Below are 71263 nucleotides of genomic sequence, written 5' to 3'. Positions count from 1 at the left end.
CTTGCTGCCAGAAGCAGCATTTGGGCGGGTCTTGCTAGGACAAATCCCTCTCCCACAAGTGCTGCCTAGGAACAAGGTGAGCATACCTTTGGCACTGCCAGAGGAAGCTCTTCCTTCAGAAGATCCCTCTGAGGCTGCCACACCTCCTCTGTCTGTGCCGCCACTGCAGACGCCCTCTCTAGGGAGGAGTGGTGCTTTCTCTCAAATGCAGCCAACTCCTTCCATCTACGACAAGCAGACACACAAACAAGCCCTTAATGGCAACACGGTCTCCTTGCAAAACCAGGACTATATATACCATGTCCCACATAAGGCAGTCTCAGGGGCTTCCCACAGCCCTCTACTTCCACCTCAAGAGAATTCTGCAATTCCCTCCCTAGGCCAGTATCTCTCATTGTTGTTCATGCAGGTGAAAGAGTCACCACTGAGAAATTCAAACAAGCCTCCAGAGCCCACAGAACGTTTTCAGAAAGCTCAGGTACTCTCAGCATCAGAGCTTCCTAGCTGCTGATTACAGAGCTTCCTGCCTGCTCCTTTCTGATTACAGTGGATACCTGACTTGCAAAAGTTTTCCTTGGTTAAGATGAGCTTGGGAAGTCCAGATGAGTACTCCCATCCTTCTTTCATTCAGTGGTGAAAGAGCCTGCAAGCTATAGCTTGGGGAGGAGGTGGGTAAGATTTTCAAATTCCATTATCAAAGAATGGTTTAGGTTGGCAGAGACTCCAGGAAGCCTCTAGCCCAGTCTTCAGTTCCAAGCACTTGGGGTCAGCATCTGGACAGGCTGCTCAAGGCTCTATCCACCTGGGGCTTCTGAATTTCCAGAGGTGGAAACTGCAGGATATCTCTGAGGTGCTTCTTTCTGCCTGATTGCCTTTGCAGTTCAATGCTTTGCTGTCCTTAAGCCCAGCCTGAACCTCCCTTGCTTTTACTCTGGTCTAGTTTGGAATGCTTTTTGTCAAGGTTGAAGAAGAGAGTCCCAGGAGGCAGCTATGCTCTAGGTGGGTGGGCAGCCAGACCTGCCCTGGGCTGCCTTCCCCTGTCAGTGCTGAGCAAGTCAAAGGATGAGAAAGCCAAATCTGTTCTTTGACACGGGGCCTCCTAAAGCCCAGCAAGGCCCACCCCTGCTCAGAGAAAGTGAGAAAGCGTAACACACACCTGAACTCCTGGATGCCGCGCACTCTATCCATGCTCTCCTGCTGCTGAGCCTTTCCATCCTGGGCCGAGGAGTCCTGAGTGGCAAGAACCTCTCCTAGCGGGACCTGCAAGGAATGGGCAGGGAAAAAGCACAAACAAGCAATAAGGACCTGGGAAGTGTCCTCCTGAGAACTGGCAGAAGCAGCAAGCAGAGATACAGCTGACCTGAAGGCAAAAGCTGTTGTGCGGGGCTGTTCATGTGGTATATATGTGGTGTTTATGTTCTAACTAAGCCTGCAATTGTTCTTGAAGTGTCTGAGTAGAAGCAGGGAACATTTCTCTGCTCAGCTCTGGTCAAGTGGATTCCCCTCAGGATTTCAGGCCTTAGAGAGCAGCCAACAGGAACTGCATTCCAGCCCTTCACAGACGGACCTTGTCTCTGCCATGCAGAGCTGCTCAGGAGTCTTCTCAACAAACGTGGCTCAGGTCAAAGTGAAGGGTGCAGTCCAAGCAGTGACTGTAGCTACCTAGGTAGGGCGTGGAGGGGGGGCAGGTCCCTGCAGGCAACAGTGGCTCCTCCACACCCCACAAGGCTGTGAACTGCACCATGGGACTTCTCTCTCTGCTGACAGCAGGGAGCCTGCACAGACTCAGTGCACAGAGGGGCTGACTTTCATACCAGTACCACTAAAGGACATCATGCTACCGCTTATCTGACACCAAGGGAAGTTCACAGTCCTGTGAGAATGCCAGGACAATGATGCCTGCATGTGAAAGTTCAGATGCCAGTCCCCACGGGTGTTCAGTGCCTGGGCTGAAGAGCTAGGTCATGGCAGGACTCCAGCCCACGGCATTTTCAGCCACAAAGGGCAAGTGCTGCCTGCTCCGAAACTTGCAGCCCTGCACTGCACCAGAGCTTTGAACTGAACCAACCAAAGCTGCCATTGATTGGTGCAGGATACTCAGGCCCTGGACTGACAACACCTGGAGGTTTGTTGTCCTTTGCTTCCCCTTTAGCCTCTGGAGAAAGAGAGGGAGCCAGAGCAGGTTCTGCTGCTGCTGTTATGCCCTGCAGGCAGGTAGCAGTGTGAGGGACAGGGAGTAACCTGTCATTTGGTACCTGATTTCTCCTGAGCTCTATCCCCAGCTGTCCTGAGCAGAAGTCATGAATTTAGATGAAATTTGGATACTCAGTGATTAAAACTCAATTCAAGTGGGCTAATAAGACTAATGTTTAGACAGGACTGCACATGCTTTTGAAGGAGATATTTCAGCCTGGCTACAATCAGCATGCAGCCTCCTGCCTGCAAAGCTTGACCTTCATTAGTTAAAAGCTCTTCAGTGGAAAAGGAGGAAACTGATGGAATCCTTTTGAGGCTGTTTATGCAGATGTTGGCGTGGACTTTGTTTCGGCCTGCCAGGCTGGCACTCTAGTGCAACAGGCCAAGCCCACAGCTTGCTGCACAATCCTCAGACACCAACAATGTCAAGGGTGCCCGTCCCACTCACCGAACCGTGCACTTGATTCCTTCCACGTCTAAGGCGATCTGCCGGGGGCAAGGGAAAATGAACAGGTACTATTAGAAAACTGTTGGTGCTGAGGAATCTCACAGAACAAGCCCAACCAAGCAGAGAGCATTTTCCTTTCACAACATCCCTCCAGGAGAAACAATTCTTTAGCACAACAAGCAGGACTGCAGGCCAGTAACCGAGGCTGTGTCTGCCTTTTGCTTGGCTTTGCCACTAAGGAACTAGAAACTAGGTTGTGCCTATGCAAATTGTTTCTCAGAGGTCAGCGCATACATGGGAGCTCATTGTCCAGCTAAAGCAGCTTTTTTCTCCTCTCTTTCCTGGTCTTGCTTTTGCTTTTTGTAAGTTGCACGCATCATGTCCTATGGGGTTGCTGTACACAATTCCCCACAAAAGCTTCCAGCAAACCCCTCTTAGCACCTGCAGATTTTTTGGGACACAGCACAGGCCCAGCTCCGGGCTTCAGGAGCACACACAAACTGCTCGGCAGTTTGCCCCTCAGCGCAAAGCCAATGGCTCTTGTAGCACACAGAAGGGGTCCTCTTAGACAGGCACATCCTTTAAGGACGGAATGCAGGAAAAGATGCTTTTCCTCAGTTCTGCAGAGGAGCGCACAGTTTTTTGAAGGACGCCTGCAAAGCTCCCCCAGTCTGCATTTTGCAAGTTCCTACACCATGCTGGGCAAGAGACACCCCCTTTTCAGCTGAAGCTGTTGACAGGATCTTTACCAAACATATGGCACCTTTATGCCATTTTTGTTCCCACACGTTGCCCCAAGGAAAAACCTTCTATTTACCAGTCAAACGACGAAAAGCTTTCCGAGAAGCCGCCAATGAAAAGGCGCTGCTGAATGCTCTACGGACTCGCTCCATCGTTTGAGCAGTGCTGCTCGAGTCCGTAGGCCGGGAAACAAAAATGGAAAAAACCCCATCTTGCACAAGTCTAGAGACGGTGCAAGGAAAAAGGGAAAAAACAGGACACTTGCACGAGGACACGGACTGTGCAAGAAAAGACAGAAACAGAAGGACACCCGCTGTAAACTGAGAACAGCTCAGTCGAGGGGATCCTCCTGCATCGAGCATGCCAAGAGCTGCTCTGGATGCTGAGGCCTTGCGGGCACCAGGAAAACCTCCTGCTGACAAGGCTGTGACGTGGCAGCCCTCTGCTGACATCACAATAGCAGCTGCTCTGGGTTGGTCTGTGAATTCATGCATAGCAACCAAACCTTCTCCACAGCCAACACAAAAGAAAAGCCCAGAAAGTTCTCCTCTGTCCCAAAGCAGAACAAAAGCCCCTTGCAGTCCGTAACCCACAGCTGAAAGGATCCAAGAGTAACACAAAACAGGCACCAAGCCCATGCACCCTGTATGCCAAGCTGAACACTGAGAAAGAGCCAGGACGTGAGGAAAGCAAAGGCAACGTGCCCTTTTGGCCAGCAGCGCCTCTGACTAAAACCAAGAACACTTGCTTAAATTCTGTGGATGAAATCGTGCTTTGCTAATATCCCAGAAAGTTCCCTCCATTGGAATGCCAGCCATTCCCAGCGATGTGCTGCATGGCTAACATCATCCGGCAAATTGTAGGGCTCCCTGGAGGAAGAATGACACCTAAGTGGGGAGAAAAAGCCAAGTAACCAACCTGCTGCACACACAGCACACTGCTACTGCTCAATTACCGCACCTCCAAGAAGCCTTTTGGGGGCTGTGCCTCACTTCTGGCAGCTTCCCTGGAGTGTGCATCTGGAAGTCACAGGGATCTGACTCTAATGGACCCACGGAAAGAAGGAAAAGAACGTTAAACCCCAACGTGGGACAACGTAGAAGCTGGTGGGGAGAGGAAACCAGTGCACCAAAATGGGCAAGTCCCACCTAAAAGAGAGTTATGAGGCAGAGACAAAAGAGCTCAGCTGGTGGGCAGAGCTTAGGAAGGCAGGCTCAGGAAAACAGAGTAACCACAAGCCTTTCAAAGTTCAAAAGCTTCCTTCCCCCTACTCTCCTCTGCCCTCAAAACCAGGTTTTTTTCTCTCGTCTAAAAATACTTTCTTGAGCATTCACAGCAAGTGCCTGGAAAACCACCGGTGATCTTCTTTCTCAGTTAAGAACTAAAAAGAATGGAGAAGGATCTGGGCTTTTGCTGTTTGCCTGCTCTTGCAGCCACATTAGCGTTTTGGAAGGGCTCTACACAAGTCCAGGTGTTTCCCAGCCCCAGGACCACCACTTGCATGAGCCCAGCAAGTGTAGTGGAGAGAGCAGCTGGTCAGACTCCACGTGTGACATGTGGGAGGCTGGGTATTCTCCTGATGCAAATTCCCTCTGTGTGTCAAACTGAAAGTCAGGACAATTCTCAAGAAATGTCTGATTGGATGAGGACCTTGGATCTACAGACAGCACATTTGTGCCTTCCTGGTGTCATAATCCCGAAGCTTTATTGTGTCTGGGTGACCCCAATTTCTTCTAGACTAGAAATCAGAGAGGAGTTTCAAACAGTCACTGCTTACAAATCAGTCCAGTGAAGCATGCATATCTTTTTTTGCCCACGACTCACAAAACACTGCTGTTTTCTCAAAGGAAAGCAACGGAAAGTTCTAGCAGACTGTCCCTACCCTAACAATTTACAATCATTTCTTTTTTCTCTACTTTCTTCATCCTATATCTTAGTAAAAGTCGTTTCTGCCACCACAGTGGAGACAGACTGTGGTGTTACATTTTAGTTCAATGGTATGCTCTGTCTCACCCCTCAAAAATGTCCAGCTTTTTGCAAGCCTGTAATCCTCCCCCGAAGTATGATGTATCTGTAATGCCCTTGGCCCAAGTCTTATTCCCCTCCCACTTTGAATCTCCCCGTTCAACTCTGTGAGGGAAAGGAGACATGCTCTTGGTCCTTTTTCTCCCTCGGCTCTCTGTGTCTCGCCCCCACTTCTCCCTTTGAAACCATGGTGCCCTCGGAGGTGGGACCCCCAACAAACCCTTCTCTAATTAGCACCCTCAGAAGCCGTGTGAGTCTCCTTGCCTGCCTGCTGCTGCTACCAGCGAACATACAGCTTAGGGTGCCCCAGGGACTGTGCAGGGATCCTCAAAGGAACTGCAACAGCCGGCCAAGCTGCCTGCTCTTGTCTTGCTGCTGAAACCCTGAACTGCACTGCTCTTGGGAACAACGCTTGGGCCTAAATCCCACTGGAATCAGCATTTCTTAGAGGGATTGGCATTTGCTGAGGAAGGGCTTACACTGCTCAACCTCTTGGCAGCTAACCCGGGCCATGTGTTAGAAAGGAGGAAGCTAAGTGAGTCTCTGGAGTTTCCTGGCAGGAACAAAGCTCTGTGACAGCAAGCAGCATTCTCCGGCTGTTCTCAAGGGAAAATCCCAACAAGCTGAAGACACCTGGGTAAAGGGGTGAATACGATGGTGAGCTACGCTGGCCTGCAACAGCAAGGTCCTGGACATGAAGGTAAAGGGCACAGAGCGTCCTCGTGTCCTGTTTCTGCACCTTTCTGGGAACCAGAGGAATCCTCCTCCGCCTGTGAGGAATTCAGCCTGAGAACTAATAGTTCCTTTCTCCTTTGGCTTTTGTCTTTTTTTTCTTTTAGGACAGCAGCGCTTTGTAACACCAGCTGAGCCTGCCCTCTGCCTGCCTGACTGGACCCCGTCAGCAAAGGGAGTGCAGGAAGCCTGGAGAGGAGGCACCTGTGCTTGAGGAGGCTTTGTGCCCTGCCAGCTCAGCGCAGGACTGGCAATCAAAACACGGAAATGCTGCACTCCATGGGAAGGTTCCCTTGCCGGTCAGCCCGCGCCTAAGCTGTGCTTTGCCCTGGCGCTGTCCATGGCCCTGGCGCTGTGCCTTGCGGCCGCACAGTCCCGTCTGTGGCTTCGCGCGGCTTCGCAGCTGCCCGAGGCTCTCCCCCCTCACAGAGGGGCCCCGCCCCGCCCCGGGCGCCCCCTGGCGGCTGCCCCGCCCCGCCCTTCCCGCGCAGGGGCGCTCCCTTCCCATGGCGCCGCCCAGCGGCAGCCGCCCCTCACTGCAGGCACGGAGGAGGGCTCGGGCCCTGCTGCTCGGCCTGGCCCTTGGCTCCCTTCTTTTCCAAGAGACAAGAAGGCTTGAAAGGAAGCCTTTTCCAGCTGTGTCCCTCTGCTTTACTTTGTGGGCGCCGACATTCTACCCTGAAGCAGGCCGTAGTGCGCCTCCACAGTGCTGGCTCCAGAAAAGGCCCCTTCCTTCTCCCACCAGCTGTCATTACTGCCTCAAAAGCACTGTCCAGCTCTGGAAGGAGAAACAGCCCGCAGCACAGTGGTGCCATCCCTGCCCAGCCGGGGCTCTCTGGCAGAGCAGCAGCAGCAGCAGCAGCAGCAGCAGCAGCAGCAGCAGCAGTAGGGCTTGCCTTGGCATCACCTGGGAAGCAGGAAGCCTCTGTAAATCAGCAGGTTCCCAGGCTGCACCAGCTCCTGATGCTGGGTGAATCCTGCTGGCTCTGACCATTTCCAAAAGGTTATAAAGGCAGCAGTGTAGACATACATGCAGATCAACCAGCATCCAATAAATGGGTATTACTATGAGGGTTTGTGTGGCATTATTAGGGCTGTCATGCTGATAGTGCCTCTTTGAGAGCTTGTGTGCAATGCCATTGCTGGGCCAGCTTCCTCCCCAAGCTGTCATCACCAGTGTCATTCTCTGGCTGTGGTTGCATCTGAAAGCACAGTTGCCCAAGTTTCTGAGTTCCAGCTCTCAGGCTGGAGCAGCAACCTGTGCTGTGTCACACGAATGAATGGTCCGTCTCCACTTCACTCTGCTGGCAGAAAGCACTTTTGCCAAGACATGTGACGTAGAAAGTAGAGGAAAAACTTGGTTGGAAACTCTTGGGGTGGGGGCAGTCTGCTAGAGCTTTCTGTTGCTTTTCTTTGAGGAAACAGCAGTGTTTTGTGAATGGTGGGCAGAAAACGGTATGTGTGGTTCTGGGGACTGATTTGTAAGCCGTGCATGTTTGAAACTCCTCCCTGATCTCTAGCCTAGAGGAAATTGGGGTCACCCAGTGTCAGCGTTAGTCTGGTCGTGACATACACACGTGACCAAGGTCCAAGAAGAAAAACAGTTTTTATTCTGCGTGTTCTCCAGTTTATATACTCTTAACAAAGTGTGATCTTAAGTCATTAACTGCATCACAATAACTTATTATAGCCATTGGTGCAAAGCAATTAGCGTCAATATGATTGGCAAAAGTTTTACAGAAATTTAATAAGGAACGTATGCACATCTACTTAGGCATGTATTCTAGCTTACAAAAATTCACATGGATCTTTTCTAATCGGTTTTCATGCTGATGGCCTTGTCTTCTTCCTTGCTATGGATGCACCTGAAAATCATCAATTGTTATTTCTTCTATTAACTCAGCTTTGCTTGCAGGCCAGCTGTCAAGCCCCTCCATACTTCCTCCTTTTTATATTTGAGCGACAAACACAGCTGACAAGGATTTTTGCAGGGCCCGATGGAAAAATCCAAGCAGAGAAGGGAGTCACAGATCAATAATTACAATCACCAACCAATTAACAATCCTGTCTTCAACAAGGCCTTAAGCCACCCAGTGATGCCCCAGCTCTTGAAAAACTGTTCAGCCATCCCTATCCGTCATCCACCTGTAAGTGATTGACTCTCTCCTTCAAGTTTGCAATGCTTTTGTAGATTGATTCACTGTGATCTGATAAATTCATGCAACACATACCTTCAAAATCCTGGCATCCATGACCATGAGATAACAATAAGAAATCTATAGCTGCTCTGTTGATACATGACGTGAGGTGTAGTTACACCACAAGCTTGCATTCCTGTAAATGTCTGGTGTTGCATTTACATCCTGAGACTGCCCCCTGTTGTCCTGTCTTTCCCTTTGTAACCAAACATTACACAAGCATCCATTTGCTATGATCCTAGCAATTCTAGCTCCTGTGGCTCAATGGAAACCTGAGGCAAGTATACATAGACACTATCCCAGAAATCTACATTGTGTACAGGATTCAGTGCTTTACAGTTAAAAGCTTGTGAGGGACAAGGCCAGCTATCAAGAGGTACACCAACAAGACACGTAGAGAATGGATTCTCAGGACTGGAAGCTGACAGGCACAGCATGTCCTGATGTGTAGCCAGGTTCTGGCTCTACTTGAATGGAACAATCGACGATCAGCCCAAAGGTTTTCTGCACCTCTGCGAAGATGGCAAAAGCTGAGGAAGAAGTCCTGCAAAATCCCATGACTGGTCACCCTTGATTCCAGCCTGTTAAGCCCCTGACATTGACTTTGGACTTTACAGTTTAAACAAGTTTAAGAAGGTGTTTTGTGGTGTTCTTTACAAACCAGTTGGAGATAGTTATCATTTTGCTTGTTCAAATTTGCTATGGTCATGGTGTATTGATCAGTTTCGGTACATTTTAACCAGTTCTATATGTTGGCTATGTTTGTTAGTTGTCGGTTTTAACCTTTACATTTTTCATGTTTTTAACTAATCATAAAGGAGGAAGGGAAATGTGGGAGATTGGTGTGTACAAAATATCACGATGTCACGGGCAGGCAAGGACCCTCCGCCTGAACAGTTACTTTGTACGCTGACCCCTGCTATAAAAGCCCCTACCCAATGGTTAATGAAGGCCTTTTACCGTCGACCGTATTGGTGAACGCGAGTAACTGGACCGAGTAGCAAAGAGGTCGCTGCAGTGCCGTTCCTGACCCACGACACCACGCCTCAAGCGGGAGGCAACATTCTGTGCCCTTTACCTTCATGTCCAGGACCTTGCTGTTGCAGGCCAGCGTAGCTCACCATCGTATTCACCCCTTTACTCAGGTGTCTTCAGCTTGTTGGGATTTTCCCCTGAGAACAGCCTGAGAATGCTGCTTGCTGTCACAGGGCTTTGTTCCTGCAGGAAACTCCAGAGACTCACTTAGCTTCCTCCTTTCTAACACATGGCCCGGGTTAGCTGCCAAAAGGTTGAGCAGTGTAAGCCCTTCCTCAGGGCCAATCTCTCTAAGAAATGCTGATTCCAGTGGGATTTAGGCCCAAGTGTTGTTCCCAAGAGCAGTGCAGTTCAGGATTTCAGCAGCAAGACAAGAGCAGGCAGCTTGGCAAGCCTCCACCATCTGCCACACTCAGCTGCCTTGCAAATTCCTCTGCTTCCTATAGCCCCTAGGTGAACTCCTGTTCTTGACCTGCGGCCTTCTCCTGTTACCCGTCAGGCTGGCACCTGAGGCATGTTCTGAGGAGGTCTAGAACGAAATAACAGAGCAAATTCCCGGGAACCTGCACTTTGGATCGTTTCCCCCATTTGGTGCCTGCAACTGTCTGCAGTGGCTGTGGGATTGTGTTTCAGTGAGCTGTGCCGCCCAGAAAAGAAAAGCCTGAGTTAGCTGAGGAAAACCAGGATCAATTTTCTCCATTTCTGCAGGCCAGAAGTGAGAGTGCAGCAAATGACTGAAAAATGCAGTACTGTGCAGCACATATCCAAAATGGGCATGACAGAGATTTAGAACCCACATCCAAGGAGGAATCTGAACTTGCAGGTTTCCCAAAAGCTGAAGGGAGTGAGTTTGCGCAAAGGCACCAGGAGCTCAGTGCTGGACTGAGAACTTTTTCAGGAGAAGGGCTGACTTGGGAGCTGGTGGAAGTGGAGAGAACGGGTAAACGCACCCATGGCTGCACCCACACCGTGAGGGCTGCTCCAAGGGCACCCCCTGCCATGCACAGGACATGGGCACTGCCCCGTGCACAGGACGTGTCCCTGCCATATTGACAACACAAACGCTGCTCCAGTGTCATGCAAACACATATGGGTGGTTTGTTAGTTGTCATTTTTTCCTCACTAAAAAATCGTTCTTCTTTCGGTGAATCCTACGATGTGCTGGTTGATGTTAGCCATGTAGGGAATGGGCAGGAATGACAGGTATTGCAATTTAGGGAACTAGTTTTAGTCAGAAGCCTTGGTGGCCAAAGTACAGGGTGTGTGGGCTTGGTGCCTGTTCTGTGTTACTCTTGGATCTTCTGAGCTCTTGGTTATGCACTGTAAGAGGGCTTAGCACTGCTTTGAGGAAGTGTGTGCCCTGCCAAAGGAGTCCTTTTTGTCACCTGATGTTGTAAAGTCGTTGGCCAAATGCAGGCATCCATTTTTTTTGCCTCTGCAATTGTAAGGTTTGCAGACATGTGCGGGTGTGCGGGTGTTTTTTATTTTTGCCTTCTTCCTATACAGTTGGCCAATTACTGCGGGTGTGCCCTTTTCCCCCTTTCCTTGCACAGTCAGGGGACTTGTGCAAGTGGGTTCTTGTTCTGTTTTTGTTTCCTGGCCTGCAGACTCAAGCACCACTGGTAAAATGATAAAGTGAAAGCATCGAGCAGTTGGCAGCGCTTATTTGTTGGTGTCATCCTGCAGAGTTGTTAATGGTTCGATGGGTATATAGAAGTTTTTTTGTTGGGGCAGCATATTGAAAGAAAAATGGCATGGAGATGCCAAATGTTTGGTAAAGCTCCTGCCAACAGCTTCAGCTAAAAAGTGGATGTCTCCTGCCCAGCATGGTGTGTGTAGGCATCCTTTCTTTGTTCTCTGCAATTGTAGAGTCTGCAAACACATGCAGGTGTGCCTTTTACTCTTGTAGAGTCTGTAGATTTGTGCAGGTATCCCTTTATCCCCCCTATTTTGCTGTACAATCTAAGAACTCATGAAAGTGTTTTTTCATTAACATTTTTTTGCATAGTCTGCAAACTCATGCAAGCGTCCTTATTTTTTCATTTGAGTTTCATCTAAGTCTGGAATTTGTGCAAGGGTCCATTTTTTTCCTCTTTTCACTGCACGCTCTGGGCGTTCTTGCAAGTGGGTGATTTCTCCCTTTCTGTTTCATGATCTGCGGGCTGCTGCAGTATTGCTCAAATGATGAAGTGAGTCCATAGAGGAGTCGGCAGCGCTTTCCCCGGCCCGAGCTCCGCCGCTCCACAGAGCAGCCGCCCGCCCGAGCCGCAGGTGCCCCCTTCCAATGGGGATGCCCTGCCCGGGGCGCTTGGGGGGCTGGAGTGGGGAGGTCGGGGACCGTTCCCGGCCCTGGCCCGAATGTTGACAGCCGCATCTTGCCCGCAGGGAAAGCGCAGGAGGCCCTGCAAGAGCGATTCCTCTGGGTTCACTGCTGCTGCGCCGCGCCTTCGAATGGCAGCGTCTACTCGGGGACGTGGCGGCGGACGGGGCCCCGGTGGGAGGAGGGGTGTTGCGGTTGGTTCGAGGCTCCCTGCGGAGTCCCCGGGGCGCCCCCTAAGCTGTATGTTCGCTGGTAGCAGCAGGCAGGCAAGGAGATTCCACACGGCTTCTGAGCCTGCTTATGAGATGAGCGTTTATTGGGGGTGCCACCCCCGGGAGCAGCATGGTTTCTGAGAGAGAAGGGGGGAAGGGGAAGGGAGGGGAGAGAGGGAGAGCCTAGGGAGAAAAAGGGCCAAGGCCGTGTCTCGCCTGCCTCGCAGATCTTCACAGGGAGATTCAAAGGGGGAACGGAATAAGACTTGGGCCAATGGGATTACAGATGCATGATACTTCAAGGGAGGATCACAGACTTAGAATAAACCGTACATTTTCGAGGGGTGAGACAGAGTGTAACACTGAACTAAAATGTAACAGCACGGAGGGGCTGGCAGGGGGGCAGAGGAGGTAGGAGGGCGGCAGAGGGGGAGGACGGGGCTTGGCAGGGTGAGATCTGCGTTCAGCCCTTCTCTCCCCTTGGCTCGCGGCTGGCCATCAAAAGTGTTCCACGGGATTGCATCCGCTATTAGGGGGAGCTGGTGAGTGACCAGGGCCAGTGGCAGAAACCGGCACGTGACAGGCAGGGTAAACTGAGGCCTGACAGAGTGGAAGCCGCCAGGATGCCTGGAGGGAGAGCAGGCGTGAGCAGAGTGGAGGGCTCGGAGCATCCTGGGCTGGGTGAGGGGTTCCAGACCCCTGGCACGGCATTAGCGCCACGGACGGCATTGTGGTCTTCTTGCGGCCCGACGGAACCCATGAACCCAGGGAGATGGAGGGGCTGGACAAGGTGTCCACTGGGTTCCATGGTGTTGTTCAGCTCTCGGATTGGTGTGAGCTCCTTAACAACTTCTTGTTAGTGATGGAGTGCCCTGAGTGGTCGCAGGACCTCTTTGATTTCATTCTGCCTTGGGGGCTCCGTGTCAGAGAAGGTGGTGCAGGGGCTGTTCCTCCAGGTGCTGAGGCCGTGCATCACTGCAGCAGCTGTGGGGTCCTGCACTAGGAGATCAAACCGGAGAACATCCTCCGTGACCTGGCCACCGGAGAGGGAAAACTGATGGATTTGCCTGTGGCACCTACCTCCAAGACACAGCCTGCCCACACTTTGCAGGTGAGCCCATCCAGGGCCAGGCTCCTGCTCGGTCCCTGCATCTCATGGCCCCCACCAGGCTATGGTGCCAAGGATTTCCCCGTTTGCTTCCAGTCAGGAGCACACCTGTGACCCACAGAGATCTGCCTATATGAGACAGAAGGAAAGATCAGAGGAATAATTCCATGTCTCTCACTGCTAAACCAGTTCTTCTCTTCCTCATAAAGACAACATGCAGTTTTTGTGTGGATCAATGGCAGCTTATAGCACCTGCAGAGTGCAGAGGCTTTTTGCCCTGCTACTGTGCTACAGGCAGATTTACCAAAGAAGCAGCATTACCAAACATGGGGATTCACAGAGGGACCACAAGCAATTGACTTTGTGCCACTTAATCTCAAAGGTCACCGCTCTTAGCAGACACAGATAGAAGAGACTCACTCAGTCCCTGTTTGCTCTGTTGACTCAAACCTGGCAAGCACAGCTTTCCCTGATGGAGAATAACAACAAGGGACAGTTCCCTCACAGCCATGCAGCTCAGAGATCTTCAGGGTACCATCAGCACCCGGCTTCATAAGTGACCAGTTCTGCTGGGATGGAAACCAACCACCAAATCCTCGCTGCCTTCAGCTGCAGCAGCAGTGCCAGCATCGGATCCCCAGGTCTGGGGCTGGCCAGGACAAAGGACACACACGGCGCATTGCCTCTGAATAATGTGACTTTGGAAACAAGCACCTGCCACTGTCTCCTCTTGTTTGTGCTGGGGTCACACCAGCCTGAGGCACCGGGCAGCCCTCAGTGCCACCTGGGACAGCACACGACAGGCCCTGGCCTCCGGGACCAAACATGGAGGGAATTTACTCTCCAGACGGAGCTTGCAGATTGAAAAGGCTGCTGTGAGCAGCCACCTCAAAGGGCAGACAAATGAAGCTCTCCTGCACTTTAGCTGTGCCACACAGCTACACAACCCTGGGCAAATACAGCGGAGCACAGGGGCAACACAAGGCACAGGAAGAGGGACAAAGCCACTCAAGCAGAGAGGCTTTTCATGACTTATGGGCCCCAGACAACCCCAAGCGTGGTGTCACCCACCAGTCCTTATCTGATGAAAAAGAGCAGGTGCAGCAGGTGCTTTGCCTTGCTGGCCAGGGTCCTGCCAGGCGCTTTCCTCTCTGCTCTCCTGTACTGCCAGCAGACATGCCCACCTTCTTCGTTGCACTTGCAGAGCCTTGAACCTATTAGCCATGGCCCCCTGGGGGGGGGGCAGTCACAGGGGACATGTGCCAGCTACATGGAGCAGGAACCAAAAGCATCGATGTGCTCTGCTGAAAGCCTGCATCTGCACGGGATGTTTTGGCTGTGGCAAGATCCACTCATACAAGAGAGCAGTCATGATGGTTCTTTTTACTGATCTCAGAGTGCAAAACACAACACACTGGGGATTTCAGTATTAATCAAAACAAATGCACCTTTATTGAATGAACACAGCAAATGCGATAGACAGATTTAGGGAGAGGAAAAAGATAAAGGGGGAGAGAGATACAGAGAGGGGGTATAGCTAGCAAACATAGAAAGACAAAGTCCTCGGAGTCCAGCCAAAGGAGTTCGCCTAGTCACTCTGGGCAGTGTCTCTGTCGAGGCAGTCCCCACACAAAGCAGAGACCACAAGCAGTCTCAGATGACAACTCTTCATTAACCAACATGGCTGACCTTTCATACACGTCCTACCTCTTTAGACTTCTTTTCCCCTAACTATTGGCCACAATAAATCAACATAATACTATTCTTGAAAAGTTACAATGACTTCAACTTTCTAAAAATACTTTGTCCAGCTGCAAAGTTCTCTCCTTGTCTTTCTTCCATTCCTCACTTCTCCTGGTCTCCTTGCTTACAGCCTTGGAGAGAGATCCTTGCCAGTTTTTTCTTGCTTCTCAGCTTTCTTCTCCCTCCCTTAGCTAATAGGCCCACTTATAGCCCTTTCCCAAGGGGAGATCTCAAAGGTTCTGGTTATCTCAAGGTTCTAATAAAGTCCATTGCTGAAGGGGGGAAGAGATCTTGAAGTAAGTCTATTGAAATCGTTGAGGGGGAAAAAGAGACAATAAAGAAGAGATGTAACAGGTAGTCCATGTTCTGAGCAGTAGGCAAGGACCATTGTCTTCTTGCTCCAATGGCCACACTTGCAGGCAAATATGTCCCTTTTTTTTGGTCGGCTCCCCCACACACCTCCCCCTTGTTAGGGGTTTCAGTCTCAGTCCTTGGGAGGGGGGAGCTTCTCCGTCTAGGGCTCTCATGTCTCAGTCCTTGAGAGAGAGGCTTCTTCCATCTCAGTCGGTCTGCCACGCTGGCTGAAAAGTAGATGTGGGTCTTCTTTGGACCACCAAAGGTGACCCCAGAAAAGTCCAACCAGGCCAAGAGGTGGCAAAATTCCTGGGCTATGGTCACCAAGCAGGTTCAAGCATATGGGGCGCCTCGCCCCCTGGCAGGCCCTGCTAGGAGCAGTCACAGTAGACACAGCTGCGAACAATCTCTTGGCAGGCCAGAGCTCTGCTCAGGGGCCTCAGGATGTTTGGCGTTCATCCACCACCGGCAGGCCAGAATTCCCATCAGGCTCCTCAGGGTCCCGATGCCTGTCCTTGAGACGGTTGTGAGGTGAATGAGAGGAACTTCAGACCGTCTCTCACAGGCTGCCCTGCTCTTCACTGGGTTTTCAATGGAAATGCAATTGCACTTTTTTCCTCATCCCCAAGTCCACGGCTGGGCAAAAACTGGCCAATGGGCAGCATTCCAAAGGCAGTGTATGTCGGAGCTGATAATGGATGGAGATCGTTCCCAATTCCAAACCAAACAAGGATGCCCTTTGGGTGGTGGACTTTCCATCTTTAAGAAAGAATGGCCAGTTCTCAAGGGAGTGTAGAGCCTTATGCCCTGGCTGACAAGGAAGGGAACCTTCCAACAGGCTTGAGCTTGTATAGGATTACTATTGTGAGTCCAGCTCCAAGCTGCCATTGCAAAAAGCAATCCTGAAGTGGTCCTGGTCATTTGTTTCCATTCCTTTGTTTTCATTTGAAAAGTCCTTAGAGTGGGGATTTAGACGGCAAGGGGCCAGCGTGGTCTGGAGAAGGAATAAGAGAAGCACAGTCTTAGTAAACAACACCAGGATTAAACCAGCACAACAGCCAAGCAATTTCTCTGAAGTATTTTGTCTCCAATGACTGGTGACAAGTCAGGAGTCTGAAGGGAATCAAGGAAGCCAGCTGTTCTCATCAGTTTGGCCAGACAAGCACACACACCATCACATTGGCTAGGTCACAGCCTTCTGCTACTCACAAAACAATCCCTGCTTTTGACTTTACTGCACAGGAAAGCTCAGGCAAAGCCCAGCCACACCCAGCCTTTGCCTCAAAGGCAAAAGGAACACCCAAGTGCTCCCTGCCTGCATCCAAGCACCACAATGCTTCTGAAGGGAGTCCAAAATGTCTCTCCCAACACCAAAGAGAGGAGATACATGTGCTACAGCTCATGCTGAGGCACACACACCATACACTACTCAATCAGACAAAGAACAATACACAGGACGTACTCAGCAGCTTCAGGCACCTCCTCAGCCAGCCTGCTCCCACAGCTCTAGCCTGGCTCTGCAGGGGGGTTCCTGTGGGACCTCCCTCTTTCTGAGACAAAGCTCTGGCTTCCCCATTCCATTTGGGCCTGAAACACCATCCCTGCCTTCCTCAAACCTGCACTCTGGTAGCCTCTCACCTGACCGGTGCTTTCCCGCCTCCTGGCACCAAGGTCTCTCCAGCACTGTTTCCCAAGGGCCAGCTAAGAGACAATGCCACCCTGACAGACAGTGTCCAGAGAAACAGTGCCCATAAGGAGGGCAGAGGAGTCCAAAACAACACACAAGCTCTCTTTTTACACCTTTTGCCTTTTGACTGGCTCTGCTTCATACCTCTTCTTGTACAGCTTGCATGCTGGCAACTTCCTGCTTCATCTCAAGCAGCCTCTTCTCCTGCTCCTTCTGTACCTCTGCAAGGAAGTTTGCCCCTTGTGCCAGCCGCTGTTGTGCCTCCAAACGCTGCCCTTCCGGCTCCTGGTGAGGGGAGGAAGGCACTTCCACATGAAGTCCCAGCCAAGCTGCCCCAAAAAATCAGTGGAAGCTTCATGCCTCACACCACCCACCTGAAAAGTGCACATCAGTAGTGACTTTGTGCTCTCCAGAAATGCTATCCTAAGCAGAAATTCAGATGGAGGATCAGCAGGTGGGAGAAAAGAAGATGCCTGCTTTCCTGCTCTGATGGCTGCCTGTTTCCTGGCCCCTCTCTCCTGAGGATTTCTACCTGCTCTCAGAGGCTCTGGTCTCCAAGTGCTGAAGTGGCCTTGTCATCACCTTTGCTTCCTGCATTACTTTGCTGCAGGGATGACAGCAATCAGCCTGTCAGAAGAGGCTTAAGAGAGGCTCCGCTGATTGGAGAAATGGATGCTGCCCAAAGGGAAAAAGAAACAAAACAACCCAAATTAAAAGAGACAAAGGAAAAAGGAACCATTCTTTTAAAATCTGAGTTCCTAACAGGGTCAAGCTGAATTCATCTAGCCCCCAGAAATACACAGACATCGGACTGAGAGCACCATCAGCCAATCTGCCTTCATGTCCAGGATGCTGCTATTGCAGGAAACATGGCCCAGAAGTGCACTAGTCCATTCCTCAAGGTGTCATCACTTCCTGGGATTTTGGTCCTGATATCACTGAGGGATTGCTGCTTGCTGTCCAAAAGTTTTGTTCCTTTCAGGAAAGTCTACAGACTTATTCTTTTACTCCTCTTTGATATTTGAGACATGGGCTATGTGGGTGTCCAAGGAAGATGTGGAGCATAAGGCATTCCTCAAGAGACTCCCAAGAGCTCTGAAAAGTATTGATCCCCCATGTTGTTCTCAGGATGCTGGACATGCAGGTTTACAGCAGCAAGCCAGGAGCAAGGACACAAGCAGCAGGGCGCAGATGTGCTCAGCTCTGGCTTGCAGGAAGAGCGGCGTCTGCCTCGGCATGCCCCCCCTCCTGTGCTGGCTGGCATCTTCCTTCACAGCAGGCACAGGCAAGGAAGCGGCCCGGTCACCAGCTCCTTGTTTGCCACAAAACCTGGCAGCAAAGCCACAGCCCTTCTCATCGTCTTGACCTGGCCAGGCAGCACATGGGGCTGGCACAAATCCTGCACAGCTGTCCCCGTTTGGCTGGCAGAAACCTCCAAGAGTGGGCTGGGAGGGACAAGCTGGGTGCCCTCGGATGCCCCCAGTGAGCCCCCGCAAAGCCCCTGCCTTTTACAGATCAATCTAAAACCACTTGGCAGGGATTGCTTTCATTGTGTTCTTCAAGTTCCCTTTCCCTGGCATTGCAATACTTCAGTTCCTTTACTACCATGTAAACCTGAATGCACCAGCCGAGAGCAAAAGAGGGCCACAGAAATGACCAGAAGGTGGGAGTTCTCCTCTGAGGAACAGCTGTGAGAGTGGGGCTTGTTTAGCCTGGAGAAGAGCAAACCCCAAAGAGACCTCTCAATAATTGTAGGGGCTTCTAAGAACAATGGGGACATATCTTGTAGCAGGGCCAATTGCAAGAGGACAAGAGGGAACCCTTTTAAGCTAAAAGACGCTCGATTCAGATTGGCTCTAAGGAAGAAACTGTTCATGAGGAGAGTGCTGGAACACTGACACAAACAGCCCAGAGAGCTGGGAGGAGCCCCAAGCCCAGCAACATTCAAGGTCTGCTTGGATGGGACTCTGAGCAACCTGATCTACTTGGAGATGTCCTTGCTGGTTGCTTGGGTGTTGGACTTGATGACCTTCACTGATCCCTTCTAACCTCAAGCACTCTTGGATCCTACTTGGTTCCCATTTGAAAACCAACTGGAGTGGAGGTTACTTCGTGGGGGGCCCATCTCATTCCCTGGAGTTTTGCTGAGGAGCAAACCCTGACAGCAACAGCTGTTTGTCCGGCAGCCCCTTTGCCTTGTACCTGCAGAAGTTCCTTGGCAGAGCCTCGCCTGTCCGCATCCATCTGCAGGCAGCAGCCCAGAAATTCACACAAGCCAGGGGGTAGCCTGAGCTTGTGCAGATTTGGCACCCCTCGCTTGGCTATCAGGTAATTAGCCTGAAGCAAAAGGAAACATGAGACTCTACGCGATTCTTCCATATCCTTCAGGGCTCACCTAGACCCCATCTTTTCAGCTCTAGTCTGCAATGGCAAGTTCTTGCCTTTGCAGACGGTTAGAGATGAGCCTTCTCTCCCAAAGGAAGAAAGTCCCAGTGCAGCTCCAGCTATTCCAAGCTGCACCAGGTCTTGCCTTGACAGCTGATGTGAGCCCCAGGAAAATTTTTAGAATTGGGCCCTGGTGGAAGCCACTTCAAGCTGTGGGAATGGGATTTTGTCTAATGGACAGGGACCAGACGGGCACAGCTATCTGAGCCTATTTGCACCTTACCCTGTCACTGGTTTCCCGAATATAAGGAGCCTCTCCTTTGGCCATTTCTATTCCCACGATGCCAAGGGACCAGGTGTCCACTTTGGGGCCGTATGGCTCTCCTCTCACCACCTCGGGTGCCATCCAGCAGGGGGTCCCGACCATCGACTTCCGTTTACTCTGCTCAGGGCTGAGCAGAGCACAGAGGCCAAAATCAGCTGAGGAGAAAAACAAACACTGCTTCAAGTAGGAAACCAAGGAAAAGGGTTCCTCACTCTCAGTCCCAGAATGCAGTGCTGAATGGAACTGGGAACGCAGCTGGGCTCTCTTTCCTCAGGGCTGCGGCCAAGGACATGGGCAATTGTCCATGTAAAAACCCCACCCACCATTTCCACAGTGGCTTATCCTCATTGCACTGAATTTTTACTCTGTAACTCCCTCCCTTTGGAAGGAACACACACAAACCAAAGTTACTCTTGACACCTTGTTGCTCTCTAGACCACTCAGCACCATACAGCTGCACCCTGGCATTGCAGAGTGCTCCCTGCCCTCTCACCAGCACCAACTGCTGGCACCCGGCAGCCACTCCCAAGCAGCCCCACACCACCTCCCTGGAGAGCTGCGCCTGACTGGGAATACCCACCCAACTTGACGGAGCCATCCCGGCCCAGAAGGATGTTGTCACTTTTGATGTCTCTGTGGATCACCTGGTTGGCATGAAGGAAAGCCAGGCCTTGCAGGCACTGCAAGAGAAAAAAGAAACGGGAGGCCAAAAGTTACCCTGATCTGATCACATCACTCGCAAAAGGAGGCTGCTCCTGAAGATTCCCAGATCTCAAAGGAGCAGTGAGTGCTGGCAAGAGGAAGAGCTTGCTGCTGCAACACTAGGAGAGCAGGATCTTTCCAAAGGAGGCACATAAGATTTTGAGGGGGAAACATCAGTCTCTCCTCGAGACTGTCCCCTGCAAAGCCAGTCAGAATGACCACTGCTGTAGTGGATGCGCTCTCCCCTCTAGAGGACGAAGAACGGTTTTCCAAAGGAGAAAAAGTCCCTGCACTGGGTACAAAGGGGATCACTCTTGGGTGGGAGACTGCAGGACAGGGCTTATATGGCTGCCTTAACAGAAGACTTAGACGTAGCTCATTTGTCAGTGTTCAGCAACAAGCACCATACCGTCTCTGGAGACCTGTGACAGATGAGTCTCTCTTTGGCTTTGCCACTGGTTTTATACTCACACACCAGCACCTTTGTGCTTACAGGCAAAGCAGGCAATGCAGAAAGGTTCTGGATAAAGGCTTGGAGAGCAACAGGGCAGAACAGAAAATTAAAATGAAAAAGAGACAGGGAGTTCAACAATGGTAGGTAAGAGTAAAGAACAGACTACCGTAAGGGCAAGGACACCTAAAGGCAGTTCAGTGCAGATGCTCCTTCTTCTCTGAAGCATAAGAGCAACCCAGAAAGAAAACTCTGAACATGGAATCTCTGCCTTAGCCACGCTTTCCAAGGACGAGCCGGTGCAAGCCATCCCAAGCACAAGCGGGATCCCTTACCTCCCGACACACTGTTGCTATGTGTCCTACAGCCATCCTTCTCATGCAGACCACATCAGCTAAGGAGCCTCCATCCATATATTCCAACACCAGCAGGACAGCCTCATTGACAAGGTAGCTGCAAGATGAAAGCAACAGCATGGAGATGAATGTGCACAGCTAAATTGCCGTATGGAAGAAAGACTACAGCTGAGTTTTGTTTCCAGGTCACTGCTAAATGAAGACAGAATCAAATGAATTCACACTCCAGCCAGGCTACCCAGTGCCTGCCAACTGTGCCGCCTCAATGAGCAAGGCAAATCCACGGAAAAGGAGACGGCTTAGGTGGCAAGCAGGGGGAAAAGGCAGTTTTGTGAGGGCAAAGATAAATCTGGAAGTGGACACATCCCAGCAGCTGCTTCCTCATCTTCATACACAAATTGCACCATGAACTCCAGCAGCAAGGAGACACAGATTTCACACCTTTTACTCAGGGCAGGTGGGTGTGCAGCACTGCCATCACCCTTTGGAAAACCTTGCAGGAAGAACAGTCAGAAACAGGAAAAACTATTGGCAACCTTGCAAGTGACTCCCATGCTAGTCTTTTGGCATTCAAGGCAATGGAAAATAGTGGGAACAGCACAAGGGAAATAATTTCGCGGATGCTTTCTCAGCACTTCTCCTCTGACACTTGGAAAAAATCACGTCCCAAAAGAGCAAAACAACATACAGCCAGTGAACATACAGGCTGCTGCCTTAGTAAGAGAGCCAGGTTTCTGAGATCAATCTTCAAGCTGTTTATGCTAGGAACCATTCCTGGCAACAAAATGCAACCTCCTCCCATGTCTAATACAGGAGTGGATTGATGTTCATTGAAAGATCCATTTTCTGCCAGAACTACTTACCTTTCAAAGTAGGTGACAATATTGGGGTTCTTATTTTTTCGCATGACCAGGATTTCCTTTAACACTTCCTCACAGCCCTGGTGCTGGAGATTAAGTTGCTTTACGGCCACCTACGATGACATTAAAGGCTCTTAGGGACAGACATCACCAGAGCCTCTTTCTCTGTGCACTCAACAGGCCGGGATGCCTTGTCACCTTGGTCAAAAGGGACTCTAGACCACCAACCACAAAGCGCTAACAGCACTCTCTGCACCCCCAGACTTCTCAAATAGACTTTGTTTAGCACTACTACTATCATTTGCACACGTCTTGCAAGCCAAAAGTAATTTTGGTCCTGTGAAGACAAATTGAAACCACTGAAAATGCGGTAGCATTTCTAGGGGCTTTGAGCAGCGTTTCAGCGACAGCTGCCATTCCTATTGTGTGCCAAATAAACACGCACAAACATGATGGGGAAAATGCTGTCCAAAACAGAACTCCAAAGCGACTCAAAGTAAAGATACAATCTTAGCACATCCTAACTTCTGCAGTTTGGGTTTTATAACTCTGAAGGTCAATCTTGACCATGGCTTAGACTTGAAATTATTTCATGTGTTTAGCAATGAATAACCCTCTTTATGGTACACGATGGATGCATCCCAGCTTTTAAGTACAGGGCTTAGGGCTTTCGGACACCTCGTGGACCTCCCTCCAAGGGAAGTACCTGATCTCAGCACCACTGGTGGAGAAGGAACTACCTTATCTAATTCCTTACTAGTCAGGAAGATGGAATGTATTTCCTGAGAGCCAAAAACCAGAATTCTGAACTCTGAACTTTTAGCCTCAAAGAGCAGCGTGATTCTTTAAGACACCTCCATGTCCTTTCAGTACAAACAGCATTTCCATAGTGAAATGTCACCAACACAGGATCAACACAAGGTTGTATTACTTAAGGCTCTTCATCAACTTCTCATTTATCTGTTCGTGTTTGTGTTTGTGTGGGTGTCTGTGTATGTGAACTAGGTTCCCTAGGAGTAAAAGGCAAAACTGTGCTCGACACAAGATCTCTCCTTCTTTAGGTCTTGCATTATATTTTCAAACGGAACCACGTGATGGAAAACAATGGGAAATACTATCTGTCTCTGAACCTGGCCTTAAGAGGAATTGGGCCAGAATGACAGCTCTTGCCATCAGCTAATCTATGCATATTTATCCAGTAAGTCCAAGCTAGGGTGTCCTTTTACGGAAATACACCACTGCCATCTTCACATCCATTCAGGTAAGTAGAAAGGACAAAGTCTCTCCAAAATGCATTCTGCAGCCAGCCTCTATACAGGATGCTCCTGCGGGACAGCCTTTGCAGCAAAGACAGGCGGCCCAAAACTCTGGCCACAAATCACATGCCAAGGGAAAGCACTCAAGAGCTGCAAAATCTGCACGGGCACTTACCGCTTGTCCTGTGGCAGCGTTGAAGGCCTTATAAACAGTGCCAAAACCCCTAGAAACAGAGCAGTGGCAAGAACAGAGAAGTTGTTCAGTGCTGAGAAGCAAAAGGCAGCCCAGGCAGGAGCTCTCTGCTGCCTGCAGTGCCTCTAAAACACCGGGGTTTGTCTGCTCTTCAGCCAATGGCCCAGCAGCCCAGTAGCCCTCTGCCCTGCAGAGTGTCCAAGAGAAAAGCTGGGTCCACCAAGAAGAAAAAGGGCTGCTACAAATCTCAAATGTACACACTAGATGATGCATGCGGGTCTCTTCTTTGCCTTTTCCTTCCTGTGTCTGTGCCTGTGGTGTGCCTTTCCAGGCAATGAGACACACAGTCCTGCTGGGCCTTCTCACCGCTCTCTTTTGATCCTACCTGCCAAACTCAGGCAATGCCACACAGCCTTTCTTATTTTCCTGGCCACCGAATATGGTTTCCAGCACAATACAGCTAAGAAATTCTACTGAGAGCTGTTATCTGACAGCTCTCAGGTGGGAAGCTGCTCTCTCAGGTTTTTTTCATTCATGAGTCTGGCCATATGGCTTTGAATCATACAAAACCATGTATCCTTGGAAAACAGGCAAACTGGTGTTACATCTTGGAGGGACAGGAGGGCTTCCAGGTCCTGCTCCTTCAGGCAGCCAAGACATTGTCAGCATTCAGTTATCTTTGATGATGCCTTGTACTGCCACAGCACAGAGACAGGGACAATCTGGAGCTAAGGTCTGAAGATGCTTGCAGCTTGCCTAACTTTACATGTGATGTTGCACCACCAAAATTCCTGGCCTGTGGTTCTGCAGAAGTCAGCGTGGCTGCACTCACCCACTGCCAATACGTTTCCACCTGGCGTACTTCTTCTCCGGATCTCCCACACTCACCACATGCCCTGAAAGAAACAAAATGCAAGAAGCAAACTTCAAAACATAGATCCTGACTTCCAGGAGATCTGAAACCCAGCTCCACTCTCTGGGGCTTGGAGCAATTTATGGTCGCTTGGCTAACAATACCATCAACGAGAACAGCAGCAACAGCAGCCTCAGCAAGACAGGCAGCTCTGGCCTGTACAGAGTCTGATTCTCCCATACTCCTTTGAAGGGCTGCCTTGAGGGGAATGTCCCAACTTTCCCAGCTTTCTCCTTTCCCTGTTTCCTCATTGGTTGTGTGGCCCCTGGTGGATGGCCCTTTCCTCCCTGAGAGCCAATTCCCTTTGCCCTGCCCTTTGGTACCGCCACTGCACCAGGCCTTATTTAAACATTGTGCAGAGGACATGGCTCATCTTTTGTCTCTAGTTCCCCTTTGGCCTGCTCAAATAAACCTTGCTGGAGCTGACCTTCTAAAAGGCCTCTTGGCCTTGGTGCACTGAGCTTGCAGTGGTGAGTGTGGTGTGTGTGGACTTTGCCTTCCTGAATGCTTACCCAAGTGGCTTTTCCACAGGAAATGCCTTTTGGGAAATAGGTAGCAGCAACCACCATCCAAACCCCCTCGCTGCTACAGTTGACCCCACTCAAGACAGAACATGATTGTCTTTGAATTCAGACCCACAGAGGAGTCGATCAATCCACCTTTTGTCCCAACAGCTGATGGCAGACACTGAGTCAACTGGGCCCTGTTCTGAATAACCTGACCCCATATTCTCTGACAGCACTGCACTGGCAGCTCTTCCTAGTTGTAAGAAGCAATTCAGTTCTACTGAAGAGTCATTAAGGCCTTGGTGTGATTTCCTGGAGTGCAGGAATCTGTGCAGGGATTGAGGCCAATGCTCAGTATTCCAAGAATATTTACCAGCTGGGCACAAGCAGTGACAAAGTGCCTGGTACTGGAGGAACATGCAGCAGAGAGGCTGCAGGCTTCCTTCTGAGAATTGCCTCAGAGCACTTTTATCTGACCATGCCACACAGATGTGTGTCTCTGATGCATCTTCCTAAGCACAGAACTAAAATATTAAACAGGGATTGTAACAAATGTGTCCTGGATTTCCTTTTTTGGGGCTTTTTGAAAACAACTCTTCCTCTCTGATAAATTGGGATTGTTCTAAGAATGTAACTTTTTAACTTGTAGGGTGTACTGAAAAAGATCTCTTCCTCTCTTCTTTGTGCTATTGCCTGATGTTCTCTTCAAAGAGTTCAGGCTAACCAAAATGTCAAATTCTTATCAAACCACAGTATAGAAAGAATAGTAGAAGTATTGACAGTCATGAAAACAACACCATTATTAAACCAGCCATACAGCCAATCAATTTCTTCAAAGTATTTTGTCTCCAGTGACTGGTGACAAGTCAGGAGTCTAAAGGGAATCTAGGAAGCCAAATGTTCTGATCAGTTTGGCCAGACTAGCACACACACCTTCCCTGAGTCATTGGCTAGGTCACAGCCTACTGCTGTTCTGGACACAATCCCTGCTTTTGTCTTTACTGCACAGGGAAGCTCAGGCAAAGTCCTCCCACTCTCAGCTTTTTCCTCAAAGGCAAGAGAAACGCCCCAAGTGCTCCCTGGCTGCCCCCAAGAACAACCCTGGCTTCTGTAAGGAGTCCAAAATGTCTGTCTGACACCAGAGTGAGGAGGAACATGTGCTATAGCTCATGCTGAGGCACACACGCTATAATACACTGCTCGATTGCACAAGAAATCCCCAGGACGTACTCAGCAGCTTCAGGAACTGCTTCTCTCTCTCCTGGCTCCAGCGGGGCGAACTGCTCATGCTCCGGTTTTCAGGCTGCGGAGAGGAGGCTGCTTCCGAGGATGCAGCTGCAGCGGCAGCTTTGATGGCAGATCCTGCTTCCATCTGGGACAAGAAATTTGGTTGTGTCAGAGAGGTGCCTGGCAGAGATGCCCCAGACACAGCATTTCAAAGGCAAGCCCTTAGGAACAACACTGGTGTTAGGCTGCAAGCTGAGCTGTCAAGTCTTCCTCCTCAAGGACAACCCAAACAGCAGTCCGAGACTAGAGCTTGTCACAGCCAGCCATAGTAGAGACTGGGAAAGGGAAAGAACAACTGCACATTTCACCCCTTTCTGAGGACTGCATTCACCATGGACAGGGACAAGTGCTTCAGAATCTGTGTGGGTCTCCATGCTCACCTGAACAAACCCCTCAAAACACAAAGCGAGCTCTAAGAGGCCAGCAGAAATACATGCACAGGATTGCTGGCCCAGCGGCCAAAGCACAAGCCCTGCTGCCTAGGGCAGCAGCTGAGATTCAGTGGCCCAGTAAGTGTCCTACTGACCAGCTGCCATGGAGACCTCAGAGCGTGGCAGTCAGACACGTTGCCCCCATCCACCTGCTGCTCTGCAGGGCAAAGGCAACAAGGGCAGAGACCACTCATTGAGTGACTGCAGTGCCTCCTGTTCTTTCACTCACCTGCTTTAGTTCAGCCAGCTTGTACTGCAGCAGGACCTTGCGCATCCTCTCCATGTTTTCTTGGTGGCTCTTCTCCATTGCCTTCATCTTCCTCTGAGCTTCCTGCAGTTCTGCCTGCAGCTTGTCCTTGATATTTGGTCAAAAGAAATTTTACAGGCACATGCCATCACGCTCAGATTCCCTCTTTTCCAGGCTCAAAAGCACTTCTATTCCTCTACTCCCTTCTGCTTCTCTACCCAGATCTAACCTTTCCATGCTAGCTGTTCTTCCTGGTGCTCAATGCTGGAGCCTGCCAGGCTCTGTGCTTCCAGTGCCTGCAAGTAGTCCTTACCCCCCGTTGCCCTCTAGCAATGCTGTTCCTACCCAAAAGTTAGCAGGAGTGTCAGCAGGTGGCAGGAAGGAAATGCCACCTCCCTCCCCTGCTCTGATGGCTCCCTGTTCTCTGGCCCCTCTCTCCTCAGGATTTCTGCCTCTTCTCAGAGGCTCTGCTCTCCAAGTGCCCCTGCCATTTGATCATGGAAGAGCTACAGATGGACTGCGGGACGAGGACAAGGCCAGCACACCTCGATGACCCAGTCACAAGGCAGGCCACCAGCTGAAATACCAGAACCATGGGGCCTGTTGCATCGGCTTCAAGCTCTAAGGGAAGGCCTCTGTCCCCCATGGAAGGACAGAAAGCAAGGAGCCCACTTGCTGGGACTGCTGTTAGAAGCAAGGTCAGCAGCAGTCTGCTGCATGGCACGAGGCTGTGGGGAAGATCCTGCCCCTTTGCTGCCATGCTTTGGGTGGTGACCACCCAGCCTCCTGGGGAACTTGGCTTATGCCCATCCTGAACCTGTGGCTGCATATACTGTCCCAGCATTGGCCTCTGGATCTTCCCAGGCTGTTGAGTATGTGCCCTTGAAGCCCCCTGCTGCCTGGCTCAGGAAGGTGTAGCCCACACCTGATGCTTGAGGCCATGTCACATACTCAGGCCGCTCTTCTGCTAAGCCAGCCTTACAAACTTGCCTGAAATCTTTAGTTGTGTATTGCTTCTTACCAGGTTTTGCACAAGCTGCCTTTTTTCTGCTTCCTGAGCAGATTGCCAGAGTCTCAGAGCCTTCCTGAACTGCTCCTCTGCCCAGCGGAGCTGTTGAGCCATGTCTTCACATTGCTGCTGGCTGAGAGATCTTACAGCTAGCAGCTCACGACGAAGGCCCCTCACATCCTCTGCAAACATGACACACAGCCAGAATCAGAGACTACACAAGCAGAGGAATCTACTGACCTTAAGCCCTTTCAGTTTCAGGCAAGGAGGGCCCTGCCCTGAGCTGCTTCACTCCACAGAAGCCCTGCGGACAGAGCTGGCTTGGGAGCAACTGCACAGGGCAGGGCCACCAGCAGAAACAAAGCGCACGAGGCTCTCACCGAGTATCGCCTCCTTGGCCTGCGTGGCTGCGCGCACTTGGGCTTGCACACGGCTCCTGGCGATCTCCAGCTCCGATATGTGCTGCTGAGCCTCCAGCAGGCTGCTTTGCAGGCTCTCCTTCTCTGACCTACAAGTTGTGAACATGAAGAGCAATTGTTCCTGGCACACAGGGGCAGTTTCTCCAGAAAGATGTGCCTTAAGGTCCCTACGCTTTAGTATGGAAAATGGCATGCATGGAAACTCAGATAGAGCAGGACTATTTTACCACTTTACATAGCAAAGCAAGGTCCTCCAGGTGACTGGGCAGCCTTTCCTCATGACCTAGCCCAGCTGAGTTTGATCTCAGCAGCCAGAGCTCAAATTGCTGTTGCCCAACCTATCACACACGCGTATGCCCACCAAGTATCTGCAAAGGAGCAAAAGCCCAGCCTCTGCTCACTGCCCTGAGCTCATCAGCACTCCCAAGTCACTCTGCAGGGGACAGAACAGGGCACTCCTGGCTGACTCGTCCAAGTTTCATGCCATTCTTAGTGTACGTATCGTTTCTTTGTTCGCCAGGCACTCTCTGAGTAAAAGGGACTAAGGGAATTCACCAAACGATACAGTGAATCCTCCAGATTCCAACAGCAGGAGTAGGAAAGCAGAAGTAGGTTTTTATCTGAAGAAGAACTGTCTCAGGGTGATGGACCATTTCCTGCCATTTAAATGACTGGAATTTGATGAACAAGACCACTCACTTCCTTTATTTTTGACTAACTAAACAAGCAGTGCCCAAATATCTTGGCACTCTTTAAAAAGGAAGAAGCAACAGCCAAAGGGACCTTGACTGGTTACAGAGGTGGGTGGACAGTGGGCAGGATTCAGTGCTTAGCAAGAGTCCCCAGACACTGTCAAGAAGTCACAAGACCTTTCCCTTCTGCTGCTGCTGCTGTTTCTAAGCAGATCTAGGTCCTGCACCATACTTCACAAGAGTAAGCTCTGAAGGGTCTCAAGATTTTCAGCATGACTCTCCAGCTTCCCCTGAAGCATCAGCACCATACCTACAACATTCACATGGAAGAGCCTTGAATTTTGAAAATCCCATGTCCAACTACTTGGCAAGGAAAGATTGATGGTCAGATGCACCCAAGGAGAAAGCAAAACAGAGGGAAACTTCTGGTTTCAGCAAACATCTGTACCCTTTCCCTGGTACTCAATTCAATGCCAAGTTGGCTTGCTTTGCACTTGTCACAGGAATGTGCAAGGGGTCCCGAGCATGTGACTACAAAAGAGCTTGGAGAGCTTGAGCTGGCAGAAAAAAAATATTCAGGCCAGAGGATCCTTTTCTTTTGACCGGTGTCTCTTTGCTTCTCAGTCCGAGAAACATCTTGGGAGCACAGAGCAGGAAGTAAATCCGGACAAGATACCCAGCACCTTTGTAATTCCAGGCCTTCAATAATGTCACGCCCAGGATCTCCTCCCTGCCTTTACCTGGCCTCTGCCAGCTGCTCTGAAAGGCCTCGTAGGTCCCGCTCCGTGGCTGCCAGTCGGGCTTCCAGGGCAGCGTTCTCTTGCGCCAGCACCGCCTTCTCTCTGCACACCTGGGACAGTGTGTGCCCTTGGCGAGAGAATTCCTGGAGCAGCTTCTCCAGACCCCTGCAAGCTGGCCGCTGTCGGCGGCAAACCTGGAAGGGGGGAGGCACCATTTTCCAAAAGGAATCACAACAACAGCAGCAGAGTCTTGGTCTTAGCTTGCTGCCAGAAGCAGCATTTGGGGGGGTCTTGCTAGGACAAATCCCTCTCCCACATGTGCTGCCTAGGAACAAGGTGAGCATACCTTTGGCACTGCCAGAGGAAGCTCTTCCTTCAGCAGATCCCTCTGAGGCTGCCATACCTCCTCTGTCTGTGCCGCCACTGCAGACGCCCTCTCTAGGGAGGAGTGGTGCTTTCTCTCAAATGCAGCCAACTCCTTCCATCTACGACAAGCAGACACACAAACAAGCCTTTAATGGCAACACGGTCTCCTTGCAACACCAGGACTATATATACCATGTCCCACATAAGGCAGTCTCAGGGGCTTCCCACAGCCCTCTACTTCCACCTCAAGAGAATTCTGCAATTCCCTCCCTAGGCCAGTATCTCTCATTGTTGTTCATGCAGGTGAAAGAGTCACCACTGAGAAATTCAAACAAGCCTCCAGAACCCACAGAACGTTTTCAGAAAGCTCAGGTACTCTCAGCATCAGAGCTTCCTACCTGCTGATTACAGAGCTTTCTGCCTGCTCCTTTCTGATTACAGTGGATACCTGACTTGCAAAAGTTTTCCTTGGTTAAGATGAGCTTGGGAAGTCCAGATGAGTACTCCCATCCTTCTTTCATTCAGTGGTGAAAGAGCCTGCAAGCTATAGCTTGGGGAGGAGGTGGGTAAGATTTTCAAATTCCATTATCAAAGAATGGTTTAGGTTGGCAGAGACTCCAGGAAGCCTCTAGCCCAGTCTTCAGTTCCAAGCACTTGGGGTCAGCATCTGGACAGGCTGCTCAAGGCTCTATCCACCTGGGGCTTCTGAATTTCCAGAGGTGGAAACTGCAGGATATCTCTGAGGCGCTTCTTTCTGCCTGATTGCCTTTGCAGTTCAATGCTTTGCTGTCCTTAAGCCCAGCCTGAACCTCCCTTGCTTTTACTCTGGTCTAGTTTGGAATGCTTTTTGTCAAGGTTTAAGAAGAGAGTCCCAGGAGGCAGCGATGCTCTAGGTGGGTGGGCAGCCAGACCTGCCCTGGGCTGCCTTCCCCTGTCAGTGCTGAGCAAGTCAAAGGATGAGAAAGCCAAATCTGTTCTTTGACACGGGGCCTCCTAAAGCCCAGCAAGGCCCACCCCTGCTCAGAGAAAGTGAGAAAGCATAACACACACCTGAACTCCTGGATGCCGCGCACTCTATCCATGCTCTCCTGCTGCTGAGCCTTTCCATCCTGGGCCGAGGAGTCCTGAGTGGCAAGAACCTCTCCTAGCGGGACCTGCAAGGAATGGGCAGGGAAAAAGCACAAACAAGCAATAAGGACCTGGGAAGTGTCCTCCTGAGAACTGGCAGAAGCAGCAAGCAGAGATACAGCTGACCTGAAGGCAAAAGCTGTTATGCGGGGCTGTTCATGTGGTATGTATGTGGTGTTTATGTTCTAACTAAGCCTGCAATTGTTCTTGAAGTGTCTGAGTAGAAGCAGGGAACATTTCTCTGCTCAGCTCTGGTCAAGTGGATTCCCCTCAGGATTTCAGGCCTTAGAGAGCAGCCAACAGGAACTGCATTCCAGCCCTTCACAGACAGACCTTGTCCCTGCCATGCAGAGCTGCTCAGGAGTCTTCTCAACAAACTTGGCTCAGGTCAAAGTGAAGGGTGCAGTCCAAGCAGTGACTGTAGCTACCTAGGTAGGGCGTGGAGGGGGGGCAGGTCCCTGCAGGCAACAGTGGCTCCTCCACACCCCACAAGGCTGTGAACTGCGCCATGGGACTTCTCTCTCTGCTGACAGCAGGGAGCCTGCACAGACTCAGTGCACAGAGGGGCTGACTTTCATACCAGTACCACTAAAGGACATCATGCTACCGCTTATCTGACACCAAGGGAAGTTCACAGTCCTGTGAGAATGCCAGGACAATGATGCCTGATGTGAAAGTTCAGATGCCAGTCCCCACGGGTGTTCAGTGCCTGGGCTGAAGAGCTAGGTCATGGCAGGACTCCAGCCCACGGCATTTTCAGCCACAAAGGGCAAGTGCTGCCTGCTCCGAAACTTGCAGCCCTGCACTGCACCAGAGCTTTGAACTGAACCAACCAAAGCTGCCACTGATTGGTGCAGGATACTCAGGCCCTGGACTGACAACACCTGGAGGTTTGTTGTCCTTTGCCTCCCCTTTAGCCTCTGGAGAAAGAGAGGGAGCCAGAGCAGGTTCTGCTGCTGCTGTTATGCCCTGCAGGCAGGTAGCAGTGTGAGGGACAGGGAGTAACCTGTCATTTGGTACCTGATTTCTCCTGAGCTCTATCCCCAGCTGTCCTGAGCAGAAGTCATGAATTTAGATAAAATTTGGATACTCAGTGATTAAAACTCAATTCAAGTGGGCTAATAAGACTAATGTTTAGACAGGACTGCACATGCTTTTGAAGGAGATATTTCAGCCTGGCTACAATCAGCATGCAGCCTCCTGCCTGCAAAGCTTGACCTTCATTAGTTAAAAGCTCCTCAGTGGAAAAGGAGGAAACTGATGGAATCCTTTTGAGGCTGTTTATGCAGATGTTGGCGTGGACTTTGTTTCGGCCTGCCAGGCTGGCACTCTAGTGCAACAGGCCAAGCCCACAGCTTGCTGCACAATCCTCAGACACCAACAATGTCAAGGGTGCCCGTCCCACTCACCGAACCGTGCACTTGATTCCTTCCACGTCTAAGGCGATCTGCCGGGGGCAAGGGAAAATGAACAGGTACTATTAGAAAACTGTTGGTGCTGAGGAATCTCACAGAACAAGCCCAACCAAGCAGAGAGCATTTTCCTTTCACAACATCCCTCCAGGAGCAACACTTCTTTAGCACAACAAGCAGGACTGCAGGCCAATAACCGAGGCTGTGTCTGCCTTTTGCTTGGCTTTGCCACTAAGGAACTAGAAACTAGGTTGTGCCTATGCAAATTGTTTCTCAGAGGTCAGTGCATACATGGGAGCTCATTGTCCAGCTAAAGCAGCTTTTTTCTCCACTCTCTCCTGGTCTTGCTTTTGCTTTTTGTAAGTTGCATGCATCATGTCCTATGGGGTTGCTGTACACAATTCCCCACAAAAGCTTCCAGCAAACCCCTCTTAGCACCTGCAGATTTTTTGGGACACAGCACAGGCCCAGCTCTGGGCTTCAGGAGCACACACAAACTGCTCGGCAGTTTGCCCCTCAGCACAAAGCCAATGGCTCTTGTAGCACACAGAAGGGGTCCTCTTAGACAGGCACATCCTTTAAGGACGGAATGCAGGAAAAGATGCTTTTCCTCAGTTCTGCAGAGGAGCGCACAGTTTTTTGAAGGACACCTGCAAAGCTCCCCCAGTCTGCATTTTGGAAGTTCCTACACCATGCTGGGCAAGAGACACCCCCTTTTCAGCTGAAGCTGTTGACAGGATCTTTACCAAACATATGGCACCTTTATGCCATTTTTGTTCCCACACGTTGCCCCAAGGAAAAACCTTCTATTTACCAGTCAAACGACGAAAAGCTTTCCGAGAAGCCGCCAATGAAAAGGCGCTGCTGAAAGCTCTGCGGACTCGCTCCATTGTTTGAGCAGTGCTGCTCGAGTCCGTAGGCCAGGAAACAAAAATGGAAAAAACCCACTCTTGCACAAGTCTAGAGACGGTGCAAGGAAAAAGGGAAAAAACAGGACACTTGCACGAGGACACGGACTGTGCAAGAAAAGACAGAAACAGAAGGACACCCGCTGTAAACTGAGAACAGCTCAGTCGAGGGGATCCTCCTGCATCGAGCACGCCAAGAGCTGCTCTGGATGCTGAGGCCTTGCAGGCACCAGGAAAACCTCCTGCTGACAAGGCTGTGACGTGGCAGCCCTCTGCTGACATCACAATAGCAGCTGCTCTGGGTTGGTCTGTGAATTCATGCATAGCAACCAAACCTTCTCCACAGCCAACACAAAAGAAAAGCCCAGAAAGTTCTCCTCTGTCACAAAGCAGAACTAAAGCCCCTTGCAGTCCGTAACCCACAGCTGAAAGGATCCAAGAGTAACACAAAACAGGCACCAAGCCCATGCACCCTGTATGCCAAGCTGAACACTGAGAAAGAGCCAGGACGTGAGGAAAGCAAAGGCAACGTGCCCTTTTGGCCAGCAGCGCCTCTGACTAAAACCAAGAACACTTGCTTAAATTCTGTGGATGAAATCGTGCTTTGCTAATATCCCAGAAAGTTCCCTCCATTGGAATGCCAGCCATTCCCAGCGATGTGCTGCATGGCGAACACCATCCGGCAAATTGTAGGGCTCCCTGGAGGAAGAATGTCACCTAAGTGGGGAGAAAGAGCCAAGTAACCAACCTGCTGCACACACAGCACACTGCTACTGCTCAATTACCGCACCTCCAAGAAGCCTTTTGGGGGCTGTGCCTCACTTCTGGCAGCTTCCCTGGAGTGTGCATCTGGAAGTCACAGGGATCTGACTCTAATGGACCCACAGAAAGAAGGAAAAGAACGTTAAACCCCAATGTGGGACAACATAGAAGCTGGTGGGGAGAGGAAACCAGTGCACCAAAATGGGCAAGTCCCACCTAAAAGAGAGTTATGAGGCAGAGACAAAAGAGCTCAGCTGGTGGGCAGAGCTTAGGAAGGCAGGCTCAGGAAAATAGAGTAACCACAAGCCTTTCAATGTTCAAAAGCTTCCTTCCCCCTACTCTCCTCTGCCCTTAAAACCAGGTTTTTTTCTCTCGTCTAAAAATACTTTCTTGAGCATTCACAGCAAGGGCCTGGAAAACCACCGGTGATCTTCTTTCTCAGTTAAGAACTAAAAAGAATGGAGAAGGATCTGGGCTTTTGCTGTTTGCCTGCTCTTGCAGCCACATTAGCGTTTTGGAAGGGCTCTACACAAGTCCAGGTGTTTCCCAGCCCCAGGACCACCACTTGCATGAGCCCAGCAAGTGTAGTGGAGAGAGCAGCTGGTCAGACTCCACGTGTGACATGTGGGAGGCTGGGTATTCTCCTGATGCAAATTCCCTCTGTGTGTCAAACTGAAAGTCAGGACAATTCTCAAGAAATGTCTGATTGGATGAGGACCTTGGATCTACAGACAGCACATTTGTGCCTTCCTGGTGTCATAATCCCGAAGCTTTATTGTGTCTGGGTGACCCCAATTTCTTCTAGACTAGAAATCAGAGAGGAGTTTCAAACAGTCACTGCTTACAAATCAGTCCAGTGAACCATGCGTATCTTTTTTTGCCCACGACTCACAAAACACTGCTGTTTTCTCAAAGGAAAGCAACGGAAAGTTCTAGCAGACTGTCCCTACCCTAAGAATTTACAATCATTTCTTTTTTCTCTACTTTCTTCATCCTATATCTTAGGAAAAGTCGTTTCTGCCACCACAGTGGAGACAGACTGTGGTGTTACATTTTAGTTCAATGGTATGCTCTGTCTCACCCCTCGAAAATGTCCAGCTTTTTGCAAGCCTGTGATCCTCCCCTGAAGTATGATGTATCTGTAATGCCCTTGGCCCAAGTCTTATTCCCCTCCCACTTTGAATCTCCCCGTTCAACTCTGTGAGGGAAAGGAGACATGCTCTTGGTCCTTTTTCTCCCTCGGCTCTCTGTGTCTCGCCCCCACTTCTCCCTTTGACACCATGGTGCCCTCGGAGGTAGGACCCCCAACAAACCCTTCTCTAATTAGCACCCTCAGAAGCCGTGTGAGTCTCCTTGCCTGCCTGCTGCTGCTACCAGCGAACATACAGCTTAGGGTGCCCCAGGGACTGTGCAGGGATCCTCAAAGGAACTGCAACAGCCGGCCATGCTGCCTGCTCTTGTCTTGCTGCTGAAACCCTGAACTGCACTGCTCTTGGGAACAACACTTGGGCCTAAATCCCACTGGAATCAGCATTTCTTAGAGGGATTGGCATTTGCTGAGGAAGGGCTTACACTGCTCAACCTCTTGGCAGCTAACCCGGGCCATGTGTTAGAAAGGAGGAAGCTAAGTGAGTCTCTGGAGTTTCCTGGCAGGAACAAAGCTCTGTGACAGCAAGCAGCATTCTCAGGCTGTTCTCAAGGGAAAATCCCAACAAGCTGAAGACACCTGGGTAAAGGGGTGAATACGATGGTGAGCTACGCTGGCCTGCAACAGCAAGGTCCTGGACATGAAGGTAAAGGGCACAGAGTGTCCTCGTGTCCTGTTTCTGCACCTTTCTGGGAACCAGAGGAATCCTCCTCCGCCTGTGAGCAATTCAGCCTGAGAACTAATAGTTCCTTTCTCCTTTGGCTTTTGTCTTTTTTTTCTTTTAGGACAGCAGCGCTTTGTAACATCAGCTGAGCCTGCCCTCTGCCTGCCTGACTGGACCCCGTCAGCAAAGGGAGTGCAGGAAGCCTGGAGAGGAGGCACCTGTGCTTGAGGAGGCTTTGTGCCCTGCCAGCTCAGCGCAGGACTGGCAATCAAAACACGCAAATGCTGCACTCCATGGGAAGGTTCCCTTGCCGGTCAGCCCGCGCCTGAGCTGTGCTTTGCCCTGGCGCTGTCCATGGCCCTGGCGCTGTGCCTTGCGGCCGCACAGTCCCGTCTGTGGCTTCGCGCGGCTTCGCAGCTGCCCGAGGCTCTCCCCCCTCACAGAGGGGCCCCGCCCCGCCCCGGGCGCCCCCTGGCGGCTGCCCCGCCCCGCCCTTCCCGCGCAGGGGCGCTCCCTTCCCATGGCGCCGCCCAGCGGCAGCCGCCCCTCACTGCAGGCACGGAGGAGGGCTCGGGCCCTGCTGCTCGGCCTGGCCCTTGGCTCCCTTCTTTTCCAAGAGACAAGAAGGCTTGAAAGGAAGCCTTTTCTAGCTGTGTCCCTCTGCTTTACTTTGTGGGCGCCGACATTCTACCCTGAAGCAGGCCGTAGTGCGCCTCCACAGTGCTGGCTCCAGAAAAGGCCCCTTCCTTCTCCCACCAGCTGTCATTACTGCCTCAAAAGCACTGTCCAGCTCTGGAAGGAGAAACAGCCCGCAGCACAGTGGTGCCATCCCTGCCCAGCCGGGGCTCTCTGGCAGAGCAGCAGCAGCAGCAGCAGCAGCAGCAGCAGCAGTAGGGCTTGCCTTGGCATCACCTGGGAAGCAGGAAGCCTCTGTAAATCAGCAGGTTCCCAGGCTGCACCAGCTCCTGATGCTGGGTGAATCCTGCTAGCTCTGACCATTTCCAAAAGGTTATAAAGGCAGCAGTGTAGACATACATGCAGATCAACCAGCATCCAATAAATGGGTATTACTATGAGGGTTTGTGTGGCATTATTAGGGCTGTCATGCTGATAGTGCCTCCTTGAGAGCTTGTGTGCAATGCCATTGCTGGGCCAGCTTCCTCCCCAAGCTGTCATCACCAGTGTCATTCTCTGGCTGTGGTTGCATCTGAAAGCACAGTTGCCCAAGTTTCTGAGTTCCAGCTCTCAGGCTGGAGCAGCAACCTGTGCTGTGTCACACGAATGAATGATCTGTCTCCACTTCACTCTGCTGGCAGAAAGCACTTTTGCCAAGACATAGGATGTAGAAAGTAGAGGAAAAACTTGGTTGGAAACTCTTGGGGTGGGGGCAGTCTGCTAGAGCTTTCTGTTGCTTTTCTTTGAGGAAACAGCAGTGTTTTGTGAATGGTGGGCAGAAAACGGTATGTGTGGTTCTGGGGACTGATTTGTAAGCCGTGCATGTTTGAAACTCCTCCCTGATCTCTAGCCTAGAGGAAATTGGGGTCACCCAGTGTCAGCGTTAGTCTGGTCGTGACATACACACGTGACCAAGGTCCAAGAGGAAAAAAGTTTTTATTCTGCGTGTTCTCCAGTTTATATACTCTTAACAAAGTGTGATCTTAAGTCATTAACTGCATCACAATAACTTATTATAGCCATTGGTGCAAAGCAATTAGTGTCAATATGATTGGCAAAAGTTTTACAGAAATTTAATAAGGAACGTATGCACATCTACTTAGGCATGTATTCTAGCTTACAAAAATTCACATGGATCTTTTCTAATCGCTTTTCATGCTGACGGCCTTGTCTTCTTCCTTGCTATGGATGCACTCAAAAATCATCAATTGTTATTTCTTCTATTAACTCAGCTTTGCTTGCAGGCCAGCTGTCAAGCCCCTCCATACTTCCTCCTTTTTATATTTGAGCGACAAACACAGCTGACAAGGATTTTTGCAGGGCCCGATGGAAAAATCCAAGCAGAGAAGGGAGTCACAGATCAATAATTACAATCACCAACCAATTAACAATCCTGTCTTCAACAAGGCCTTAAGCCACCCAGTGATGCCCCAGCTCTTGAAAAACTGTTCAGCCATCCCCATCCGTCATCCACCTATAAGTGATTGACTCTCTCCTTCAAGTTTGCAATGCTTTTGTAGATTGATTCACTGTGATCTGATAAATTCATGCAACACATACCTTCAAAATCCTGGCATCCATGACCATGAGATAACAATAAGAAATCTATAGCTGCTCTGTTGATACATGACGTGAGGTGTAGTTACACCACAAGCTTGCATTCCTGTAAATGTCTGGTGTTGCATTTACATCCTGAGACTGCCCCCCTGTTGTCCTGTCTTTCCCTTTGTAACCAAACATTACACAAGCATCCATTTGCTATGATCCCAGCAATTCTAGCTCCTGTGGCTCAATGGAAACCTGAGGCAAGTCTACATTGTGTACAGGATTCAGTGCTTTACAGTTAAAAGCTTGTGAGGGACAAGGCCAGCTATCAAGTGGTACACCAACAAGACACGTAGAGAATGGATTCTCAGGACTGGAAGCTGACAGGCACAGCATGTCCTGATGTGTAGCCAGGTTCTGGCTCTACTTGAATGGAACAATCGACGATCAGCCCAAAGGTTTTCTGCACCTCTGCGAAGATGGCAAAAGCTGAGGAAGAAGTCCTGCAAAATCCCATGACTGGTCACCCTTGATTCCAGCCTGTTAAGCCCCTGACATTGACTTTGGACTTTACAGTTTAAACAAGTTTAAGAAGATGTTTTGTGTTGTTCTTTACAAACCAGTTGGAGATAGTTAACATTTTGCTTGTTCAAATTTGCTATGGTCATGGTGTATTGATCAGTTTCGGTACATTTAAACCAGTTCTATATGTTGGCTATGTTTGTTAGTTGTCGGTTTTAACCTTTACATTTTTCATGTTTTTAACTAATCATAAAGGAGGAGGGGAAATGTGGGAGATTGGTGTGTACAAAATATCACGATGTCACGGGCAGGCAAGGACCCTCCGCCTGAACAGTTACTTTGTACGCTGACCCCTGCTATAAAAGCCCCTACCCAATGGTTAATGAAGGCCTTTTACCGTCGACCGTATTGGTGAACGCGAGTAACTGGACCGAGTAGCAAAGGGGTCGCTGCAGTGCCGTTCCTGACCCACGACACCACGCCTCAAGCGGGAGGCAACATTCTGTGCCCTTTACCTTCATGTCCAGGACCTTGCTGTTGCAGGCCAGCGTAGCTCACCATCGTATTCACCCCTTTACTCAGGTGTCTTCAGCTTGTTGGGATTTTCCCCTGAGAACAGCCTGAGAATGCTGCTTGCTGTCACAGGGCTTTGTTCCTGCAGGAAACTCCAGAGACTCACTTAGCTTCCTCCTTTCTAACACATGGCCCGGGTTAGCTGCCAAAAGGTTGAGCAGTGTAAGCCCTTCCTCAGGGCCAATCTCTCTAAGAAATGCTGATTCCAGTGGGATTTAGGCCCAAGTGTTGTTCCCAAGAGCAGTGCAGTTCAGGGTTTCAGCAGCAAGACAAGAGCAGGCAGCTTGGCAAGCCTCCACCATCTGCCACACTCAGCTGCCTTGCAAATTCCTCTGCTTCCTATAGCCCCTAGGTGAACTCCTGTTCTTGACCTGCGGCCTTCTCCTGTTACCCGTCAGGCTGGCACCTGAGGCATGTTCTGAGGAGGTCTAGAACGAAATAACAGAGGAAATTCCCGGGAACCTGCACTTTGGATCGTTTCCCCCATTTGGTGCCTGCAACTGTCTGCAGTGGCTGTGGGATTGTGTTTCAGTGAGCTGTGCCGCCCAGAAAAGAAAAGCCTGAGTTAGCTGAGGAAAACCAGGATCAATTTTCTCCATTTCTGCAGGCCAGAAGTGAGAGTGCAGCAAATGACTGAAAAATGCAGTACTGTGCAGCACATATCCAAAATGGGCATGACAGAGATTAGAACCCACATCCAAGGAGGAATCTGAACTTGCAGGTTTCTCAAAAGCTGAAGGGAGTGAGTTTTCGCAAAGGCACCAGGAGCTCAGTGCTGGACTGAGAACTTTTTCAGGAGAAGGGCTGACTTGGGAGCTGGTGGAAGTGGAGAGAACAGGTAAACGCACCCATGGCTGCACCCACACCGTCAGGGCTGCTCCAAGGGCACCCCCTGCCATGCACAGGACATGGGCACTGCCCCGTGCACAGGACGTGTCCCTGCCATATTGACAACACAAACGCTGCTCCAGTGTCATGCAAACACATATGGGTGGTTTGTTAGTTGTCATTTTTTCCTCACTAAAAAATCGTTCTTCTTTCGGTGAATCCTACGATGTGCTGGTTGATGTTAGCCATGTAGGGAATGGGCAGGAATGACAGGCATTGCAATTTAGGGAACTAGTTTTAGTCAGAAGCCTTGGTGGCCAAAGTACAGGGTGTGTGGGCTTGGTGCCTGTTCTGTGTTACTCTTGGATCTTCTGAGCTGTTGGTTATGCACTATAAGAGGGCTTAGCACTGCTTTGAGGAAGTGTGTGCCCTGCCAAAGGAGTCCTTTTTGTCACCTGATGTTGTAAAGTCGTTGGCCAAATGCAGGCATCCATTTTTTTTGCCTCTGCAATTGTAAGGTTTGCAGACATGTGCGGGTGTTTTTTATTTTTGCCTTCTTCCTATACAGTTGGCCAATTACTGCGGGTGTGCCCTTTTCCCCCTTTCCTTGCACAGTCAGGGGACTTGTGCAAGTGGGTTCTTGTTCTATTTTTGTTTCCTGGCCTGCAGACTCAAGCACCACTGGTAAAATGATAAAGTGAAAGCATCGAGCAGTTGGCAGCGCTTATTTGTTGGTGTCATCCTGCAGAGTTGTTAATGGTTCGATGGGTATATAGAAGTTTTTTTGTTGGGGCAGCATATTGAAAGAAAAATGGCATGGAGATGCCAAATGTTTGGTAAAGCTCCTGCCAACAGCTTCAGCTAAAAAGTGGATGTCTCCTGCCCAGCATGGTGTGTGTAGGCATCCTTTCTTTGTTCTCTGCAATTGTAGAGTCTGCAAACACATGCAGGTGTGCCTTTTACTCTTGTAGAGTCTGTAGATTTGTGCAGGTATCCCTTTATCCCCCCTATTTTGCTGTACAATCTAAGAACTCATGAAAGTGTTTTTTCATTAACATTTTTTTGCATAGTCTGCAAACTCATGCAAGCGTCCTTATTTTTTCATTTGAGTTTCATCTAAGTCTGGAATTTGTGCAAGGGTCCATTTTTTTCCTCTTTTCACTGCACGCTCTGGGCGTTCTTGCAAGTGGGTGATTTCTCCCTTTCTGTTTCATGATCTGCGGGCTGCTGCAGTATTGCTCAAATGATGAAGTGAGTCCATAGAGGAGTCGGCAGCGCTTTCCCCGGCCCGAGCTCCGCCGCTCCACAGAGCAGCCGCCCGCCCGAGCCGCAGGTGCCCCCTTCCAATGGGGATGCCCTGCCCGGGGCGCTTGGGGGGCTGGAGTGGGGAGGTCGGGGACCGTTCCCGGCCCTGGCCCGAATGTTGACAGCCGCATCTTGCCCGCAGGGAAAGCGCAGGAGGCCCTGCAAGAGCGATTCCTCTGGGTTCACTGCTGCTGCGCCGCGCCTTCGAATGGCAGCGTCTACTCGGGGACGTGGCGGCGGACGGGGCCCCGGTGGGAGGAGGGGTGTTGCGGTTGGTTCGAGGCTCCCTGCGGAGTCCCCGGGGCGCCCCCTAAGCTGTATGTTCGCTGGTAGCAGCAGGCAGGCAAGGAGATTCCACACGGCTTCTGAGCCTGCTTATGAGATGAGCGTTTATTGGGGGTGCCACCCCCGGGAGCAGCATGGTTTCTGAGAGAGAAGGGGGGAAGGGGAAGGGAGGGGAGAGAGGGAGAGCCTAGGGAGAAAAAGGGCCAAGGCCGTGTCTCGCCTGCCTCGCAGATCTTCACAGGGAGATTCAAAGGGGGAACGGAATAAGACTTGGGCCAATGGGATTACAGATGCATGATACTTCAAGGGAGGATCACAGACTTAGAATAAACCGTACATTTTCGAGGGGTGAGACAGAGTGTAACACTGAACTAAAATGTAACAGCACGGAGGGGCTGGCAGGGGGGCAGAGGAGGTAGGAGGGCGGCAGAGGGGGAGGACGGGGCTTGGCAGGGTGAGATCTGCGTTCAGCCCTTCTCTCCCCTTGGCTCGCGGCTGGCCATCAAAAGTGTTCCACGGGATTGCATCCGCTATTAGGGGGAGCTGGTGAGTGACCAGGGCCAGTGGCAGAAACCGGCACGTGACAGGCAGGGTAAACTGAGGCCTGACAGAGTGGAAGCCGCCAGGATGCCTGGAGGGAGAGCAGGCGTGAGCAGAGTGGAGGGCTCGGAGCATCCTGGGCTGGGTGAGGGGTTCCAGACCCCTGGCACGGCATTAGCGCCACGGACGGCATTGTGGTCTTCTTGCGGCCCGACGGAACCCATGAACCCAGGGAGATGGAGGTGCTGGACAAGGTGTCCACTGGGTTCCATGGTGTTGTTCAGCTCTCGGATTGGTGTGAGCTCCTTAACAACTTCTTGTTAGTGATGGAGTGCCCTGAGTGGTCGCAGGACCTCTTTGATTTCATTCTGCCTTGGGGGCTCCGTGTCAGAGAAGGTGGTGCAGGGGCTGTTCCTCCAGGTGCTGAGGCCGTGCATCGCTGCAGCAGCTGTGGGGTCCTGCACTAGGAGATCAAACCGGAGAACATCCTCCGTGACCTGGCCACCGGAGAGGGAAAACTGATGGATTTGCCTGTGGCACCTACCTCCAAGACACAGCCTGCCCACACTTTGCAGGTGAGCCCATCCGGGGCCAGGCTCCTGCTCGGTCCCTGCATCTCATGGCCCCCACCAGGCTATGGTGCCAAGGATTTCCCCGTTTGCTTCCAGTCAGGAGCACACCTGTGACCCACAGAGATCTGCCTGTATGAGACAGAAGGAAAGATCAGAGGAATAATTCCATGTCTCTCACTGCTAAACCAGTTCTTCTCTTCCTCATAAAGACAACATGCAGTTTTTGTGTGCATCAATGGCAGCTTATAGCACCTGCGGAGTGCTGAGGCTTTTTGCCCTGCTACAGTGCTACAGGCAGATTTACCAAAGAAGCAGCATTACCAAACATGGGGATTCACAGAGGGACCACAAGCAATTGACTTTGTGCCACTTAATCTCAAAGGTCACCGCTCTTAGCAGACACAGATAGAAGAGATTCACTCAGTCCCTGTTTGCTCTGTTGACTCAAACCTGGCATGCACAGCTTTCCCTGATGGAGAATAACCACAAGGGACAGTTCCCTCACAGCCATGCAGCTGAGAGATCTTCAGGGTACCATCAGCACCCTGCTTCATAAGTGACCAGTTCTACTGGGATGGAAACCAACCACCAAATCCTCGCTGACTTCAGCTGCAGCAGCAGTGCCAGCATCGGATCCCCAGGTCTGGGGCTGGCCAGGACAAAGGACACACACGGCGCATTGCCTCTGAATAATGTGGCTTTGGAAACAAGCACCTGCCACTGTCTCCTCTTGTTTGTGCTGGGGTCAGACCAGCCTGAGGCACCGGGCAGCCCTCAGTGCCACCTGGGACAGCACACGACAGGCCCTGGCCTCCGGGACCAAACATGGAGGGAATTTACTCTCCAGACGGAGCTTGCAGATTGAAAAGGCTGCTGTGAGCAGCCACCTCAAAGGGCAGACAAATGAAGCTCTCCTGCACTTTAGCTGTGCCACACAGCTACACAACCCTGGGCAAATACGGCGGAGCACAGGGGCAACACAAGGCACAGGAAGAGGGACAAAGCCACTCAAGCAGAGACACTTTTCATGACTTATGGGCCCCAGACAACCCCAAGCGTGGTGTCACCCACCAGTCCTTATCTGATGAAAAAGAGCAGGTGCAGCAGGTGCTTTGCCTTGCTGGCCAGGGTCCTGCCAGGCGCTTTCCTCTCTGCTCTCCTGTACTGCCAGCAGACATGCCCACCTTCTTCCTTGCACTTGCAGAGCCTTGAACCTATTAGCCATGGCCCCCTAGGGGGGGGGGGGCAGTCACAGGGGAGATGTGCCAGCTACATGGAGCAGGAACCAAAAGCATCGATGTGCTCTGCTGAAAGCCTGCATCTGCACGGGATGTTTTGGCTGTGGCAAGATCCACTCATACAAGAGAGCAGTCATGATGGTTCTTTTTACTGATCTCAGAGTGCAAAAACCAACACACTGGGGATTTCAGTATTAATCAAAACAAATGCACCTTTATTGAATGAACACAGCAAATGCGATAGATTTAGGGAGAGGAAAAAGATAAAGGGGGAGAGAGATACAGAGAGGGGGTATAGCTAGCAAACATAGAAAGACAAAGTCCTCGGAGTCCAGCCAAAGGAGTTCGCCTAGTCACTCTGGGGAGTGTCTCTGTCGAGGCACTCCCCACACAAAGCAGAGACCACAAGCAGTCTCAGATGACAACTCTTCATTAAGCAACATGGCTGACCTTTCATACACGTCCTACCTCTTTAGACTTCTTTTACCCTAACTATTGGCCACAATAAATCAACATAATACTATTCTTGAAAAGTTACAATGACTTCAACTTTCTAAAAATACTTTGTCCAGCTGCAAAGTTCTCTCCTTGTCTTTCTTCCATTCCTCACTTCTCCTGGTCTCCTTGCTTAAAGCCTTGGAGAGAGATCCTTGCCAGTTTTTTCTTGCTTCTCAGCTTTCTTCTCCCTCCCTTAGCTAACAGGCCCACTTATAGCCCTTTCCCAAGGGGAGATCTCAAAGGTTCTGGTTATCTCAAGGTTCTAATAAAGTCCATTGCTGAAGGGGGGAAGAGATCTTGAAGTAAGTCTATGGAAATCGTTGAGGGGGAAAAAGAGACAATAAAGAAGAGATGTAACAGGTAGTCCATGTTCTGAGCAGTAGGCAAGGACCATTGTCTTCTTGCTCCAATGGCCACACTTGCAGGCAAATATGTCCCTTTTTTTTGGTCGGCTCCCCCACACACCTCCCCCTTGTTAGGGGTTTCAGTCTCAGTCCTTGGGAGGGGGGAGCTTCTCCGTCTAGGGCTCTCATGTCTCAGTCCTTGAGAGAGAGGCTTCTTCCATCTCAGTCGGTCTGCCACGCTGGCTGAAAAGTAGATGCGGGTCTTCTTTGGACCACCAAAGGTGACCCCAGAAAAGTCCAACCAGGCCAAGAGGTGGCAAAATTCCTGGGCTATTTTCACCAAGCAGGTTCAAGCATATGGGGCGCCTCGCCCCCTGGCAGGCCCTGCTAGGAGCAGTCACAGTAGACACAGCTGCAAACAATCTCTTGGCAGGCCAGAGCTCTGCTCAGGGGCCTCAGGATGTTTGGCGTTCATCCACCACCGGCAGGCCAGAATTCCCATCAGGCTCCGCAGGGTCCCGATGCCTGTCCTTGAGACGGTTGTGAGGCAAATGAGAGGAACTTCAGACCGTCTCTCACAGGCTGCCCTGCTCTTCACTGGGTTTTCAATGGAAATGCAATTGCACTTTTTTCCTCATCCCCAAGTCCACGGCTGGGCAAAAACTGGCCAATGGGCAGCATTCCAAAGGCAGTGTATGTCAGAGCTGATAATGGATGGAGATCGTTCCCAATTCCAAACCAAACAAGGATGCCCTTTGGGTGGTGGACTTTCCATCTTTAAGAAATAATGGCCAGTTCTCAAGGGAGTGTAGAGCCTTATGCCCTGGCTGACAAGGAAGGGAAACTTCCAACAGGCTTGAGCTTGTATAGGATTACTATTGTGAGTCCAGCTCCAAGCTGCCATTGCAAAAAGCAATCCTGAAGTGGTCCTGGTCATTTGTTTCCATTCCTTTGTTTTCATTTGAAAAGTCCTTAGAGTGGGGATTTAGACGGCAAGGGGCCAACGTGGTCTGGAGAAGGAATAAGAGAAGTACAGTCTTAGTAAACAACACCAGGATTAAACCAGCACAACAGCCAAGCAATTTCTCTCAAGTATTTTGTCTCCAATGACTGGTGACAAGTCAGGAGTCTGAAGGGAATCTAGGAAGCCAACTGTTCTCATCAGTTTGGCCCGACAAGCACACACACCGTCACATTGGCTAGGTCACAGCCTTCTGCTACTCACAAAGCAATCCCTGCTTTTGACTTTACTGCACAGGAAAGCTCAGGCAAAGCCCAGCCACACCCAGCCTTTGCCTCAAAGGCAAAAGGAACGCCCAAGTGCTCCCTGCCTGCATCCAAGCACCACAATGCTTCCGAAGGGAGTCCAAAATGTCTCTCCCAACACCAAAGAGAGGACATACATGTGCTACAGCTCATGCTGAGGCACACACACCATACACTACTCAATCAGACAAAGAACAATACACAGGACATACTCAGCAGCTTAAGGCACCTCCTCAGCCAGCCCGCTCCCACAGCTCTAGCCTGGCTCTGCAGGGGGGTTCCTGTGGGACCTCCCTCCTTCTGAGACAAAGCTCTGGCTTCCCCATTCCATTTGGGCCTGAAACACCATCCCTGCCTTCCTCAAACCTGCACTCTGGTAGCCTCTCACCTGACCGGTGCTTTCCCGCCTCCTGGCACCAAGGTCTCTCCAGCACTGTTTCCCAAGGGCCAGCTAAGAGACAATGCCACCCTGACAGACAGTGTCCAGAGAAACAGTGCCCATAAGGAGGGCAGAGGAGTCCAAAACAACACACAAGCTCTCTTTTTACACCTTTTGCCTTTTGACTGGCTCTGCTTCATACCTCTTCTTGTACAGCTTGCATGCTGGCAACTTCCTGCTTCATCTCAAGCAGCCTCTTCTCCTGCTCCTTCTGTACCTCTGCAAGGAAGTTTGCCCCTTGTGCCAGCCGCTGCTGTGCCTCCAAACGCTGCCCTTCCGGCTCCTGGTAAGGGGAGGAAGGCACTTCCACATGAAGTCCCAGCCAAGCTGCCCCAAAAAATCAGTGGAAGCTTCATGCCTCACACCACCCACCTGAAAAGTGCACATCAGTAGTGACTTTGTGCTCTCCAGAAATGCTATCCTAAGCAGAAATTCAGATGGAGGATCAGCAGGTGGGAGAAAAGAAGATGCCTGCTTTCCTGCTCTGATGGCTGCCTGTTTCCTGGCCCCTCTCTCCTCAGGATTTCTACCTGCTCTCAGAGGCTCTGGTCTCCAAGTGCTGAAGTGGCCTTGTCATCACCTTTGCTTCCTGCATTACTTTGCTGCAGGGATGACAGCAATCAGCCTGTCAGAAGAGGCTTAAGAGAGGCTCCGCTGATTGGAGAAATGGATGCTGCCCAAAGGGAAAAAGAAACAAAACAACCCAAATTAAAAGAGACAAAGGAAAAAGGAACCATTCTTTTAAAATCTGAGTTCAGGGTCAAGCTGAATTCATCTAGCCCCCAGAAATACACAGACATCAGACTGAGAGCACCATCAGCCAATCTGCCTTCATGTCCAGGATGCTGCTATTGCAGGAAACATGGCCCAGAAGTGCACTAGTCCATTCCTCAAGGTGTCATCACTTCCTGGGATTTTGGTCCTGATATCACTGAGGGATTGCTGCTTGCTGTCCAAAGGTTTTGTTCCTTTCAGGAAAGTCTACAGACTTATTCTTTTACGCCTCTTTGATATTTGAGACACGGGCTATGTGGGTGTCCAAGGGAGATGTGGAGCATAAGGCATTCCTCAAGAGACTCCCAAGAGCTCTGAAAAGTATTGATCCCCCATGTTGTTCTCAGGATGCTGGACATGCAGGTTTACAGCAGCAAGCCAGGAGCAAGGACACAAGCAGCAGGGCGCAGATGTGCTCAGCTCTGGCTTGCAGGAAGAGCGGTGTCTGCCTCGGCATGCCCCCCCTCCTGTGCTGGCTGGCATCTTCCTTCACAGCAGGCACAGGCAAGGAAGCGGCCCGGTCACCAGCTCCTTGTTTGCCACAAAACCTGGCAGCAAAGCCACAGCCCTTCTCATCGTCTTGACCTGGCCAGGCAGCACATGGGGCTGGCACAAATCCTGCACAGCTGTCCCCGTTTGGCTGGCAGAATCCTCTAAGAGTGGGCTGGAAGGGACAAGCTGGGTGCCTTCGGATGCCCCCAGTGAGCCCCCGCAAAGCCCCTGCCTTTTACAGATCAATCTAAAACCACTTGGCAGGGATTGCTTTCATTGTGTTCTTCAAGTTCCCTTTCCCTGGCATTGCAATACTTCAGTTCCTTTACTACCATGTAAACCTGAATGCACCAGCTGAGAGCAAAAGAGGGCCATAGAAATGACCAGAAGGTGGGAGTTCTCCTCTGAGGAACAGCTGTGAGAGTTGGGCTTGTTTAGCCTGGAGAAGAGCAAACCCCAAAGAGACCTCTCAATAATTGTAGGGGCTTCTAAGAACAATGGGGACATATCTTGTAGCAGGGCCAATTGCAAGAGGACAAGAGGGAACCCTTTTAAGCTAAAAGACGCTCGATTCAGATTGGCTCTAAGGAAGAAACTGTTCATGAGGAGAGTGCTGGAACACTGACACAAACAGCCCAGAGAGCTGGGAGGAGCCCCAAGCCCAGCAACATTCAAGGTCCGCTTGGATGGGACTCTGAGCAACCTGATCTACTTGGAGGTGTCCTTGCTGGTTGCTTGGGTGTTGGACTTGATGACCTTCACTGATCCCTTCTAACCTCAAGCACTCTTGGATCCTACTTCGTTCCCATTTGAAAACCAACTGGAGTGGAGGTTACTTCGTGGGGGGCCCATCTCATTCCCTGGAGTTTTGCTGAGGAGCAAACCCTGACAGCAACAGCTGTTTGTCCGGCAGCCCCTTTGCCTTGTACCTGCAGAAGTTCCTTGGCAGAGCCTCGCCTGTCCGCATCCATCTGCAGGCAGCAGCCCAGAAATTCACACAAGCCAGGGGGTAGCCTGAGCTTGTGCAGATTTGGCACCCCTCGCTTGGCTATCAGGTAATTAGCCTGAAGCAAAAGGAAACATGAGATTCTACGTGACTCTTCCATATCCTTCAGGGCTCACCTAGACCCCATCTTTTCAGCTCTAGTCTGCAGTGGCAAGTTCTTGCCTTTGCAGACGGTTAGAGATGAGCCTTCTCTCCCAAAGGAAGAAAGTCCCAGTGCAGCCCCAGCTATTCCAAGCTGCACCAGGTCTTGCCTTGACAGCTGATGTGAGCCCCAGGAAAATTTTTAGAATTGGGCCCTGGTGGAAGCCACTTCAAGCTGTGGGAATGGGATTTTGTCTAATGGACAGGGACCAGACGGGCACAGCTATCTGAGCCTATTTGCACCTTACCCTGTCACTGGTTTCCCGAATATAAGGAGCCTCTCCTTTGGCCATTTCTATTCCCACGATGCCAAGGGACCAGGTGTCCACTTTGGGGCCGTATGGCTCTCCTCTCACCACCTCGGGTGCCATCCAGCAGGGGGTCCCGACCATCGACTTCCGTTTACTCTGCTCAGGGCTGAGCAGAGCACAGAGGCCAAAATCAGCTGAGGAGAAAAACAAACACTGCTTCAAGTAGGAAACCAAGGAAAAGGGTTCCTCACTCTCAGTCCCAGAATGCAGTGCTGAATGGAACTGCAAACGCAGCTGGGCTCTCTTTCCTCAGGGCTGCGGCCAAGGACATGGGCAATTGTCCATGTAAAAACCCCACCCACCATTTCCACAGTGGCTTATCCTCATTGCACTGAATTTTTACACTGTAACTCCCTCCCTTTGGAAGGAACACACACAAACCAAAGTTACTCTTGACACCTTGTTGCTCTCTAGACCACTCAGCACCATACAGCTGCACCCTGGCATTGCAGAGTGCTCCCTGCCCTCTCACCAGCACCAACTGCTGCCACCCGGCAGCCACTCCCAAGCAGCCCCACACCACCTCCCTGGAGAGCTGCGCCTGACTGGGAATACCCACCCAACTTGACGGAGCCATCCCGGCCCAGAAGGATGTTGTCACTTTTGATGTCTCTGTGGATCACCTGGTTGGCATGAAGGAAAGCCAGGCCTTGCAGGCACTGCAAGAGAAAAAAGAAACGGGAGGCCAAAAGTTACCCTGATCTGATCACATCACTCGCAAAAGGAGGCTGCTCCTGAAGATTCCCAGATCTCAAAGGAGCAGTGAGTGCTGGCAAGAGGAAGAGCTTGCTGCTGCAACACTAGGAGAGCAGGATCTTTCCAAAGGAGGCACATAAGATTTTGAGGGGGAAACATCAGTCTCTCCTCGAGACTGTCCCCTGCAAAGCCAGTCAGAATGACCACTGCTGTAGTGGATGCGCTCTCCCCTCTAGAGGACGAAGAACGGTTTTCCAAAGGAGAAAAAGTCCCTGCACTGGGTACAAAGGGGATCACTCTTGGGTGGGAGACTGCAGGACAGGGCTTCTATGGCTGCCTTAACAGAAGACTTAGACGTAGCTCATTTGTCAGTGTTCAGCAACAAGCACCATGCCGTCTCTGGAGACCTGTGACAGATGAGTCTCTCTTTGGCTTTGCCACTGGTTTTATACTCACACACCAGCACCTTTGTGCTTACAGGCAAAGCAGGCAATGCAGAAAGGTTCTGGATAAAGGCTTGGAGAGCAACAGGGCAGAACAGAAAATTAAAATGAAAAAGAGACAGGGAGTTCAACAATGGTAGATAAGAGTGAAGAACAGACTACCATAAGGGCAAGGACACCTAAAGGCAGTTCAGTGCAGATGCTCCTTCTTCTCTGAAGCATAAGAGCAACCCAGAAAAAAAAACTCTGAACATGGAATCTCTGCCTTAGCCACGCTTTCCAAGGACGAGCCGGTGCAAGCCATCCCAAGCACAAGCGGGATCCCTTACCTCCCGACACACTGTTGCTATGTGTCCTACAGCCATCCTTCTCATGCAGACCACATCAGCTAAGGAGCCTCCATCCATATATTCCAACACCAGCAGGACAGCCTCATTGACAAGGTAGCTGCAAGATGAAAGCAACAGCATGGAGATGAATGTGCACAGCTAAATTGCCGTATGGAAGAAAGACTACAGCTGAGTTTTGTTTCCAGGTCACTGCTAAATGAAGACAGAATCAAATGAATTCACACTCCAGCCAGGCTACCCAGTGCCTGCCAACTGTGCCGCCTCAATGAGCAAGGCAAATCCACGGAAAAGGAGACGGCTTAGGTGGCAAGCAGGGGGAAAAGGCAGTTTTGTGAGAGCAAAGATAAATCTGGAAGTGGACATATCCCACTGCTGCTTCCTCATCTTCATACACAAATTGCACCATGAACTCCAGCAGCAAGGAGACACAGATTTCACACCTTTTACTCAGGGCAGGTGGGTGTGCAGCACTGCCATCACCCTTTGGTAAACCTTGCAGGAAGAACAGTCAGAAACAGGAAAAACTATTGGCAACTTTGCAAGTGACTCCCATGCTTGTCTTTTGGCATGCAAGGCAATGGAAAATAGTGGGAACAGCGCAAGGGAAATAATTTCGCGGATGCTTTCTCAGCACTTCTCCTCTGACACTTGGAAAAAATCACGTCCCAAAAGAGCAAAACAACATGCAGCCAGTGAACATACAGGCTGCTGCCTTAGTAAGAGAGCCAGGTTTCTGAGATCAATCTTCAAGCTGTTTATGCCAGGAACCATTCCTGGCAGCAAAATGCAATCTCCTCCCATGTCTAATACAGGAGTGGATTGATGTTCATTGAAAGATCCATTTTCTGCCAGAACTACTTACCTTTCAAAGTAGGTGACAATATTGGGGTTCTTATTTTTTCGCATGACCAGGATTTCCTTTAACACTTCCTCACAGCCCTGGTGCTGGAGATTAAGTTGCTTTACGGCCACCTACGATGACATTAAAGGCTCTTAGGGACAGACATCACCAGAGCCTCTTTCTCTGTGCACTCACAGGCCTGGATGCCTTGTCACCTTGGTCAAAAGGGACTCTAGACCACCAACCACAAAGCGCTAACAGCACTCTCTGCACCCCCAGACTTCTCAAATAGACTTTGTTTAGCACTACTACTATCATTTGCACACGTCTTGCAAGCCAAAAGTAATTTTGGTCCTGTGAAGACAAATTGAAACCACTGAAAATGCGGTAGCATTTCTAGGGGCTTTGAGCAGCGTTTCAGTGACAGCTGCCATTCCTATTGTGTGCCAAATAAACACGCACAAACATGATGGGGAAAATGCTGTCCAAAACAGAACTCCAAAGCGACTCAAAGTAAAGATACAATCTTAGCACATCCTAACTTCTGCAGTTTGGGTTTTATAACTCTGAAGGTCAATCTTGACCATGGCTTAGACTTGAAATTATTTCATGTGTTTAGCAATGAATAACCCTCTTTATGGTACACGATGGATGCATCCCAGCTTTTAAGTACAGGGCTTAGGGCTTTCGGACACCTCGTGGACCTCCCTCCAAGGGAAGTACCTGATCTCAGCACCACTGGTGGAGAAGGAACTACCTTATCTAATTCCTTACTAGTCAGGAAGATGGAATGTATTTCCTGAGAGCCAAAAACCAGAATTCTGAACTCTGAACTTTTAGCCTCAAAGAGCAGCGTGATTCTTTAAAACACCTCCATGTCCTTTCAGTACAAACAGCATTTCCATAGTGAAATGTCACCAACACAGGATCAACACAAGGTTGTATTACTTAAGGCTCTTCATCAACTTCTCATTTATCTGTTCGTGTTTGTGTTTGTGTGGGTGTCTGTGTATGTGAACTAGGTTCCCTAGGAGTAAAAGGCAAAACCGTGCTCGACACAAGATCTCTCCTTCTTTAGGTCTTGCATTATATTTTCAAACGGAACCACGTGATGGAAAACAATGGGAAATACTATCTGTCTCTGAACCTGGCCTTAAGAGGAATTGGGCCAGAATGACAGCTCTTGCCATCAGCTAATCTATGCATATTTATCCAGTAAGTCCAAGCTAGGGTGTCCTTTTACGGAAATACACCACTGCCATCTTCACATCCATTCAGGTAAGTAGAAAGGACAAAGTCTCTCCAAAATGCATTCTGCAGCCAGCCTCTATACAGGATGCTCCTGCGGGACAGCCTTTGCAGCAAAGACAGGCGGCCCAAAACTCTGGCCACAAATCACATGCCAAGGGAAAGCACTCAAGAGCTGCAAAATCTGCATGGGCACTTACCGCTTGTCCTGTGGCAGCGTTGAAGGCCTTATAAACAGTGCCAAAACCCCTAGAAACAGAGCAGTGGCAAGAACAGAGAAGTTGTTCAGTGCTGAGAAGCAAAAGGCAGCCCAGGCAGGAGCTCTCTGCTGCCTGCAGTGCCTCTAAAACACCGGGGTTTGTCTGCTCTTCAGCCAATGGCCCAGCAGCCCAGTAGCCCTCTGCCCTGCAGAGTGTCCAAGAGAAAAGCTGGGTCCAACAGGAAGAAAAAGGGCTGCTACAAATCTCAAATGTACACACTAGATGATGCATGCGGGGCTGTTCTTTGCCTTTTCCTTCCTGGGTCGGTGCCTATGGTGTGCCTTTCCAGGCAATGAGACACACAGTCCTGCTGGGCCTTCTCACCGCTCTCTTTTGGTCCTACCTGCCAAACTCAGGCAATGCCACACAGCCTTTCTTATTTTCCTGGCCACCAAATATGGTTTCCAGCATAATACAGCTAAGAAATTCTACTGAGAGCTGTTATCTGACAGCTCTCAGGTGGGAAGCTGCTCTCTCAGGTTTTTTTCATTCATGAGTCTGACCATATGGCTTTGAATCATACAAAACCATGTATCCTTGGAAAACAGGCAAACTGGTGTTACATCTTGGAGGGACAGGAGGGCTTCCAGGTCCTGCTCCTTCAGGCAGCCAAGACATTGTCAGCATTCAGTTATCTTTGATGATGCCTTGTACTGCCACAGCACAGAGACAGGGACAATCTGGAGCTAAGGTCTGAAGATGCTTGCAGCTTGCCTAACTTTACATGTGATGTTGCACCACCAAAATTCCTGGCCTGTGGTTCTGCAGAAGTCAGCGTGGCTGCACTCACCCACTGCCAATACGTTTCCACCTGGCGTACTTCTTCTCCGGATCTCCCACACTCACCACATGCCCTGAAAGAAACAAAATGCAAGAAGCAAACTTCAAAACATAGATCCTGACTTCCAGGAGATCTGAAACCCAGCTCCACTCTCTGGGGCTTGGAGCAATTTATGGTCGCTTGGCTAACAATACCATCAACGAGAACAGCAGCAACAGCAGCCTCAGCAAGACAGGCAGCTCTGGCCTGTACAGAGTCTGATTCTCCCATACTCCTTTGAAGGGCTGCCTTGAGGGGAATGTCCCAACTTTCCCAGCTTTCTCCTTTCCCTGTTTCCTCATTGGTTGTGTGGCCCCTGGTGGATGGCCCTTTCCTCCCTGAGAGCCAATTCCCTTTGCCCTGCCCTTTGGTACCGCCACTGCACCAGGCCTTACTTAAACATTGTGCAGAGGACATGGCTCATCTTTTGTCTCTAGTTCCCCTTTGGCGTGCTCAAATAAACCTTGCTGGAGCTGACCTTCTAAAAGGCCTCTTGGCCTTGATGCACTGAGCTTGCAGTGGTGAGTGTGGTGTGTGTGGACTTGACTGCCTTCCTGAATGCTTACCCAAGTGGCTTTTCCACAGGAAATGCCTTTTGGGAAATAGGTAGCAGCAACCACCATCCAAACCCCCTCGCTGCTGCAGTTGACCCCACTCAAGACAGAACATGATTGTCTTTGAATTCAGACCCACAGAGGAGTCAATCAATCCACCTTTTGTCCCAACAGCTGATGGCAGACACTGAGTCAACTGGGCCCTGTTCTGAATAACCTGACCCCATATTCTCTGACAGCACTGCACTGGCAGCTCTTCCTAGTTGTAAGAAGCAATTCAGTTCTACTGAAGAGTCATTAAGGCCTTGGTGTGATTTCCTGGAGTGCAGGAATCTGTGCAGGGATTGAGGCCAATGCTCAGTATTCCAAGAATATTTACCAGCTGGGCACAAGCAGTGACAAAGTGCCTGGTACTGGAGGAACATGCAGCAGAGAGGCTGCAGGCTTCCTTCTGAGAATTGCCTCAGAGCACTTTTATCTGACCATGCCACACAGATGTGTGTCTCTGATGCATCTTCCTAAGCACAGAACTAAAATATTAAACAGGGATTGTAACAAATGTGTCCTGGTTTTCCTTTTTTGGGGCTTTTTGAAAACAACTCTTCCTCTCTGATAAATTGGGATTGTTCTAAGAATGTAACTTTTTAACTTGTAGGGTGTACTGAAAAAGAGCTCTTCCTCTCTTCTTTGTGCTATTGCCTGATGTTCTCCTCAAAGAGTTCAGGCTAACCAAAATGTCAAATTCTTATCAAACCACAGTATAGAAAGAATAGTAGAAGTATTGACAGTCATGAAAACAACACCATTATTAAACCAGCCACACAGCCAATCAATTTCTTCAAAGTATTTTGTCTCCAGTGACTGGTGACAAGTCAGGAGTCTAAAGGGAATCTAGGAAGCCAAATGTTCTGATCAGTTTGGCCAGACTAGCACACACACCTTCCCTGAGTCATTGGCTAGGTCACAGCCTACTGCTGTTCTGGACACAATCCCTGCTTTTGTCTTTACTGCACAGGGAAGCTCAGGCAAAGTCCTCCCACTCTCAGCTTTTTCCTCAAAGGCAAGAGAAACGCCCCAAGTGCTCCCTGGCTGCCCCCAAGAACAACCCTGGCTTCTGTAGGGAGTCCAAAATGTCTGTCTGACACCAGAGTGAGGAGGAACATGTGCTACAGCTCATGCTGAGGCACACACACTATAATACACTGCTCGATTGCACAAGAAATCCCCAGGACGTACTCAGCAGCTTCAGGAACTGCTTCTCTCTCTCCTGGCTCCAGCGGGGTGAACTGCTCATGCTCCGGTTTTCAGGCTGCGGAGAGGAGGCTGCTTCCGAGGATGCAGCTGCAGCGGCAGCTTTGATGGCAGATCCTGCTTCCATCTGGGACAAGAAATTTGGTTGTGTCAGAGAGGTGCCTGGCAGAGATGCCCCAGACACAGCATTTCAAAGGCAAGCCCTTAGGAACAACACTGGTGTTAGGCTGCAAGCTGAGCTGTCAAGTCTTCCTCCTCAAGGACAACCCAAACAGCAGTCCGAGACTAGAGCTTGTCACAGCCAGCCATAGTAGAGACTGGGAAAGGGAAAGAACAACTGCCCATTTCACCCCTTTCTGAGGACTGCATTCACCATGGACAGGGACAAGTGCTTCAGAATCTGTGTGGGTCTCCATGCTCACCTGAACAAACCCCTCAAAACACAAAGCGAGCTCTAAGAGGCCAGCAGAAATACATTCACAGGATTGCTGGCCCAGCGGCCAAAGCACAAGCCCTGCTGCCTAGGGCAGCAGCTGAGATTCAGTGGCCCAGTAAGTGTCCTACTGACCAGCTGCCATGGAGACCTCAGAGCGTGGCAGTCAGACACGTTGCCCCCATCCACCTGCTGCTCTGCAGGGCAAAGGCAACAAGGGCAGAGACCACTCATTGAGTGACTGCAGTGCCTCCTGTTCTTTCACTCACCTGCTTTAGTTCAGCCAGCTTGTAATGCAGCAGGACCTTGCGCATCCTCTCCATGTTTTCTTGGTGGCTCTTCTCCATTGCCTTCATCTTCCTCTGAGCTTCCTGCAGTTCTGCCTGCAGCTTGTCCTTGATATTTGGTCAAAAGAAATTTTACAGGCACATGCCATCACGCTCAGATTCCCTCTTTTTCAGGCTCAAAAGCACTTCTATTCCTCTACTCCCTTCTGCTTCTCTACCCAGATCTAACCTTTCCATGCTAGCTGTTCTTCCTGGTGCTCAATGCTGGAGCCTGCCAGGCTCTGTGCTTCCAGTGCCTGCAAGTAGTCCTTACCCCCCGTTGCCCTCTAGCAATGCTGTTCCTACCCAGAAGTTAGCAGGAGTGTCAGCAGGTGGCAGGAAGGAAATGCCACCTCCCTCCCCTGCTCTGATGGCTCCCTGTTCTCTGGCCCCTCTCTCCTCAGGATTTCTGCCTCTTCTCAGAGGCTCTGTTCTCCAAGTGCCCCTGCCATTTGATCATGAAAGAGCTACAGATGGACTGCGTGACGAGGACAAGGCCAGCACACCTCGATGACCCAGTCACAAGGCAGGCCACCAGCTGAAATACCAGAACCATGGGGCCTGTTGCATCGGCTTCAAGCTCTAAGGGAAGGCCTCTGTCCCCCGTGGAAGGACAGAAAGCAAGGAGCCCACTTGCTGGGACTGCTGTTAGAAGCAAGGTCAGCAGCAGTCTGCTGCATGGCACGAGGCTGTGGGGAAGATCCTGCCCCTTCGCTGCCATGCTCTGGGTGGTGACCACCCAGCCTCCTGGGGAACTTGGCTTATGCTCATCCTGAACCTGTGGCTGCATATACTGTCCCAGCATTGGCCTCTGGATCTTCCCAGGCTGTTGAGTATGTGCCCTTGAAGCCCCCTGCTGCCTGGCTCAGGAAGGTGTAGCCCACACCTGATGCTTGAGGCCATGTCACATACTCAGGCCGCTCTTCTGCTAAGCCAGCCTTACAAACTTGCCTGAAATCTTTAGTTGTGTATTGCTTCTTACCAGGTTTTGCACAAGCTGCCTTTTTTCTGCTTCCTGAGCAGATTGCCAGAGTCTCAGAGCCTTCCTGCACTGCTCCTCTGCCCAGCGGAGCTGTTGAGCCATGTCTTCACATTGCTGCTGGCTGAGAGATCTTACAGCTAGCAGCTCACGACGAAGGCCCCTCACATCCTCTGCAAACATGACACACAGCCAGAATCAGAGACTACACAAGCAGAGGAATCTACTGACCTTAAGCCCTTTCAGTTTCAGGCAAGGAGGGCCCTGCCCTCAGCTGCTTCACTCCACAGAAGCCCTGCGGACAGAGCTGGCTTGGGAGCAACTGCACAGGGCAGGGCCACCAGCAGAAACAAAGCGCACGAGGCTCTCACCGAGTATCGCCTCCTTGGCCTGCGTGGCTGCGCGCACTTGGGCTTGCACACGGCTCCTGGCGATCTCCAGCTCCGATATGTGCTGCTGAGCCTCCAGCAGGCTGCTTTGCAGGCTCTCCTTCTCTGACCTACAAGTTGTGAACATGAAGAGCAATTGTTCCTGGCACACAGGGGCAGTTTCTCCAGAAAGATGTGCCTTAAGATCCCTACGCTTTAGTATGGAAAATGGCATGCATGGAAACTCAGATAGAGCAGGACTATTTTACCACTTTACATAGCAAAGCAAGGTCCTCCAGGTGACTGGGCAGCCTTTCCTCATGACCTAGCCCAGCTGAGTTTGATCTCAGCAGCCAGAGCTCAAATTGCTGTTGCCCGACCTATCACACACGCGTACGCCCACCAAGTATCTGCAAAGGAGCAAAAGCCCAGCCTCTGCTCACTGCCCTGAGCTCATCAGCACTCCCAAGTCACTCTGCAGGGGACAGAACAGGGCACTCCTGGCTGACTCGTCCATGTTTCATGCCATTCTTAGTGTACGTATCGTTTCTTTGTTCGCCAGGCACTCTCTGAATAAAAGGGACTAAGGGAATTCACCAAACGATACAGTGAATCCTCCAGATTCCAACAGCAGGAGTAGGAAAGCAGAAGTAGGTTTTTATCTGAAGAAGAACTGTCTCAGGGTGATGGACCATTTCCTGCCATTTAAATGACTGGAATTTGATGAACAAGACCACTCACTTCCTTTATTTTTGACTAACTAAACAAGCAGTGCCCAAATATCTTGGCACTCTTTAAAAAGGAAGAAGCAACAGCCAAAGGGACCTTGACTGGTTACAGAGGTGGGTGGACAGTGGGCAGGATTCGGTGCTTAGCAAGAGTCCCCAGACACTGTCAAGAAGTCACAAGACCTTTCCCTTCTGCTGCTGCTGCTGTTTCTAAGCAGATCTAGGTCCTGCACCATACTTCACAAGAGTAAGCTCTGAAGGGTCTCAAGATTTTCAGCATGACTCTCCAGCTTCCCCTGAAGCATCAGTACCATACCTACAACATTCACATGGAAGAGCCTTGAATTTTGAAAATCCCATGTCCAACTACTTGGCAAGGAAAGATTGATGGTCAGATGCACCCAAGGAGAAAGCAAAACAGAGGGAAACTTCTGGTTTCAGCAAACATCTGTACCCTTTCCCTGGTACTCAATTCAATGCCAAGTTGGCTTGCTTTGCACTTGTCACAGGAATGTGCAAGGGGTCCCGAGCATGTGACTACAAAAGAGCTTGGAGAGCTTGAGCTGGCAGAAAAAAAATATTCAGGCCAGAGGATCCTTTTCTTTTGACCGGTGTCTCTTTGCTTCTCAGTCCGAGAAACATCTTGGGAGCACAGAGCAGGAAGTAAATCCGGACAAGATACCCAGCACCTTTGTAATTCCAGGCCTTCAATAATGTCACGCCCAGGATCTCCTCCCTGCCTTTACCTGGCCTCTGCCAGCTGCTCTGAAAGGCCTCGTAGGTCCCGCTCCGTGGCTGCCAGTCGGGCTTCCAGGGCAGCGTTCTCTTGCGCCAGCACCGCCTTCTCCCTGCACACCTGGGACAGTGTGTGCCCTTGGCGAGAGAATTCCTGGAGCAGCTTCTCCAGACCCCTGCGGGCTGGCCGCTGTCGGCGGCAAACCTGGAAGGGGGGAGGCACCATTTTCCAAAAGGAATCACAACAACAGCAGCAGAGTCTCCGTCTTAGCTTGCTGCCAGAAGCAGCATTTGGGCGGGTCTTGCTAGGACAAATCCCTCTCCCACAAGTGCTGCCTAGGAACAAGGTGAGCATACCTTTGGCACTGCCAGAGGAAGCTCTTCCTTCAGAAGATCCCTCTGAGGCTGCCACACCTCCTCTGTCTGTGCCGCCACTGCAGACGCCCTCTCTAGGGAGGAGTGGTGCTTTCTCTCAAATGCAGCCAACTCCTTCCATCTACGACAAGCAGACACACAAACAAGCCTTTAATGGCAACACGGTCTCCTTGCAAAACCAGGACTATATATACCATGTCCCACATAAGGCAGTCTCAGGGGCTTCCCACAGCCCTCTACTTCCACCTCAAGAGAATTCTGCAATTCCCTCCCTAGGCCAGTGTCTCTCATTGTTGTTCATGCAGGTGAAAGAGTCACCACTGAGAAATTCAAACAAGCCTCCAGAGCCCACAGAACGTTTTCAGAAAGCTCAGGTACTCTCAGCATCAGAGCTTCCTAGCTGCTGATTACAGAGCTTCCTGCCTGCTCCTTTCTGATTACAGTGGATACCTGACTTGCAAAAGTTTTCCTTGGTTAAGATGAGCTTGGGAAGTCCAGATGAGTACTCCCATCCTTCTTTCATTCAGTGGTGAAAGAGCCTGCAAGCTATAGCTTGGGGAGGAGGTGGGTAAGATTTTCAAATTCCATTATCAAAGAATGGTTTAGGTTGGCAGAGACTCCAGGAAGCCTCTAGCCCAGTCTTCAGTTCCAAGCACTTGGGGTCAGCATCTGGACAGGCTGCTCAAGGCTCTATCCACCTGGGGCTTCTGAATTTCCAGAGGTGGAAACTGCAGGATATCTCTGAGGCGCTTCTTTCTGCCTGATTGCCTTTGCAGTTCAATGCTTTGCTGTCCTTAAGCCCAGCCTGAACCTCCCTTGCTTTTACTCTGGTCTAGTTTGGAATGCTTTTTGTCAAGGTTGAAGAAGAGAGTCCCAGGAGGCAGCTATGCTCTAGGTGGGTGGGCAGCCAGACCTGCCCTGGGCTGCCTTCCCCTGTCAGTGCTGAGCAAGTCAAAGGATGAGAAAGCCAAATCTGTTCTTTGACACGGGGCCTCCTAAAGCCCAGCAAGGCCCACCCCTGCTCAGAGAAAGTGAGAAAGCGTAACACACACCTGAACTCCTGGATGCCGCGCACTCTATCCATGCTCTCCTGCTGCTGAGCCTTTCCATCCTGGGCCGAGGAGTCCTGAGTGGCAAGAACCTCTCCTAGCGGGACCTGCAAGGAATGGGCAGGGAAAAAGCACAAACAAGCAATAAGGACCTGGGAAGTGTCCTCCTGAGAACTGGCAGAAGCAGCAAGCAGAGATACAGCTGACCTGAAGGCAAAAGCTGTTGTGCGGGGCTGTTCATGTGGTATATATGTGGTGTTTATGTTCTAACTAAGCCTGCAATTGTTCTTGAAGTGTCTGAGTAGAAGCAGGGAACATTTCTCTGCTCAGCTCTGGTCAAGTGGATTCCCCTCAGGATTTCAGGCCTTAGAGAGCAGCCAACAGGAACTGCATTCCAGCCCTTCACAGACGGACCTTGTCTCTGCCATGCAGAGCTGCTCAGGAGTCTTCTCAACAAACTTGGCTCAGGTCAAAGTGAAGGGTGCAGTCCAAGCAGTGACTGTAGCTACCTAGGTAGGGCGTGGAGGGGGGGCAGGTCCCTGCAGGCAACAGTGGCTCCTCCACACCCCACAAGGCTGTGAACTGCACCATGGGACTTCTCTCTCTGCTGACAGCAGGGAGCCTGCACAGACTCAGTGCACAGAGGGGCTGACTTTCATACCAGTACCACTAAAGGACATCATGCTACCGCTTATCTGACACCAAGGGAAGTTCACAGTCCTGTGAGAATGCCAGGACAATGATGCCTGCATGTGAAAGTTCAGATGCCAGTCCCCACGGGTGTTCAGTGCCTGGGCTGAAGAGCTAGGTCATGGCAGAACTCCAGCCCACGGCATTTTCAGCCACAAAGGGCAAGTGCTGCCTGCTCTGAAACTTGCAGCCCTGCACTGCACCAGAGCTTTGAACTGAACCAACCAAAGCTGCCACTGATTGGTGCAGGAGACTCAGGCCCTGGACTGACAACACCTGGAGGTTTGTTGTCCTTTGCCTCCCCTTTAGCCTCTGGAGAAAGAGAGGAAGCCAGAGCAGGTTCTGCTGCTGCTGTTATGCCCTGCAGGCAGGTAGCAGTGTGAGGGACAGGGAGTAACCTGTCATTTGGTACCTGATTTCTCCTGAGCTCTATCCCCAACTGTCCTGAGCAGAAGTCATGAATTTAGATGAAATTTGGATACTCAGTGATTAAAACTCAATTCAAGTGGGCTAATAAGACTAATGTTTAGACAGGAGTGCACATGCTTTTGAAGGAGATATTTCAGCCTGGCTACAATCAGCATGCAGCCTCCTGCCTGCAAAGCTTGACCTTCATTAGTTAAAAGCTCTTCAGTGGAAAAGGAGGAAACTGATGGAATCCTTTTGAGGCTGTTTATGCAGATGTTGGCGTGGACTTTGTTTCGGCCTGCCAGGCTGGCACTCTAGTGCAACAGGCCAAGCCCACAGCTTGCTGCACAATCCTCAGACACCAACAATGTCAAGGGTGCCCGTCCCACTCACCGAACCGTGCACTTGATTCCTTCCACGTCTAAGGCGATCTGCCGGGGGCAAGGGAAAATGAACAGGTACTATTAGAAAACTGTTGGTGCTGAGGAATCTCACAGAACAAGCCCAACCAAGCAGAGAGCATTTTCCTTTCACAACATCCCTCCAGGAGAAACAATTCTTTAGCACAACAAGCAGGACTGCAGGCCAGTAACCGAGGCTGTGTCTGCCTTTTGCTTGGCTTTGCCACTAAGGAACTAGAAACTAGGTTGTGCCTATGCAAATTGTTTCTCAGAGGTCAGCGCATACATGGGAGCTCATTGTCCAGCTAAAGCAGCTTTTTTCTCCTCTCTTTCCTGGTCTTGCTTTTGCTTTTTGTAAGTTGCACGCATCATGTCCTATGGGGTTGCTGTACACAATTCCCCACAAAAGCTTCCAGCAAACCCCTCTTAGCACCTGCAGATTTTTTGGGACACAGCACAGGCCCAGCTCCGGGCTTCAGGAGCACACACAAACTGCTCGGCAGTTTGCCCCTCAGCGCAAAGCCAATGGCTCTTGTAGCACACAGAAGGGGTCCTCTTAGACAGGCACATCCTTTAAGGACGGAATGCAGGAAAAGATGCTTTTCCTCAGTTCTGCAGAGGAGCGCACAGTTTTTTGAAGGACGCCTGCAAAGCTCCCCCAGTCTGCATTTTGCAAGTTCCTACACCATGCTGGGCAAGAGACACCCCCTTTTCAGCTGAAGCTGTTGACAGGATCTTTACCAAACATATGGCACCTTTATGCCATTTTTGTTCCCACACGTTGCCCCAAGGAAAAACCTTCTATTTACCAGTCAAACGACGAAAAGCTTTCCGAGAAGCCGCCAATGAAAAGGCGCTGCTGAATGCTCTACGGACTCGCTCCATCGTTTGAGCAGTGCTGCTCGAGTCCGTAGGCCGGGAAACAAAAATGGAAAAAACCCCCTCTTGCACAAGTCTAGAGACGGTGCAAGGAAAAAGGGAAAAAACAGGACACTTGCACGAGGACACGGACTGTGCAAGAAAAGACAGAAACAGAAGGACACCCGCTGTAAACTGAGAACAGCTCAGTCGAGGGGATCCTCCTGCATCGAGCACGCCAAGAGCTGCTCTGGATGCTGAGGCCTTGCGGGCACCAGGAAAACCTCCTGCTGACAAGGCTGTGACGTGGCAGCCCTCTGCTGACATCACAATAGCAGCTGCTCTGGGTTGGTCTGTGAATTCATGCATAGCAACCAAACCTTCTCCACAGCCAACACAAAAGAAAAGCCCAGAAAGTTCTCCTCTGTCCCAAAGCAGAACAAAAGCCCCTTGCAGTCCGTAACCCACAGCTGAAAGGATCCAAGAGTAACACAAAACAGGCACCAAGCCCATGCACCCTGTATGCCAAGCTGAACACTGAGAAAGAGCCAGGACGTGAGGAAAGCAAAGGCAACGTGCCCTTTTGGCCAGCAGCGCCTCTGACTAAAACCAAGAACACTTGCTTAAATTCTGTGGATGAAATCGTGCTTTGCTAATATCCCAGAAAGTTCCCTCCATTGGAATGCCAGCCATTCCCAGTGACGTGCTGCATGGCTAACATCATCCGGCAAATTGTAGGGCTCCCTGGAGGAAGAATGACACCTAAGTGGGGAGAAAAAGCCAAGTAACCAACCTGCTGCACACACAGCACACTGCTACTGCTCAATTACCGCACCTCCAAGAAGCCTTTTGGGGGCTGTGCCTCACTTCTGGCAGCTTCCCTGGAGTGTGCATCTGGAAGTCACAGGGATCTGACTCTAATGGACCCACAGAAAGAAGGAAAAGAACGTTAAACCCCAATGTGGGACAACATCGAAGCTGGTGGGGAGAGGAAACCAGTGCACCAAAATGGGCAAGTCCCACCTAAAAGAGAGTTATGAGGCAGAGACAAAAGAGCTCAGCTGGTGGGCAGAGCTTAGGAAGGCAGGCTCAGGAAAACAGAGTAACCACAAGCCTTTCAAAGTTCAAAAGCTTCCTTCCCCCTACTCTCCTCTGCCCTTAAAACGAGGTTTTGTTCTCTCGTCTAAAAATACTTTCTTGAGCATTCACAGCAAGTGCCTGGAAAACCACCGGTGATCTTCTTTCTCAGTTAAGAACTAAAAAGAATGGAGAAGGATCTGGGCTTTTGCTGTTTGCCTGCTCTTGCAGCCACATTAGCGTTTTGGAAGGGCTCTACACAAGTCCAGGTGTTTGCCAGCCCCAGGACCACCACTTGCATGAGCCCAGCAAGTGTAGTGGAGAGAGCAGCTGGTCAGACTCCACGTGTGACATGTGGGAGGCTGGGTATTCTCCTGATGCAAATTCCCTCTGTGTGTCAAACTGAAAGTCAGGACAATTCTCAAGAAATGTCTGATTGGATGAGGACCTTGGATCTACAGACAGCACATTTGTGCCTTCCTGGTGTCATAATCCCGAAGCTTTATTGTGTCTGGGTGACCCCAATTTCTTCTAGACTAGAAATCAGAGAGGAGTTTCAAACAGTCACTGCTTACAAATCAGTCCAGTGAACCATGCATATCTTTTTTTGCCCACAACTCACAAAACACTGCTGTTTTCTCAAAGGAAAGCAACGGAAAGTTCTAGCAGACTGTCCCTACCCTAAGAATTTACAATCATTTCTTTTTTCTCTACTTTCTTCATCCTATATCTTAGGAAAAGTCGTTTCTGCCACCACAGTGGAGACAGACTGTGGTGTTACATTTTAGTTCAATGGTATGCTCTGTCTCACCCCTCGAAAATGTCCAGCTTTTTGCAAGCCTGTGATCCTCCCCTGAAGTATGATGTATCTGTAATGCCCTTGGCCCAAGTCTTATTCCCCTCCCACTTTGAATCTCCCCGTTCAACTCTGTGAGGGAAAGGAGACATGCTCTTGGTCCTTATTCTCCCTCGGCTCTCTGTGTCTCGCCCCCACTTCTCCCTTTGAAACCATGGTGCCCTCGGAGGTAGGACCCCCAACAAACCCTTCTCTAATTAGCACCCTCAGAAGCCGTGTGAGTCTCCTTGCCTGCCTGCTGCTGCTACCAGCGAACATACAGCTTAGGGTGCCCCAGGGACTGTGCAGGGATCCTCAAAGGAACTGCAACAGCCGGCCAAGCTGCCTGCTCTTGTCTTGCTGCTGAAACCCTGAACTGCACTGCTCTTGGGAACAACACTTGGGCCTAAATCCCACTGGAATCAGCATTTCTTAGAGGGATTGGCATTTGCTGAGGAAGGGCTTACACTGCTCAACCTCTTGGCAGCTAACCCGGGCCATGTGTTAGAAAGGAGGAAGCTAAGTGAGTCTCTGGAGTTTCCTGGCAGGAACAAAGCTCTGTGACAGCAAGCAGCATTCTCCGGCTGTTCTCAAGGGAAAATCCCAACAAGCTGAAGACACCTGGGTAAAGGGGTGAATACGATGGTGAGCTACGCTGGCCTGCAACAGCAAGGTCCTGGACATGAAGGTAAAGGGCACAGAGTGTCCTCGTGTCCTGATTCTGCACCTTTCTGGGAACCAGAGGAATCCTCCTCCGCTTGTGAGGAATTCAGCCTGAGAACTAATAGTTCCTTTCTCCTTTGGCTTTTGTCTTTTTTTTCTTTTAGGACAGCAGCGCTTTGTAACACCAGCTGAGCCTGCCCTCTGCCTGCCTGACTGGACCCCGTCAGCAAAGGGAGTGCAGGAAGCCTGGAGAGGAGGCACCTGTGCTTGAGGAGGCTTTGTGCCCTGCCAGCTCAGCGCAGGACTGGCAATCAAAACACGGAAATGCTGCACTCCATGGGAAGGTTCCCTTGCCGGTCAGCCCGCGCCTAAGCTGTGCTTTGCCCTGGCGCTGTCCATGGCCCTGGCGCTGTGCCTTGCGGCCGCACAGTCCCGTCTGTGGCTTCGCGCGGCTTCGCAGCTGCCCGAGGCTCTCCCCCCTCACAGAGGGGCCCCGCCCCGCCCCGGGCGCCCCCTGGCGGCTGCCCCGCCCCGCCCTTCCCGCGCAGGGGCGCTCCCTTCCCATGGCGCCGCCCAGCGGCAGCCGCCCCTCACTGCAGGCACGGAGGAGGGCTCGGGCCCTGCTGCTCGGCCTGGCCCTTGGCTCCCTTCTTTTCCAAGAGACAAGAAGGCTTGAAAGGAAGCCTTTTCCAGCTGTGTCCCTCTGCTTTACTTTGTGGGCGCCGACATTCTACCCTGAAGGTGGCCGTAGTGCGCCTCCACAGTGCTGGCTCCAGAAAAGGCCCCTTCCTTCTCCCACCAGCTGTCATTACTGCCTCAAAAGCACTGTCCAGCTCTGGAAGGAGAAACAGCCCGCAGCACAGTGGTGCCATCCCTGCCCAGCCGGGGCTCTCTGGCAGAGCAGCAGCAGCAGCAGCAGCAGCAGCAGCAGCAGTAGGGCTTGCCTTGGCATCACCTGGGAAGCAGGAAGCCTCTGTAAATCAGCAGGTTCCCAGGCTGCACCAGCTCCTGATGCTGGGTGAATCCTGCTAGCTCTGACCATTTCCAAAAGGTTATAAAGGCAGCAGTGTAGACATACATGCAGATCAACCAGCATCCAATAAATGGGTATTACTATGAGGGTTTGTGTGGCATTATTAGGGCTGTCATGCTGATAGTGCCTCCTTGAGAGCTTGTGTGCAATGCCATTGCTGGGCCCGCTTCCTCCCCAAGCTGTCATCCCCAGCGTCATTCTCTGGCTGTGGTTCCATCTGAAAGCACAGTTGCCCAAGTTCCTGAGTTCCAGCTCTCAGGCTGGAGCAGCAACCTGTGCTGTGTCACACGAATGAATGGTCTGTCTCCACGTCACTCTGCTGGCAGAAAGCACTTTTGCCAAGACATAGGACGTAGAAAGTAGAGGAAAAACTTGGTTGGAAACTCTTGGGGTGGGGGCAGTCTGCTAGAGCTTTCTGTTGCTTTTCTTTGAGGAAACAGCAGTGTTTTGTGAATGGTGGGCAGAAAACGGTATGTGTGGTTCTGGGGACTGATTTGTAAGCCGTGCATGTTTGAAACTCCTCCCTGATCTCTAGCCTAGAGGAAATTGGGGTCACCCAGTGTCAGCGTTAGTCTGGTCGTGACATACACACGTGACCAAGGTCCAAGAAGAAAAACAGTTTTTATTCTGCGTGTTCTCCAGTTTATATACTCTTAACAAAGTGTGATCTTAAGTCATTAACTGCATCACAATAACTTATTATAGCCATTGGTGCAAAGCAATTAGCGTCAATATGATTGGCAAAAGTTTTACAGAAATTTAATAAGGAACGTATGCACATCTACTTAGGCATGTATTCTAGCTTACAAAAATTCACATGGATCTTTTCTAATCGGTTTTCATGCTGATGGCCTTGTCTTCTTCCTTGCTATGGATGCACCTGAAAATCATCAATTGTTATTTCTTCTATTAACTCAGCTTTGCTTGCAGGCCAGCTGTCAAGCCCCTCCATACTTCCTCCTTTTTATATTTGAGCGACAAACACAGCTGACAAGGATTTTTGCAGGGCCCGATGGAAAAATCCAAGCAGAGAAGGGAGTCACAGATCAATAATTACAATCACCAACCAATTAACAATCCTGTCTTCAACAAGGCCTTAAGCCACCCAGTGATGCCCCAGCTCTTGAAAAACTGTTCAGCCATCCCCATCCATCATCCACCTGTAAGTGATTGACTCTCTCCTTCAAGTTTGCAATGCTTTTGTAGATTGATTCACTGTGATCTGATAAATTCATGCAACACATACCTTCAAAATCCTGGCATCCATGACCATGAGATAACAATAAGAAATCTATAGCTGCTCTGTTGATACATGACGTGAGGTGTAGTTACACCACAAGCTTGCATTCCTGTAAATGTCTGGTGTTGCATTTACATCCTGAGACTGCCCCCCTGTTGTCCTGTCTTTCCCTTTGTAACCGAACATTACACAAGCATCCATTTGCTATGATCCCAGCAATTCTAGCTCCTGTGGCTCAATGGAAACCTGAGGCAAGTGTACATTGACACTATCCCAGAAATCTACGTTGTGTACAGGATTCAGTGCTTTACAGTTAAAACTTGTGAGGGACAAGGCCAGCTATCAAGAGGTACACCAACAAGACACGTAGAGAATGGATTCTCAGGACTGGAAGCTGACAGGCACAGCATGTCCTGATGTGTAGCCAGGTTCTGGCTCTACTTGAATGGAACAATTGACGATCAGCCCAAAGGTTTTCTGCACCTCTGCGAAGATGGCAAAAGCTGAGGAAGAAGTCCTGCAAAATCCCATGACTGGTCACCCTTGATTCCAGCCTGTTAAGCCCCTGACATTGACTTTGGACTTTACAGTTTAAACAAGTTTAAGAAGATGTTTTGTGTTGTTCTTTACAAACCAGTTGGAGATAGTTATCATTTTGCTTGTTCAAATTTGCTATGGTCATGGTGTATTGATCAGTTTCGGTACATTTTAACCAGTTCTATATGTTGGCTATGTTTGTTAGTTGTCGGTTTTAACCTTTACATTTTTCATGTTTTTAACTAATCATAAAGGAGGAGGGGAAATGTGGGAGATTGGTGTGTACAAAATATCACGATGTCACGGGCAGGCAGGGACCCTCCGCCTGAACAGTTACTTTGTACGCTGACCCCTGCTATAAAAGCCCCTCCCAATGGTTAATGAAGGCCTTTTACCGTCGACCGTATTGGTGAACGCGAGTAACTGGACCGAGTAGCAAAGGGGTCGCTGCAGTGCCGTTCCTGACCCACGACACCACGCCTCAAGCGGGAGGCAACACTCTGTGCCCTTTACCTTCATGTCCAGGACCTTGCTGTTGCAGGCCAGCGTAGCTCACCATCGTATTCACCCCTTTAGCCAGGTGTCTTCAGCTTGTTGGGATTTTCCCCTGAGAACAGCCTGAGAATGCTGCTTGCTGTCACAGGGCTTTGTTCCTGCCAGGAAACTCCAGAGACTCACTTAGCTTCCTCCTTTCTAACACATGGCCCGGGTGAGCTGCCAAAAGGTTGAGCAGTGTAAGCCCTTCCTCAGGGCCAATCTCTCTAAGAAATGCTGATTCCAGTGGGACTTAGGCCCAAGTGTTGTTCCCAAGAGCAGTGCAGTTCAGGGTTTCAGCAGCAAGACAAGAGCAGGCAGCTTGGCAAGCCTCCACCATCTGCCACACTCAGCTGCCTTGCAAATTCCTCTGCTTCCTATAGCCCCTAGGTGAACTCCTGTTCTTGACCTGCGGCCTTCTCCTGTTACCCGTCAGGCTGGCACCTGAGGCATGTTCTGAGGAGGTCTAGAACGAAATAACAGAGGAAATTCCCGGGAACCTGCACTTTGGATCGTTTCCCCCATTTGGTGCCTGCAACTGTCTGCAGTGGCTGTGGGATTGTGTTTCAGTGAGCTGTGCCGCCCAGAAAAGAAAAGCCTGAGTTAGCTGAGGAAAACCAGGATCAATTTTCTCCATTTCTGCAGGCCAGAAGTGAGAGTGCAGCAAATGACTGAAAAATGCAGTACTGTGCAGCACATATCTAAAATGGGCATGACAGAGATTTAGAACCCACATCCAAGGAGGAATCTGAACTTGCAGGTTTCCCAAAAGCTGAAGGGAGTGAGTTTGCGCAAAGGCACCAGGAGCTCAGTGCTGGACTGAGAACTTTTTCAGGAGAAGGGCTGACTTGGGAGCTGGTGGAAGTGGAGAGAACGGGTAAACGCACCCATGGCTGCACCCACACCGTGAGGGCTGCTCCAAGGGCACCCCCTGCCATGCACAGGACATGGGCACTGCCCCGTGCACAGGACGTGTCCCTGCCATATTGACAACACAAACGCTGCTCCAGTGTCATGCAAACACATATGGGTGGTTTGTTAGTTGTCATTTTTTCCTCACTAAAAAATCGTTCTTCTTTCGGTGAATCCTACGATGTGCTGGTTGATGTTAGCCATGTAGGGAATGGGCAGGAATGACAGGCATTGCAATTTAGGGAACTAGTTTTAGTCAGAAGCCTTGGTGGCCAAAGTACAGGGTGTGTGGGCTTGGTGCCTGTTCTGTGTTACTCTTGGATCTTCTGAGCTCTTGGTTATGCACTGTAAGAGGGCTTAGCACTGCTTTGAGGAAGTGTGTGCCCTGCCAAAGGAGTCCTTTTTGTCACCTGATGTTGTAAAGTCGTTGGCCAAATGCAGGCATCCATTTTTTTTGCCTCTGCAATTGTAAGGTTTGCAGACATGTGCGGGTGTTTTTTATTTTTGCCTTCTTCCTATACAGTTGGCCAATTACTGCGGGTGTGCCCTTTTCCCCCTTTCCTTGCACAGTCAGGGTACTTGTGCAAGTGGGTTCTTGTTCTATTTTGTTTCCTGGCCTGCAGACTCAAGCACCACTGGTAAAATGATAAAGTGAAAGCATCGAGCAGTTGGCAGCGCTTATTTGTTGGTGTCATCCTGCAGAGTTGTTAATGGTTCGATGGGTATATAGAAGTTTTTTTGTTGGGGCAGCATATTGAAAGAAAAATGGCATGGAGATGCCAAATGTTTGGTAAAGCTCCTGCCAACAGCTTCAGCTAAAAAGTGGATGTCTCCTGCCCAGCATGGTGTGTGTAGGCATCCTTTCTTTGTTCTCTGCAATTGTAGAGTCTGCAAACACATGCAGGTGTGCCTTTTACTCTTGTAGAGTCTGTAGATTTGTGCAGGTATCCCTTTATCCCCCCTATTTTGCTGTACAATCTAAGAACTCATGAAAGTGTTTTTTCATTATCATTTTTTTGCATAGTCTGCAAACTCATGCAAGCGTCCTTATTTTTTCATTTGAGTTTCATCTAAGTCTGGAATTTGTGCAAGGGTCCATTTTTTTCCTCTTTTCACTGCACGCTCTGGGCGTTCTTGCAAGTGGGTGATTTCTCCCTTTTTGTTTCATGATCTGCGGGCTGCTGCAGTATTGCTCAAATGGTGAAGTGAGTCCATAGAGGAGTCGGCAGCGCTTTCCCCGGCCCGAGCTCCGCCGCTCCACAGAGCAGCCGCCCGCCCGAGCCGCAGGTGCCCCCTTCCAATGGGGA

This window comes from Haemorhous mexicanus, chromosome Z, assembly GCF_027477595.1.
Source record: "Haemorhous mexicanus isolate bHaeMex1 chromosome Z, bHaeMex1.pri, whole genome shotgun sequence".
NCBI classification, from domain to species: domain Eukaryota; kingdom Metazoa; phylum Chordata; class Aves; order Passeriformes; family Fringillidae; genus Haemorhous; species Haemorhous mexicanus.
The sequence above is the reverse complement of the archived record's forward strand: the minus strand, read 5'-3'. Positions refer to the sequence as shown.